Source organism: Amblyomma americanum, chromosome 1 (genome assembly GCF_052857255.1).
Source record: "Amblyomma americanum isolate KBUSLIRL-KWMA chromosome 1, ASM5285725v1, whole genome shotgun sequence".
NCBI classification, from domain to species: domain Eukaryota; kingdom Metazoa; phylum Arthropoda; class Arachnida; order Ixodida; family Ixodidae; genus Amblyomma; species Amblyomma americanum.
Window position 1 is genome coordinate 345,113,811 of NC_135497.1, and position 51,879 is coordinate 345,165,689.

Consider the following 51,879-nt stretch of genomic DNA (forward strand, 5'->3'; position numbering starts at 1 on the left):
AGCCGGGTTTAATATGCAGTGGAGGTAATATTTGGTGGCTTTTTATAGGCGCACTCAGTTAAAGTGCGTGAGAGAAAATATGCCATGGAGGGTTTCTAAGAAGACCCTACAACTTTATCATCGAATTTCTTAAGCGGTAGGTCCGCTAGTTAAGAACTGAATGGTTGAATTATAGCTAATTGTCAGAATAATGACAGAAAAAAGTAATCTTCACATAAAGTATTGGCTTAGCCGACCGCTCACGACAGTGTGTTTTGCACTCTTATGAAATGCCTCATTATTTTTTAATATATATTGGCTCAGGTTACGCACCCCACATAGTTTTGGCTACGCTGCTTGCAGTTTTACCCCCGAGGGTACGTCCTCAGTCTGTTCTGAGTTCTGAAGCGATCATACATAGCGCAGATGAAGCGTTCAGTAGATCTCTTGCCTTGACGAAGGCAAGCAGGATCGCTGTGCCGATGGAAGTCAGGCACTCGAAGAGGTCAGTGAAGGAAACGGGATGGCATGAGTGGACAGGGAAACAGGACAGAAGATAAAACAGTGTTCCAAGATTTTCACACAGAGCAGGGCGATCGGTGCAGGAGAGTCAGAACGGAGTCGGAAAAGGTACAGTGGGACGGGTGTAACGAGGGTGTTCGTTCATATTGTTCCCCCTGTAGCGCCTACTCGCATCTTTCGTTTTCACGTTTTTTAGAGATATTGTCATGCGTATTGTTATTGTCAAGATTTTGATTACATTTTTTGCAAATACCTTCATGATTGCATTATTGCAACTGGTCGCTTACCTTGTTAAGTGTATATAAAATTCTGCCGCATGCCCAGAAAGTGTATTCTATTTTATTCCTGGTAATTCAAGTTTGTTTAATTTAATGAATTTTTTCAACAAATAATATATTAATTTTTTTCTAGCTTCAGTCATTCCACTATTCTACCTCGCCGCCTCACGCCTTTTTTACCCGCGCAAATACTTCCTTGGCATTCACCAGCGTACCTCGGCCAATACCCCCTTGTCGGTATGTGCCATGTTTACTGAGGTAAAGAAGAAGAAGAAGAAGAAGAAGAAGAACGCCGGCTCCGAAAGAAGCGTCTTCAATCTGTGCCATAAATATTCATAAATATTCATTTCACAGATGTCGCCAATTGTATAACAACTCATCATCTGTCCAGATTGAATTCGATGACATTTTCCATCGAATGCAAAGCTGCAGCCCTTCCCGCTTCATCAGGGTCTGTTGCAGAACCACCTAAGGTCCTTTCCCTCTCATGTTCTTATTGCTACCGATGCCTCGCAGGATCGCGAGAAGGCAGGTGTGGGAATTTTTTCGCCTTCACTGGATTGGTCTTTTTCTTTCCGTCTTCCTGACTTCACTCCATTTTTCTGGCTGAATTATAAGCAGTAATCTTAGCCTTACGAAAATTAGAAATTACCGTTTCCCAGGTCGTGGTCTGTGACAAACTCTTTGTCCATTTGCTCTTCGTTACCCTCACCCACTGAGTCTCGGGAATTACGCCTCTTTAAGTTCCTGATCCCGCTCCATCTAAATTCGGTAAGGTTGCTTTGGGTACCAGGTCACATGGGTTTTCACTTAAATGAGGTTGCAGATTCCTTAGCAAGAGCCTCTCTCTGCGGCCCAATTGTTGCTGTCCTGCCAACGTGTGCATATACAGCTGCGGTGAGGTTTCGCAGCTACACAATATTTCAGGAATTTGCTGCCTCGGCTCTCACATCATCTCCGAATATCAGCATCTTCTGCATCCTTGGAGTAGCAAAGACTGGCGCTCATGCAGACTAGAGGTCTCTATCACGCGCTTGCGTTGCCGGGTTCCCCTTCTAAATTTCTACCTTCACAGATCTGGCCTGGCGGCTTCCCTACTGTGCCCTTTTTGTGCCGAACCTGAGACAATAGATTACTTCCTGCTGTTCTGCCGCCGCTTCTCTCATTTGAGGAAGCGTCTTTTGCAAATTCCATTTCATCAACGGGGCTTGCCTGTGTCCTCTGCGGTTGTTCTTTGCAATTGGCGCATCTTTGCTTGGACGAAGCGACAGGAAGTGTGCGCTCTGCTGTGCAAATTTTTTTTTTTTTTCAAGAAACGCAGCGCCTCGCATTCTAATTTCTTCTTCCCGCTCTCAGTCAGTACGACATTGAAACATTACAGGCATTGTATACTATTATGCACATTAAGCCATCGTCCCGTCTTCGATCTCCAAGTTAACAGGACCCCTGTCCTTCCGTCTTTCAATCTGTCAGACTACATCCTATTACCACTCCTTTTCCCTTCAAAATTCTTCCTTCCTTCCTTCCTTCCTTCCTTCCTTCCTTCCTTCCTTCCTTCCTTCCTTCCTTCCTTCCTTCCTTCCTTCTCCTTCCTTCCTCCCTTCTTCCTTCCTTCCTTCCTTCCTTCCTTCCTTCCTTCCTTCCTTCCTTCCTTCCTTCCTTCCTTCCTTCCTTCCTGTCAGCACATAATAGCCTATATACTATTACCAGTCCTTTTCCCTTCAAAAAGTTCCTTTTTCCAGCAATTAACCGCCTGTGTCTTGGCCACTGTACCATAGTGGGTATACCATAGTGGGTGGGTAACCAACAATTAGCTTGACACCTGTTTACTCTCTTCTTTTGGCTCGTCTCACTGAACCCTGGCCAATCCCCCATCGTGGGTATGTCTCATGTCAGTAAGGCAACAACAACGCGCACAACCTGACCGAGAGCGATGCAAAGATTGAGGATAGCAGTACCTGTGACCCATCCTAGAATGTGCTACACTGCTCTTGCAAATCATTTCACGCTGTCAGCTGCTTTCAGCGGCGGGGTGTACAACGATTTTGACTCATCACGTACAGGGATAAAGGAAAAAATTGCCTAGGCTGACGAGTGGCAAGCGTAGCGAAATTGCTATTAAGTCGTTTATTTCGTGTGTATGGAGTAGCCTCCTCCTGTTCTTACTCCTGCTGTTAAGAGGTGTTTCGCCGCAGCTTAAGCGCGCTTGCGACAGAGAACGCTTTACAGGAGACAAAAATCGGACTCGGGGCGGTGGCGAGCAAGGATAAAGCTAGAACCTTGAAATAATACTTTAAAGGCGCAGAATATTTTTTGAGGGCGACAAAGTGACAGGGGTAGTTGCATTGAATTCTCTCTCTCTCTACCCCCCCCCCCCCCCCGGTCCTCCATCTCACGGGAACGTCCACCTCGAGGCCCAGCCCTATTACTGAAGCGGATGTTGCATATTCTCTGGACCATCGTGTACAGCATTCTAATGAGGCACCTGGGATTTTTCCGTTACGACATGCTACGAAGATGCCGTCTGCACCCGAGAATGTCTCGTAGACAGCTATCACGGTGAGAAATAACAGTCCATTTCCATTTCGAAATCAATGTAATGCTGAAGCCGTGCACCGAATTTGGCGCATCAGAGATTGTTTCACCGTCGCATCGCACTTTGAGAAGAAGCTGCATGTCAGAATTTAAGTGAGAAAAGCCACTGTAAGATGCGAGATAGGCAACAGGGAATCCACAAGGACGTCCTTGCTGCTGGCTACCTTTCATACCAAATGATCTGTCGCTACGCGGCATCAGCTGCAATCTGCATGTTCCGACGCACTTAACACGTGAAAAGATCCTTCGCTGCCTAAACAAACGTACGGCACATCTACATTGCCCTGCCTGAGCGGTGGGCTCTCAAACAAAGACCGCGCATGCTGAAAATGTCCTGAGACCACTAAATCACCACATTCCCTCTTCCACATCTGAACTCAAACCAACTCATTGAGTAAGTCTTACAGCAGGTCACGCCACAGCCATTAAAACATGAACTGTATATGCGGTCATGAGAGAACGGCTTCGCCATGCGGTGCGCTGAAAAACTAGCCAGGCGCCCATCAAAGGCACTACGAATTCCAGCTCTAGCTGGTCGCTTAATCGGCACCTCACTGCAATGTCTTTGATGAATGAGGTGGTGAAGCCTACAACTACCACTAAAATTCGCTGCTTCTTTGAAAGTATGCCGCAGACCGAACACGCACAGCCAAGCGGGTTGCTTTTTGTATCGACGCTCAAACTGCTTCTTGCGTCTGGCGCCTGCGCGGGTGCTTACTGATACTGGCGCCGTTGTCGCCCCATCTCATCGCGAGCTTCCACGTCGGAATCCTCTCGCCATTGGCGCTCTCGCTCCACTTGACTGGCGGTTTGCTCTTGGGCTTGCCTTCTTCCAAGTGCTAGTTAGGGCGAACCCCCTTCTTGCCTCCTATGAGTCGCGGCATGCACACCGTGGCCCTATGCAAAGTGGACGTCAAACGTCGTGCAACCGGCCTGCTTTTGCAGCGAAAGCTGTAATAGCTTTGCACAAGCCATTTAGTAGAAGCAGTTTAGGGGTACAAAGGCAGCCGTGTAAAGCGTTACGCGTAATGAGTTTTGTACACCACTGCCACGTAACTCAAAGCGCGCCAGTTATGCACCTTTGCTTTCCTCAAAACCAACGGAGGGTTCAGACTGCGAATAAGACAACACTGGTAACTAGACTATTTGCTTCGTGCAAGCGAGCCCTTGAATACATGAAGTGTGCCGGAACGCTATCGAACCGAGACCGCAAGCGGAAGGAGGCGGAGTGTGGACGTGAGCCTATAGACGCCAAAAGAGGCCTGCGAGACAGTCAGCCGGGTAGACGCCTGTGAAACGCCAAAATGGGTTTGCCACTTCAGACCTCTCGGCCTCTTATGCCAATCAGCTTTTGCTGACTTGTGCGCTAAGACTGTAAGCTTGGAGCTAATAATTTTTTATTTCAAACACAGAGCTGTAAAAAAAGGAACTTGTATCAGCAAGCGCATATTCCAAAGTTCCATGAAGAGAAACGTGAAGAGAAAATGTCAGCATGCAGCGGAATACTATGATCAAGAAAGACGCAACCCCCCCCCCCCCCCTCTTGTTTTGCACAAAAAGCAGTAATTTAAGCAGAAGTTCCGCGCTTTTTCACTGCGTGTACAGGTGTTCTGTTGGACTACCGAGAAACTTGATCATTGAGTCCCCTTTGTGTTATGTACAATAGCGTTTGGAATAGTGTTTTCGACAGCGTTACATGACGTGAGCCTCGCTTCCGGTAGGTCAGATTTACAGGGCGGCAGGCTGCCACTGGCAGTTCTCATAATGGGAACAGAAACTTCGCATTAGCAGTTCGGTCATCCACAATAGCGCTACGTAGAAATTTATATCAGAACACTGGCCAAACAGTGCAAGAAAGACGCCACATATCGGCCGGCTAGGGAGTGATTTGATGCCGCATGGTCACAAGACTTTTCACTTGGGGACTGTTCCGTCACGGACGGTCATTCGTGGATTGCGGGAAGTTTGAAGAGTCTGATTACTTCATGGTGTTGCTGTTACAGTACACCGCCGCGATGTATGTAGCTGGGGCATGTTCTGGACTCAGCTTCAGCAAGCTTCTGCCAGCCAGCTGCAAGCTTTCTCTGTGCGAGTACCGCAAATTATGCCGCTCAAAGACTTTCTTTCATAAGCAACCTTTATTTTGTTTTTCTGTTTATGAGTGAAAATATATTATATTAGTTACACTTTGATGCGCCGCAATAAAAAATTCTTTATAATATTAGGTGAAAAAAAATCTTCCGCTTACTACCCTGAAATTCCTTGTTTTCCTAAGGTAAGGACAGAGTAAAATCTAGTAGTGCTTGTTGATGCTTGTTTATCTTGAGCAGAAATCACGGTCCTGTTTAACTTACTTGGCACTCTGCAGATTGCATAAGACTTCATACAGTGTAGTGCAGTGCTTCACGCAGTTTTCTAGAAGATTTGCCAATCGTTTGGCACTGAACTTTATACGATCAAGTATTTGTCTACAACTAGATGCGCTTGAAGAGCAGATGCTCTGAAAGCCGTGAGACAATCAGGCTTATGTCGTGAGAACAGCAGAGGAGATTACGCAATGCACGCACCCCCAGAAACGCTGGCGAAGGCGAGATGACTCTTGTGGCAGGTAAAAACTTCTATCCTGTAGCCTGAGAATAAATGTACATTCCCTTTGCAGATGATCCTTAGCTTAAGAAAATCTTGCAGGACCTAGAAACAAACCCCGCGACTGCTATTCAAGAGGTAAAAAATCTGCAGAAGGCCCTCAAAGACATCTGTGAGGAAGAAAATGTTTTTGCCAAGATGTTTAAAGATATTTCACGATTGTCAGGCACGTGAAATCGACATACCAGATATACGAAAGAGGAAAGTGTCTAGGCAAGCGGACGCCAGTTATGCTAACCAATGTTTTCTCGTGACAACGTACGAAGAACTTCGGGTGACTGTACTTTATTGTCCCATGACTGATTCTTTCGTTCAAGGAATTGAGAGATTCACACGAGGGGCTGTTGGCGTCACTTGTTCCATAAGTAGCCTGCTGCAGCTTTCTGCAAGCGACGAACAAGTTTGCATAGTGAGTGAATGTCTTGATGCAGATTCCGTAAGCTTGCATGCTGAGCTGTTTGTTGAAGTCAAAAACACCAGAGCAAGCATCTCATGATTGTTATGGGTGGTTGGACTGGTTACAAGCGAGCGGCATGGTAAAATTAGTGTATAAAGATCCTATTTATGATTTTTAACAGCTTTTCGTTTATAACTGCGACCAGTTGCTCATGTCAAACGGATTTTTCAAAGCTTAAAACGATTAAAGCGAAGGTAGAACCAACCACGAGGTACGAACGTCCTCGCGGATTGCTTTTGGGTTTTGTTGAGAACGAGATCGCGTTATCAATCGCATTTGGTAACTTGATTCATTAACTGAACTTTTTGTTCCCTGTAAACGCAGACTCCTCCTCTGAGCACTTTGATGAGTGTTGAGAAGATACTGGCGAGCATCTTTTCACTGCCTTATTTTATTAGGAAACCATAGACCGTGTAAACCTTGGTTGTTTGCTTGTCCTATGCCTTGCGGCTGTAAGCAAAATATGTCTGCCGAAGATTGTTTTTTGTACATGTAGGTGCATGTTAATAATGTCAGTTGTGTTAATGATACGTACATATATTTGCACATAATTTATGTTCTGAAGAGGGTTTTGTATATAAATCTGTTAATGCGGAACAAGAAGTCTTTAAAAAGAAATTGCTTAATTTCCGCATTTTTTCCTTCTTTTTTTTGGCATTGTCTGCTACGGGAGACCATAGGGCGCTGTCATGAGCTTTGACGCCTCCTGATAGAGGGGTGTGTGCGCGCCTATGCTTTTCATTCGGACGTATTCTATTGTTAACATCCGCTGCACCGACTGTCTGACATCGACGATAACGTCGACATGGCGGTGTCTCAGAAAATGGCGAAATGAATAGTTACACCATACTATGCTTTTCTTGGCTGCATTGAGCGTTGGCTTTTTTAATGTGTATTTGGTAACGAGCTCGTAATTTTTCTATTTTTGTGCGTTTAATTACTTAACGAGGGCTTCGATTCTGGCAGTCCCGACTTTTTAGTAGCATACGAGGGTCTTCGCTCAGCTGCCGCCCTCACAGTCCGATCCCTTTTCAAGCGCCACTTGCGGTATTACAGGACGTCCCACGTCGGCCGCTATGCTTGAGGGTGGCGCTGATGAGTGCTTTAAAGGTTAGGCTATACGCAAAGCAAGTACTCTCGAAAGTGGAAGGTTGGACAACCACATCCGTTGCTCAGTTGGCAGAGCCCCATAGGCGAAATTCGGAGGCTGTGGGTTCGGATTCCACGAGTGGAATGTGGCAGTCTTCTACTTTCCAATCAAATTTCAGGTAAAAAATGATTACACTACTAATTTCCCATTGATCAATTCCAGAAAGAAGGTAAACATTTCCTGATACTTTACTTGGTTTCAATGACAGTTGGCTCTTTTCATAAAAACAGCGCTTAATCTAGGTTAACCCCTTCCTATCCCAGAAACTGTTTCTGCAATGCGCTTGACCTGCCGCGGTGGTTAGGGCGCTTGACTACTTATCCGGAGTTCCCGGGTTCGAACCCGACTGCGGCGGCTGAGTTTTTGCAGATAAACGCTAAGGCGCCCGTGTTCTGTGCGATGTCAGCGCACGTTAAAGATCCCCAGGTGGTCGAAATTATTCCGGAGCCCTCCACTACGGCACCTTCTTTCACTTCCTCCTTTATCCCTTCCCGTATGGCGCGGTTCAGGTGTCGAACGATACAAGACAAATACTGCGCCATTTAGTTCTCCAAAAACCAATTATCAATGCGCTTGATGCTACTGTTAGCAAAAAAAACACCCAAAAAGAGATCTTTTGTACTCCATACATGTTTTATTTACTCCGCTATGGGAGTTATCAAGGAGTGAAAAGGGAGTAAAAGTACTCCCCATAAAATGTTTTTGGGTGTTTCGTGGTAGTTTTTTTATAACCACCTGGGTGTTTTTACGAACAGCAAATGGAGTATTTTTTGCGGATTTGGAGTTTTTATGAGTACTTAAGGGAGTATTTCTTTGCCGCTATGGAGTTCTTGCAGGCAGGCTTTGTAGCATTTTTGCGATGGTTGCCTTTTTGCAGGTATTTGTAATAGTAAATGGGTTCTGTTTTAACGCTTCATTTGAAACGAAGTGTTCATTTTGAGAGTCAGAAAAGCAGCATGTGTAACACTGTGAAAATGACTTTATTGCATCAAACAAGTGAAGACGACACGAAACTAAATGTACAGATTCAATCAATCATGTTGTCATTTATATATATATATATATATATATATATATATATATATATATATATATATATATATATATATATATATATATATATACTGTCCAACACTGAAGCCTACCTAGGTACCTTAAGGATTCTGCACGTGTCCTATATGAGGAAACGACAGAGGATGAGAAAGAGGTCAGTGACTGGGAGCACCAGCTTTAAAAAAAATTAATAAATTCAAGTGCCTTTACGCACGGCTTTGTGTATGTCAGGTTTAAGAAAGCGTGCTCAAAAAATGTAAGCATTCGATGAGCCTTTCTGGGATAGGCAATGTGGAAAACCCAGAAAGCTGCGAAAAGGCATGACATGCCAAATAATGTACTTGAGACATCGAAAAGTGGCTGTCTGTCGACGTTTAGGACCATCTTGTTCTCAGAAACCACCAGGCATGGAGTCTGGAGTCAGGCAGGGGTCCTCCTGCAAATGAAATAATACATAATAGACCCCCAAATTGAAAAGTAAAGAAATTTGGTATCATTGCAGAGAAATATTTATGCTGAGTGATATCAGTGTAAAAAAATTCATGGACACTAAATAATACAGCACCCGTGTCTTATTCTCCCTTTGCATCCTTGTACATTTTTGTGCTGATGACAGCTTGTACAAATACATCGAAATATTTTTATATGCAGGATATGCATTTTAAATGTTGCTCATGTCATTGTTTGACACTAATTATAAGCAGTCAGTGCAACTTACTTCCAGAGGAAGGCAAGCATAGCAGGAGGCAGTGCAAAGTTAGGTGGATGGGTGAGATGAAGTTAGCGGGGGTACAGTGGCCACAGCTAGCAAAGGACAGGGTTAATTGGAGACATAGGAGAGGTCGTTGCTCTTGGTGCACGTAGTCAGGCGAATGATGGTGATAGTGGTGAATTATGCATATCAGCATGGAAGCTATCCTTATGCATATCCAGTAACACCGTACATACTTGCGTAATTTGCGCACTTTTTCTTTAAATTTAGGCTTCAAAAAGAGGTGGCGCAAATTGCGCGAAAATTTTCTGAATGCATCCAAAAGTTCTAAAAAGGTCTTAATGCACAATATATACTGCATACTGCCGCCTATATGTAGACCCCCCGATCTCGCAACCCAGGCTGAACAACAAAAAATTCAGTGGGGCACTTTGTTGACCTAAAGTACGGTGAGGCAAAAGCCTTTAACATGGTGTTCCAAAAGTTCTAAAAAGGTCTTAATGCACAATATATACTGTATACTGCCGCCTATATGTAGACCCCCCGATCTCGCAACCCAGGCTGAACAACAAAAAATTCAGTGGGGCACTTTGTTGACCTAAAGTACGGTGAGGCAAAAGCCTTTAACATGGTGTTGCTGCTTGTGTCACTGATGTGTGGTTAAGATGTTAAGTACACAATTGTTTGTGAATCTTAAATGGTGGAGACACTGAAGGCCATTTTGGAGGTATCCGTCTGATTCGATGCCTTTCCGCACTCTCCAGAGTCCTGAACAAATAAGGAGTACAAATGTGTATGCAGGAAGTAGCATAATCATTAGCACGTTCGGCTGCGGAACGGAAGGATGGGAGTTCGAATCACATCGTGCACAGATTTTTTTTTATCGAGTGAAGAGTGGAACGGACGGACAGACGGACGTGATTATGAACCATTAAAGGCTTTCACCTGACAAGTTGATCCCAAAAAATAAGACTCATATCCCCTCCCATGCTATGAAGCCCCCTGTGGGATGGCATGACTTCGTGTGTGCAGCTCAAAGCAACAAACACACAAAAATACAATCACGAAGCCCGTAGTGGGAGGCGAAGGAGATCATCATCATCAGCCTCACTGCACCCACTGCAGGGCAAAGGCCTCTCCCATATCTCTCCAATTAACCCTGTCCTTTTTCAAATAACCGTCCTGCAATATGAAATCCTGTGCAATGTCCTATTATATGAACAAATCAATTAGAGGAGATAATGGGCGATAAAATGGGGCCCTTGCGTGCGGCCCGGCTTACTATCGGCATGCCGAACAGCGAACGGATCGGTAGTTTCGGATTCAGGCTCGCGCGCAACTGTTCGTCCGGGAAAGCGACTGCCAGCATGAGCGAGCCATGTAAACGGCGCACAACTTTGGTACTTGCCAGTTGCACCGCTCGCAACCGTGCACAGAGGTGCGGCCACACTGATCTTCCCAAGTCTGCCTTGTGCGCACACTATATGATGGTGGTATGGCGCACCAGTGAGCACAAAATATGCGAGTACAAGGTTTTTTTTTTTGTCACAAATTCTGCCAAAAATTTGGGACTGTGCAAATTATGCGCGGGCGAAAATTACGCTAGTAAATATAGTGGATAAATGGAGAACTCACCTTAGTGACAATGCCATGAAGTGGCTCATTACACCTTGATGCCACAACTTCCATCAGGCCAAGTACTCCATCTTCTGAAAGCCAGGAAAATTTGTCATTTTTTAATGCAACTCTTTGTGAACGAAATTTCTCTGTAAGCACTCTAATGTGGGATTTAAGCGCATAAGTGTCTGAACTAAAGAAAATGTGATTCTGCTACTGCAGGCTGTAACAAGTGTGAGGGGGCTAAGTCCTCCTTTCGCTTCTGAGCCTTTAGTCTTGCACCACCAGCAAGGATTATCTATATTGCTTCCTGCAAATAAAGTTACCTATGAAGTGACAATGCAACAAGGGGAAGTCAATTTCAGAACTATTAATATGTAACAACATGTCCAGTTTAGACAGGAAACTGGTTGCGACCATAGAAATGGCAATAATGGTGAGGCATCCTTGAAACCACATGCCACCAGAACATGGTGCACCTTTCCTCAAAGACCAAATTTTCAATTTCCTCTTCCTTCCTTGCTCATTTTCCTTCCTCCTCTATCCTTTCCTTTGCTGTGTAGTTCAGGTGTCTAGCAAGGTGTGACAATTACTGCCCTGTTTCCTTTCCTCAAAATCAAACAAACCAGTGGGTTCATTGGTGTTGAGGCCTTGACAACAGGCCATTCATGACACACAACTGGATCGGGGCAGGGGGTCAGTGGAAACCTGTCTCCCTTTCATGTAGGTGGCATTGGTGTCCAACTGCAAAAACGTGCTTTAGTTGCGTTCCCACACACTGAGTAGGCAGCGCACCTACCCTGCCACCCTGGCAGGGGGCAGTTCATGGTGCAGTGTGTCAGCCACAACCTTGTCAATACTAATGCATGCAGCCCACATCTCTCGCCGTCCCCACATACCTCAAAGGGCGAGTGATCGAGGCATCCACTGACTCAGGGAGCCAGTTATGCGCCCTTCCTTTCCTCAAAATCATTGGAGTCTAGAACATGTCAACACCAAAGCCAACGAACACAGCTTTCAGTTTGTACACCTAGGATTAGCTAAGCTAATCCACATATTTTTTTCTCCAATTGCATGCAAAAGCAGAAATTTCTAAGGCACGACAGATTTGAACATGCTTAAGGTGCACTACACAAGACTTGTTGAGAAGCCTCAGTCCTCTAGGCAACACCTAAACAAGAGGACTTGTCTTCATCTGGGCAAGTCCTCTTGTGAAACCGTTGCCTAGAGTGCTGAGGCTGTACCTCGAATCTTGATCATTTTGTTCTGTAATGGCAAGAATGTCATCTTACTACCTTCTCTCTGCAATCAAGTGCAGTAGATTACCATGCAATGCACATGACAATGTTGCCACTTCCTCATCTTCCCCAGAGTTCAAAATCATGTTGCTGAGCCTCTGGAAGCCACACTCCATACAGTCCATCAGTCATCGTTTAAATACCACGTCGAACTCCATGATCAGCTGAAAATGTAGTAAAGTTGAGTAATTGTTCGCAATGAGCGAAACAACAATAAACCTACCACTGCCGCAGTGGACAAGAATGGGAAGAGGAGGAAAGCATCTGAGAGAGACAGCATCCCCAGCTGCTGGTGCCGCTCTTGGGCTGTAGCAAGAAGCCATGACCTCAGTGCCGATTCATCAGCTGTGGCGACATTCTCTTTCAGCCATTCATTATGGCGTTTCAGTGACTCTACTGTTTCACCATACACCACGAGATGGCTGCAGTTCTGTAACACACAAGCCAAACAATGAAAATGAAAGCAATCAATAGATATGGGATATGAAAAGTTCTATCTTTATTTGGCAATAAGCTGGTGAAGGTGCAGTGAAATGGTAGTAATCTTACAAGCCACTAGCAAATAGTTTATCCGACAGTTATCATTGATATCATTTCAATATCTAGCGCAGGACAAAGGCGTGCCTCAGGTATGTCAACACCCTAGCCTGTATTAGCTGTTCCCAAGCTATATGCGATACCTTCCTAATTGCATACACCGAGCTGAGTCTAGAGTCCCTTGCTATATATTTGCCTTGTCTTGAAATTCAGTCCATTACCCAAAGGGACCCTTGGACTATCTGCCGATTCCATTATATGCACTGTAAACATACATTTCCTTTTTTCAATTTAGGCTAGGGTTTCAATATTTCACATCAGTTCCCTGAACATCTCTGTTCAACCTCATCGCTTTGTTTCCATAGTTCACTGCACTAAATTCCTGCCTTTCAATGCGCTCTTAAATAATCTGCCCAGAAGTGAGTAAGAAAAGATGCAGCTGTTACGCTGAGTGCTTAAGCGTAACTCACCACTAATTTTTAAAAATTGCCGTTTACAAGGTATGCATATGGCTTTTGTATATGTTTGTAGATATGAATGGCTTATGTATATGGCTGAGCGGCCATTGACAACAGGAAACAGCTGTAGTAGCATAAAACTTTATAACAGCCAAGTGTCACAGTGTTTGGCCTCCTGTATTACTCCAGTAGCCAATGAGAACAGCACATGAAATCAGATTTTAAATGTTTGCCTAGTTAACCAAAGAAGCAAGATGCACAAAACTGTTAAACATATTATTTCTTCTTGTGATTACAGATGCTTCTTTAGATGTCAGTGAAAAACATTACAACAAATTTTTATTGCAGTCCTGGCGAACATGAAAGTGCGAGAGGCTTCACTGCAGGCTTAAGTTGCATTTAACCGTATGTAACACTGCCACAAGTAAGGGTAGTGAACGTAACTGTAATATATTAAATGAAGTAACAAGAGTAGCCTAAGTGCCTCAAGAAAATGCAATAAACCTTATAAATCGAGCTTTTGAGGGTGAAAATACATTTTGTGGCATAATAATACCACTGTTGTCAGGAAACTGCTCAGCCATGTTAACTATCACCAGGTTAGCCAAATTGGAGTAGAAATTTTTTAAACTATTATGGAGAGCTATCTGGTTGCAATTACAGATTTCTAGGTAGCCATCAGTAGAAGCCATTACAGTTTTTATAATTTCGAGGACGCAGTTACCACTGGTGTAAAGGGTACACAATGTATAACTATTTCATTTGAAATTTAAAGATTGCGCGCTGGCGATGTGTGCAAGTCGACGCCCACCTGCATATGACACTTTGTGACGCACATTCCATGCGACCACCTTTGTTCCACCTGCGCTGCTGTGCTTGCTCCTGCAACTTAGGCAGGGCAGGGCAAGTGGCGTCCGTGTGACTTGAAGAACAAACCGCAAGTGGACGTCACCTTGAGCGTAATGTCGGTGCACTGAGCTGCGTGCGGAATAGCCTAAATTTGTGAAGCTATCGTAGCAATGGTAATCGCATCTTGCATACCATAAAAGCTGCCAATGTTATTGCTAATGGCCAGCTTAGGAAGTGTAATTGCAACCAGGTGACTGTATGTAAGTTGAGTATATTACAATTCAGATAATCAGGTTACCAGTTCACACGGCTCACATTTTTGTGACATCTGGTGATACACGTATGCTGCACTATGTGTCCCTTTATCTCAAATAGGCTATTTTTAAAATTTACTGGCAGGCCTCCCTGAAACACCTGGTACAACTAGGTGTATAACCATATAACTAGTCAAACATCTTGTTGTCAGCTGAGATGCGTACTATTACTAAAATGAGCTGTACATATGTGGTAGTCACAGCCATGTATCTGTTTGTATATTCCGAAGAATAGGATTACGCTAGGCACTTTGATACTTCTGAAATTGCTTATGGTTTATGAGGCTCAGCAGTCCAAAGTGACTAAGGCTATGAGGGGTGCAGTAGTAGAGGTCTGCATATAATTTCAACCACCTGGGGTTAGTTAACTTGCAGTGACATCGCAAAGAACACGCGCCACAATTACGGGCCCCCCAAAGTAAGTGAACCACTGTAAAAGAGTAGAGTAAGTAACAACTGTTGTGTTTATTTTCCATCTACATTTGCATGTGAAAAAGTTCGTTGGTTCCAAAATTTGAATGAAATGATTCCATTTGGAATGTAATAGACTGAACGCAACGGTAATGTTTCGAGCTTAACCAAATGGTTCCAAGTGGTGCCAGTGACTACAAGTTGGCATTCCAGTTGAATTTAATGATAATTTTGAGCCGCATCCAATTGGTTCCACTTAGTATCATAAGGAATTCTAACTGGAACGAAAGGGCGTAACGGACTGTAAGCAACTACTTTCAGTTGCATGCTTTCTGCTTTCAAAGGATGCATTATAAATTAGAACACCCCGATTACAGTGCGCTATTCGCCTGTGACTGGTTAATGACTTGTCCCTGAATTCCTTTCCTCATGCAATTTTGGTTTCAGTTGCATCTACTTAACAATGCATGTGATGTACAGTTAAAATATGTCAGATAAGGCCAGGAAATAACTGCGATATGTATGCTGATACGTAGTTTTAAATCACTGGAACACTTAAAGCAGCCTACTTAAAGAATTGAAATAAGGGCAAACAACATATCAGGAAATATACTGTTGTTTTTTCATGCCTCACATGCCCTAAAAGTCAACTACACATGACTGCCATTGGGCAGTTGATGAAACCAAAATCAAAATGGTGTGAACAAGGCAATCAATCAAAATATGTAACCGTCGTAGGCAATTATGACACGGTGAACTATGTATAATAATGTACATTGCAATGTTTGAAAGAAAAAACATGCAAGAAAAAATTGTTGGGTATAATCATTTAATATTAATGCACATAGAATGGACTCAGGCAGTGCAACCGCCTTAATGTATAATTGTAATTGTTATCACCAGCATTATTTGTGCATTTCCTTTGTGAACATTAACAGTGGCAGTGAATAGTTTTTGTGCTGGTGGAAAGGGCGGAGGTGCAACATAAAAAAATGTTGTGCACCAGCTCATATGTAGAGGAAAGCGCTGCGGTTCTTTGCCGAGGGGACAAAGATCAAGCTCTCTAAGCATGACGTTGCTTTGCAGTGATGAGGAAATGTGAACCAGTGAACATAGGGCTAGTGAAATGCAGGTAGCTGGGGGCGAACGGGTTTTCCGCAGCCCACCTATTGTCTCTGTATTGCAAAAAGATTCCCCATGCTATCACTCGTATTCGCCACCCAGTTCTGGTTCTCGAAATTATACCAGCAGTAACAGCTGCTTTTAGAATGGATTGTTACACATCATCATGACTAAGTTGTAGAAGAAAATGACTGAAATAGTTGGGCACCTGTACGCTGAATTTATACAAGTTTTCTGAAAGAACTTGAGGTGATCAAAGGTACCTGTAATACTTACAAAAAGGCGACACAACTTCTTGTTTGGTTGCTCCATGTTCTCAGACCCTCTCTGCGTCATGTGCAGGTACTTGTTTTATTTCAGCCATCAAATTGCTGCAGCTTTCGATCTTCTTTCGCATGTTTTTATACATGTTCCTCAGTGCTTGCACCCACGAGTCCTGTGAGATTGATAGAGGAAGAACGAACAAATATGTCGTTAACAAAGTCGCGACAATAATGAAACGTGTATAGAGCAAACATGGGCACATATAAAAGAGTGCATACAAAGTAGTGCCTGTGTTTTCTTGCAGTTTAAGTCAACTACAAACTGTGTACACACGCCCTGTGCAGTGACATGCGTGACGTAATGCAGAGGTAATATGGCTTTGCAAACGAAAGCAACAATTAACAAGTGATGTGCTTGGACACTACACATGCAGACAATTTGTGATTCTAAAAACTATCAGCAAGACTGAAAACTAATGTAATGTGCTTTCTTTGCCTAGTGGCCATGCTTTGTTCATGCTGCACTGCCATTATGAGCATGTACGAACAAGCTCAACTGTCAACCTTACTGCAGTAACCGAAAAATGAGCTCGCTCACATGCATGCAGTGGAAGAATGTCTGTAAACTATTACAAACACCAGATGTTTCAGGGAAGCCCGCCATTAACTTCTAAAAATATGCTTTTTCAGGTATGAGGACAGATTCTGCAGAAGAATAATAACACGATCGGCGGAAATCAGAAAACAGGTGAATAAAGTTACATAGCTGCAGAATTAATTTCTAATAATTAAGTTTTAACTACTACAGTTAGGCAACTAGATGCAAGCACATTCGGAAACCAGTAAGGGAAAAAAGTCACTTTTTCGTATCAAAGGACTCCCTTCGAAGCAATGGTGCTGGCCGGTTGTCATGAGCCTGCTAACGTGACAAGGCAAGGAGTGGCAGGTAAAAAGCTATAGTCCCCTCCCTGCATTGTTAGGGATAGTCCCTTCCATGCAATGGCCTGCCACACACTGCACTACCACGCTTGTCACGTTACCAGGGAAAAGGCGCTTTATACTTGACCTGTATCCACCTAGAGAGATATGTGACTGGCGGTTAGCAATAGCCATAGTTTTCCAAATTTCAAAAAGACGGTTACCTTTGGCACTGTGGCACAACTAATTATGGCTACGTCTTGCAAAACATATCTGCTTTTGAAGAACATGCAGGGTAAACAAAACCCACCTGTTCAGTTCACGCAACTAGTCGAAATAGCCAAATTTTGTCAAGCCACAGCATGAAGGATAATCGAGCGTTTGACATTCCAGAAAACAACTTGACATTTAATGATGACAGGCTGCATACCTCTCATTGTAACCAGGTGTCGAAGAGTGATAATCAGAGATAATTATAGAGAGATAATTATGAGATAATTATAAAGAGATAATTTTAAAAAAATCCTTGCAGGCTAACTACGGCACTTTAAATACCTGTTTCCTGATGTCCGCTAATCAGCCACCTTTATACAAAATGGCTGCTTGCAAAAATTAGTGGTGGTTTTCCTTGAAACACCTGGTATGTGGCACTTTTAAAATCCAACGTGCTAACCAATCACATCTGCACAAGTGTGCACTGTAAGGCAGAACGTTGTCTTGCAATTATTGCACTTTAATCACATGAACGACTGATAAAGAAATATGAACAGAGATGAACAACGGAATAAAAGATGGATATTAAAGTACAACTCTTTCATGGCTAGTTAGTCCATTGTGACACAAAAGAAGCAGCGCGAATGAAGGTGCCCAAAGGCGAGACGAAGGGACAGGAAAGAGCGCTAAACTGACAGCGAATTTTTATTGAGCACAATGTGCACAATAAGGAGGTTGTGGCAGGGGTAATCAGATGCAGTCAACATCACATGGCGCAAAGCACCAAAAAGCGAACAAGAAGCAAAGCAAGGTGATAAAGGTAAAATACGATGAAATCTCTAAGGGATGGTAAAAGAATGATTACATACAGTGATGACTGTAAAGCAGGTAATTTCGTAAGGTGTAAAGCGGCATAAAAATTGATAAAAGGCATCTGGTACAAGGTGACATCTTGATAAAATGAGATGAAAGGAATGGTAGCAAAATTATACACTGCGAGATTCTGACACTGCTTAATGCTCAAAAAGAAATAACGCGAACATTGCATGCAAGAAATTTTTCAACTGCAGGCCACACGGTTGCTACAGGCACATCTTCTGCAGACAGTTCAGTAAGCAGTGACTGAATCTTTGCCTCAGAAAGGTAAAGCCCCAAAAAGAAATTACACTCAGGAACGCAACAAGAGGGTGAGACCAGCAGCTTTCTCGTTCCACTGGGTTGAACACAATATGAAAAAGGTTGCAAATAAGTACAAGTTCCCTATAGTGTATTCTACCAAATGTAAGCTGGCTAAATAGTGTCCTAGGATTAATAGCAAAAAACCGAAAAATAAAACTTTTGCCGAAAGGCATGCCCATAACCTTTGTCCGGTGTAGAGAAGGGGTGGTTTACCGCTCAGAAGCGAAAAAGTTTACATCTGGCGAACAGGAAAGGACCTGAACAAATGGTTGAAGGTGCATGAGCGCTCACTTGAAAAAAGCACTGAATGTAATCTACTGCTGCATTTCAAAGATTGGAAATGCACGCCCCATTTATCCGAAAGTGTGTTTATTGACAAAAGTAGAAACAACGTAGCATAGGCATTGAAGGAAACCTTCTTTATAAAAAGAATGGGCTTAAAGTGTCAGTAGCGTGGCAAGATCATGGTACGGGACTGGATTTCAATTTTCAGAAGAACATTGTTAAATTTCACATGTTGCCTGCGTGTGCCTCATTTATTGCATATCATTGTTTTGACTTTTTTATTGTTATGGTGACTGCATTTTTTCAGCTTTACAATGTCACATTCACGTGTTGTATAATTTTTCTACCATTCTTTTCGTCTCATTTTATCGATGCTACCCATGTAATATCGTAAAAAATGCCTTTTATCGATTTTCATGCCTCTTTACACCCTGTGAAATTACGTTTCTTTTTGTATTCATCACCGTGTGTTATCATTCTTTTACCATCCCGTTGAGATTTCATCGTATTTTACCTTTATCACCTTGTTTTCACTTTTTTTTTCTTTTTTTGGCCTTTTGTGCCATGTGACATTGCCAGCATGTTATTACCTCTGCCATAGACTTCCATTAAAGTATGTGCATTTTCCTGAATAAAAATCATATATGACCTTAATGCTCTTTCTTGTCCCTTCTTTGTTGTTGCCTGTAGGCACCTTCATTTGCGCCTCTCTACTTACGCCAATAAAACAGGGTTTCTCAGTATTTTTAATACTCACAGGCCTGAAAATGCGTTAATAAAATGTTTGAAACTCCAAGTAATGATTTCCGAACCATTCTTGCCTAATCTGGTGGTGATGATGATGATGATGAAGTTATACGGCACATCTGCATCTGACGCCAAAAAGCGCCATGGCGAAAGGTTGCTTCTTCTACTCAAGGTGGGGTCTAAGACCCATTTCCCAATCATTTCATCCTGCATAAGCCCTAGATTTCACCCTCATGACCTAAAATAGGATGCAGGTTCATTGGCCCTAAACAAAAATACCCAATGGCTGGTATGTGAAGCGATACAACGTGATATGAACATGTGCATATTATGGTCAATTCCAAAATGACGTGGGTAATGTAATCGTGGGTGTTGAGGCAATCATAGCTTTAGATGAATGGGGAACCTTAATAAGTGTGAGCAGCACAACACTTTCATGGAATTAGATGTCAGAAGCAATGAAACAGGAATAGAGGACAGAACAAGTGTTGACTTTCAACTTCCATGTTTACTGAAAAGCATGTCACATGGATTCAAAACGCATTGAATAGCCCCGGTAAAGTAAGACAACAGAGCTCTTGTCGTGCCGCCGACATGTCAATTGTAGAACAGGACACACCACAAAATATTCTTAGTCAACCACTCTCAGTCATACATATGTCTTATCATGGTGGTGATAGGGTCATCAGAACATATATTTTACCTTCGTTCACCTGTGGTGTTTAATAATTTGATTTCGGGTGCATATGTGATAAGCCTTTCACCGAACAGAGTAGTTGAATGACACTGTTTGTAGTGCCTATTATTGGCTTGACTGCCATTTTTGTCTGTTCTTACCTGCTCATCTGTGCAGTAGCATTTTTGCTGAGCTAACAAGTGCAAGGCAATGAAAAGAAAGGAAGCAGGTAAAACTACTGTACTCACCAAACCACTTCCACTTCCAAGCCGATCCTTGAGGTGAGGATATTTAGAAACGAGCCACTCTGCAGCCACTCGATACAGCTGGCGTGATGGGTACCTAAAGAGGAGAAACGTATACAATGTTCCACTGTTAATGTGCATAAGTATGAACTCAGAGCACATAGTTTAATCAAAATATGCAAAAATGGATGGAATACATCATAGACATGTGTGCACTACAATGCACATTATCCACAGCTGTTACATATGTACATACATTCACCATCAGTATAAGCGTTTCAGTAGCAGCATTAGCGGAAAGCAAACGCACATTGGTGGGTATGAATGCCTCACCAAAACGAGAACAATACAAGCTGTACATAGGAAAAGAGATGCAAAGGAAACGGCACCATGCGCCTCAACACCAACAACTGAGGTGTTTTCGTGATGTCTTGAGGAGCTTTTCTGTTGGACAATAAGTACTGCACTTACGAGAAGAGCTGAATAGAATAGAAAATATTTCTAGAGAAAGCAGGAAAAATAAAAATACCATCCTTTACATAAAGTTTCCATGTGCGTGGACATTATTCATGCCAGCTGTCCTTTTTATTCGCATCAAGCGAATAGGCAGGATGTTATTTCTAAAAACAGCCTAGAGTGTATAGTGACAGCTTCCTTTATATTTGTCAGCCTTGCAGCAGCAGCTGCATGCTGCACAACAGTGGCTTTGAGGTGCACCATACGACATGGAGGCAGATGGTGTTACCTTTCCCCAGAAGGTAGTTTAAAGTGTGTTTTCCTATCAAGAACTAGATCAAATATACATGCTAACAGAAAGAAAAGTACCATGGTGCAATAATCAAAAAGAAATAGAAGCTCATGTAAGGGCATGCTGCCTTTGGCATATATCTTCATGATTCTCTCATGGTGTTTTCTCAGTGGTATGCATGATTCACTGGCACACGTCTGCACTGTACGCAACGCACATCTGTCGCACTGTCTCCCCTAAGTGACTGTGCACCCGTACGCAAAGGTAAAGGTTCCTGTGCAATGAGGTTTGAAGGTATGTACTTCTCGTGGTGTTTTCATAAGTGATTATTATTTCCACCATTACCGTTGCATTTCGATGTCAATGCCTTCTTAGTGTGTTATGCTCAGGAGTAGGTTAACAGCATACGTGAAATGGGATAAGTGAAGTGGTACACTTTTCTGCAATGTCTTCAAAGCGCTGTATTTGCAGTAGTCAAGACCAAAAAACTGGATTTATTTGAGTGACAATGAGACTGGCATGTAACGTTATGCATCAGGCAACTGATACAAAAATTCAATTGAATGAATCAGTATCATTACTGAAGTGGCAGCCATGACTGCAGCGACAGCTTATACTGGCACACTGCTATGGTGTGATTGGATTACCTGTGCATTGTTGCACCTGAGATTGAAAACAAAAAGCTGTTTTACACATTGCTAATAACATTGCCAAGTGTGACCTGTACATCATGTCAGTCCAAAGTATCTGCACGAATCAAGCTGGTGAACTTCACAGCTTGCCATGCAGACTCCTGCACTCTTTCCGGTAAAAAAATCACATGAGCACCAGAGATAAATACACACCATCACTGCATTACATACCACACAATCTTGAAAGAGTTTGTTGACGATGTAGTGCCGCAGAGGCCCACTGATCGGTTCCTTCCTCTGCAAGACGTCCTCATAAGGTTGAAATGAGGGCAGCTCAAACTGCAAATAGTCGTGCTTGTTCTCAAGACTGATTGGCTGGACTTGCTCCATAGCATTACTGTAAAAATGCAGTCAACTTTGTTTTCACACTGTCATGCACATGATTGTGGGTACTTGTGCTATTATGCAACATAAAAGCTAGTAGAGCAGTGTGTGATGTGTGAGGTGAGAGATACTCACTTAGAATTTGACACCGAGGTGGCTGCAGTTGAGTCATCGGGTGGCAGAATATCCTAGTGACCGTGGTTCCTAAGAAAGAAAAATAAAGAAATGCTATGACAGTGCCAAATTATCAATGTTTACTGAAGGGACAACTGCTGTATGAATTCCAAAGCATAGAGGTCTATGCAGGGGAGCTCTATGTATACATGTCAGTCCGGTAATAGTAAGGAGTAAAAATAAAGCTGTGCTCCTTAGCATGCTGCAAGATTGTTGACGTGTTCCTTAAGTGTTTGCAATGAAGAATGAGTATTGTAATATTTATGTGGCGACAAAGAGATATCGCCCAGAGATTTGTAGGTGTGGGGGGACATGCAAAAAAGCTGTGCCACAGTTGGGCAAAATTAAGTGTTCCAACTTTTCCTAAACTTATTTTAATGTGACGACCTACTGTATAAAGGGTGACCTGCGCATGCGGCGCTGCTCCAGCGCCGCTGATTTGCTTTTGCTTGTGTGTTTTTTGTTAGTTTTCCAAACCGCCGCCGCGAACAGTGGCGCTAGTGCTCCCCCCCACCCCGTGGCCACCCGCACGCACGTGCGCGAAACAGTCGGTTAGCTGAGCGCGTGATGATCTGTTGGTGTGGCTAAATCTTGATTGCCAGATGCTATTTCATTGACACTGTGGTTCTCAGCCCCGTGGGCGCAGGCTTTCACGTTTGCGGCTTCATGCACGGTGGTTTACTGCTGCGTGCCGTTGTGCAAGTCAAGCGGCCAAGCATCAAGAGGAATTTCATTTCATGAGTTCCCCGTGACCGATATTCGGAACCAATGGTTGAAAAACATCTCTCGGCAAGGCGAAGGTAAGTTACTATGCTGACTTAGCTTTGAAACATGCTTTTAATGTGCATTTCGAACAAGCAAGCACTCTTATTCAAAGAAATCACTAACCAGTTTACTGTTTTTTACCACACTTTATTTCCAAGTCTGCCACCACAGAGCCTGAGGTCAAGTACACTAGCTCTGATTGCTGGCTTCCTGGTAAGGGCAGCTCAAGACAACATTGACTGCTTGGGATGCATTGACAAGTTACGTGCACCGACATGCACTTCAACTACCACTGCCCTTATTGCAGGAATTGACAGAGGAGGGCTCTCCTACCCCACTTTGGCATTTGTGGGCTTCGTTTCTATCCTTGAGGGTGCTGCCTCTAAAGCAGCTGCAGTGCTATAGTTAAAGGGCCACAGCCTTTAAAAAGTTTGGAGAGGTTGCAGTCCCTTCAATTGTTAAAAATCCATTGTTTATGTGCGATAGAAATCCCTCGCAGGCCCACAGAATGGAACTTGCGAAACTGGTAGTAAAAAAGTTCATGAGGCCCTTTTTGACATATTTCGCTGGGCTGCTCACTGAGGGCAACGCAAAAAAAAAAAACTGAATAAGAAGCCAGACTCCAGAAAAGTGCTTAAAGTGTAGTGACTATCTCTCTGATGGCACAATAAAGCGCTCTTGGCATTTTTCAGGCTCAGACTTTCGTTATCACTTGTTAAAGTGGCGTAAATAAATACGTCAATAACAGCACATTTTTACGATTGTGGCATGCACTGCAATTAGAACTACTCACGTTCTACCGCACTCTCAACGACATGTCACTTCAGTGAACGTGCCGAATGCAGCAAAGAAACGCGTGGGCCCTGCAAAGCGGTGCGTAGTGCGTTCATTGCGTCCGGCTCGGGACTAGTGAAACCAACGGGAAAGTGAAATGCGGGCACGCTCAGGCCTCGGCTAGCACGGGAAGTGCGCACTAGACCATAATGGCAGCACAGCACTAAACCAACTTTTCAGCAGACAATGAGGAAAAAAAAAGCTCTAAGGGATTACACCATTTCAATCCTAGCAGCCGTGCGGCCGCGCATTCAAAGTAGTTTCAAATTTCATTGCACTACACAGCGAAGATAGCAAATATCTGGGGTTTAGTGCCTCTCGCTTGTATCGCCGCGCATTTTTATAGCCGCACCCTTTCTATAATGTGAAATGACGACTTTACTGCAGCTCCTGCGCGAATTTTTACCGTCATCGCCGCACTCCTGAAGGCAGGCCGGCGCGTTTCGGGCGTTGCTGTGAGGGTGAGCACTGGCGGCCTCTACCGGCGCGCTTGGTCCCTACTCGATGATCACGTGGTATTTCTTCGGCCGCGCGCTGCCATAGGCGACCACGGGATGCGCAGGTCGCCCTTTATACAGTAGGTCATGATACCGACGTTGCTTTTCCAATTTCACATCATTACCGAAAGAAATCACATTTAACAGTCTATATCCTTACAGCTTCATTATTTAACACTAGGCCTGAATGTGCGAAAAAATACTCACATCTGTTGGAGGAACTTTTTGGTCAGCCTCACTTTTCCCTTGTTCTGTATCATAGCTCCTGGTTCGAGATCAATGAAGTCATCCAACTCGGGATCATGCAACTGAATCTGGAAGAGATTGCCAAGTTTTTGCTTAGGTGCAATTGCTGTCTGCATTCGACAACATGGCTGTGAAAAGCTTAATACATATCCGTTCGCCTCCCCAATTGCAGGATAGACTTCTGCACACCTTCGAAAAACTTGAGTCAGCCCAGAAACTTATAGCCATATGCCACGGCCCACATATTCTATATGGCAGATTAGAGTTGCACCTTTAGACTGCGACATCGAATTGTACCGTAGGCACGCCTGCCGAAAGGAAGGTTGGGAGTGCCAGTTGTCGCAACTGCAACGTGTGCCGTGTATATGTACGTGAAGGGATTCCTTCGCCTACACATTCACGCCATATTGTGGCCACACATCCACAACAGCTGCATCGAATTTCTCTACCGCTACTGCAACACAGCTGAAACAAGTAGAACGCGTGGCATTCTTAAATCTGCAGCGCCGAACCTGATTTCTGCCTGAGGAAGAGGCTGCACCGCCATGGAGAAGCGCTAAGCTGGCTCAAAGGGTATAATTCAGTGCGATGGAAAGAGGCGCAATGGACGGTACGCTCCGCATATCGCCGGAAAACATGTAACAATACAGAGTTAGCGACACTGCTTTTAGGCAACAAGGGGCCGCACACCACAGTACATTTTTTCTTAGTGTCAAATTCGTTGTCGGTTGCTCAGATTTTTAAGGGATTTGACCGGTGTATGTTTGAGTGCTAACATTGAGATATTTCCGAAACATGCTGCAGGCCGTATTTGCCACTTGTCTTTCACGCACTACTGCCCATGGCTCATTTGTTTTCCTTCGCACCTGCTGCATGTCGGAAGAAATACATGAGGCAGCATATATGTGTACGTGCCAATGCACTGACGCACATATTTCACACGTGCACCAAGAGGAAAAAAACACTTATCAAAGTGTTGTCACCGATCTTAGTGACTGCAGACAAAGCTGACAGCAGCTCGCGGTACGTCCCTGTAGACAGCGACAGGTTCTTTCGCTCTCCAGTCGCAAGAATGGCGAGGCACACTACAGTCACAGACATTGTGCACTAAAATCAAGAGACTTAAGCACTAAATGATGGAAGCTCCACCCTGACGACGCGATTTTCGTAACAAAATGTGCAGTGTGAAGTCAAAACAACAAACAACGCTGCGGATGATACACACTAATGCCCCTACCGATGAGCTATATGTACTGCCGCCGCTGCTTTCTGTGGCTGGGGGTGTTTGCAGAAGCTCATTTTTGCACTGAGGAGACGTGCAGTTGTTTTTACATAAACACAAAACAATTACATCACCGTAACGAAACTTGCAAGTTTCAAAAATACAAACATAAATACCAAGAGAGCAATTAACTTAAATTAGAATTAATCATGGCTATGTACGGCTGCGTTATTTCTACAGATCGGCACGACGCAAACAGAAGCAGACGACCGCGAATAATTAAATCACCTGGTACTCCTTCCGGCGCGTTTCTTTAATGTGTTTCGCGGATGAGATGCTTAATTCTATTGATAATAATAATTATGAAGAAGACTACACCTAATACTGTAATAAAAACTTCTTAACTCAATGTGCCCGTTTGAGGCACGGCTCAGCCGCCTCTCTGCGCGATCTGTTATACAGCGTGCTGACAATTAGTCGACTAATTTTTTGTTTACTGCGAAATGCCATACTCAAATGCCGCTTAAGGAAGTTGCTACTGCAGTCAGGCTGACACAAATTGGGGTAATAGTTGTCCCGGTAAATTCCATAATTGCCTAAAATTCATTATTTCACTGTAATTGGCTGAAGTTAGCGCGCCTGTTTATACTCAGAACTTGGAAGCAGTTGTTTCCAGGGCTATTCCATTTTGTACAATTTCAGTTACATGCCTGTGGCATGAGATTTGCATGTATAAAATTTCGTCTCAATTCGTCTAATTACGCATGCGAGACAGCGGCTCTCGGCGTGAAGCACCTCCCTCATGTGACGCAGCTGTTGCTTACGGTACTCCGCGATGCAAGAGTGTGCAGTGAGCGGCAACGCGTCTCTCTACCGGCTGTAGAAGCAATCGATTAAAGAAATAGTCTCCTTTCTCGGCCATCGAACAGTGATTCATCAGCTTCGATTCATCAGCTGGCAACGTCATCCGCGTCACCGCTCGCTGCACACTTCCGCGGCCGAGTGCTATATACGAGACAGCTGCGTCACACGAGGGAGGTGTCTCACGCCGAGCATCGCTGTCTCACATGTGTAATTAAAGGAACAGGGCCGAAAATTTAGTCGTGCGCATCTCAGAACACAAGCGCGTCACTAAAATTGTACAAAATGGAATAGCTTTCTAAAGGAACTGCCTCCAATATATGTTCTCAATATAAATATACACGCTAACTTCAGGCAACAAAAGTGAATTAATGAATTTTAGGTAATTACCGAGTTTACGGAGACAACTATTACCACATTTTTTGTGTCTGCCTGACTGCAGTACCACCTTCCGAAAGCGGCATTAGCGTACGGCACTGCACATTATAAAAATGAATCAGTACGTTTAATTTGAACAAGCTCTATAAACAGCCTTAGCTTGGCACAAGCCGCTGCGAGCGTGGAAACAGGTGCATACGTGAAGCAATTTTGTGATGACACGCCTGCACAGCAAGCAGCGAAACACTTTGAATCGTAAACGCCCGTGATCAACTTTTGATCATTGCATGCGGTTCTGGTGTTTGTGCCCTCTCTAAAACTTGCATGACAATGCAGACATTCCGCGAACCGTATGTGCATGCTCGCCACTAGCTCCGCATAAAACTTTTTTCGAAACTAAACGTACACGGCAGCAGTTAGTAAGGACAGTTTTTCAATGTAGCAGTTGAGGATCGCTTCGCGTTCGAAACCATGATCGCGCAACCTTGATCGCATCGCGGTGTTGTATTACTAGCGCGCAGAAGGACGTGACCAAACATATGTACGGGCCATGGTCCGGGGTCGTGCTTGCTAGCAGATTTCTCAGGTGTTTGATCGGGGCGAGCCTGAGCCCAAACCTGTCCGGGCCCCAAGCAAGCAAGCAAACAAATATTTTCCTAGCGCTTTAGTATGCACGCTTGAAAGTGGTAGGTAGTGAATGCTCCCAGGGTCTGAAAAGCTGTGACTGCCAACTGGCTGAAGAAACGGTGAACATCTCATAATTATTATTTGCATAATGTCTTCTTCTGTCTGTTTACTAAGTTTTGAATCAATAACCTTTCTTTTTTGTTAGTTAATTCTCAGGAAACTTATAGTTTTGAATGGAATGTATACAATTTCTCTAATCAATAACTTTAGAATGATGCCAAATTCCTCAACTGCATTGACTGGGTTAATCGGTTAGAATGATGTTACGTAGGGCCAGCTAAGGGTCATTACGAGGCTAAAAGTCAGCTGCCTACCACAGGCGGGACCCCAAACAGTACATGTACAGTGATCTATTACAAGGCTCACATTAAATTTTGAAATCATCACACAATTTGGGTTATCAGAACTCAAGGCGCCTGTTTTGGATTAGCAGAAAGGGGTACTGTTGTGTACAACTAACCGTGCCTGTGGCAACCCAATGGTGTGCATACCAGTTGCATACAGGTGTGCGTGTCATGTAAGTCTGTTTTTTTATCGTACTACGTTAATCCTCACGCGTATGTGGCTGCTCCAGTCGTCTGCGGCCTTGAGAATGCTCTGAATGACTGAGCAGTGTTTTGATACCATCTGCAGTAAGTCAGACTACCACAGTGAGCAGAGTAAGGCACTTCATCATGAAGTGCAAATTACCTTTTATGTTGTCTATATGGACTGGTGCAAAAACAAATGAGTGACTTAATGCTGTGAACCAAGTACTATGTAAAGCAAATAACTCTGACTGCCTTAACAAGGGATCGAAGCGCTGGAAAAGCAAATTGAAGAAATTTATTCCCACAAGGTGAACCCTGAACGAAGTATGACATAATGGATATTTAAAAAACAGATAATAATAACAAAACTTAGAAACACCGTAATTTAAGGTATGACCTGCAGCATCAGTATGCTGCGCTCCGAGGATAACAAGGCTACTTCAACTGAAGACGGAGCTTTTATAAGCTAGACAATGCCAATGAAACAGACACTAGAGTCATCATCACTAGCCATCTACGCAAGAAGACTGGTAAAGTGGTGCCTTACAGCTACCAATGATGTCACCTGGAGGGCAAGCAGCTGCGTCGGACTCAAACTTCAAGAATTTACAAGTGACTGTTGTCAAAGGAAAGGAAGCTATCAAAGTTCACCATGCAGTGTGCAGCACACAATGAATGTATGCATAAATGTTGACTAATTGTTAACACAGTTCTCAGAGAACGAGACACCTTGATGCACCATGAGAACCACGGGCTAAAAGGTACCAGGAGCTACTTCAGTCCAGCAATGGAAGAACAGCTATGAAACTGAATCACTGGCAGCGTGAAGAACGACTACAGCAAACAGAAACCCCTTGCAAACCTGAATAAGCAAGTAGTGCAAGAAATCCAGGACGTATCGCACATTACAATGCCCACTAATACTGAGCAGTGCAGCATACACTGGCAAAAAGTCCAAAGCAATGAAAAACATATAGGGACATCTACCAGAAACATAAGCTCACACCTGCAATCACCAATACAGCAAGCACAAGATTGGAAAATGGCACATATACAGGGATAAGTATCCCAGCAACGTCAGGGATAATACTTTGCTGCAGTTGACAATACAGGTGAACTTTAAAAACCTAGTGTTCACCGTTACGCACTCAGACACTGATACAAGAAATGTTTAAACTGGATGTACGAAAGGATGCAAACGGTGTGCGTGGACATTTTGCTGAGTAAGAAGGATGTCATAATGAAGCGTGACAATGGAGTGCATTGCAATGTGGTCCACTAAATGCTACCAGCAGTGGTAGTGCTGCACCTGGATTGCAATGAAGGGAATGAGAAAACAGATCGAACAATATGTTTCGCATTATCACCCGTGGGGTGCTTTCCTTAGTTTCATGATAAAAGGAAAAGTGCTTGAATAAAAAAATTAGCTGTGGTTTAAACTTTGGTTAACCCTGATGAGAGGCGAAAGCTTCCTTTGCATGGCTACGTTCACAAACGCCACACACACACTGCCAAACGAACTGTCTGTGCAGCGTCGATGAAATGCCCGATGCCCAATGGGGCAGTTGCCACCTGCCACGGTGGGCAGATTGTGATGATGTCAGTAGGTCACATGACCTGCCACGTGACACCACGTGACACCTGTCGCGTGACTGCACTGACGCTGCCCTCTTGAAAACCTAGCGTAGTGAAGCTTTCGCTTCAAAAGTAATCTACAATGATTGCATGCATTCTACTGATGAGTGTCAGAATGGGCCTTGTTTGACGAGTGTGCTGCACAGTGCTCGTGAGCTTGACACACACAAATCCAGCGTGTTTTTTTCTGCAAGCAGAAAACTGTCCATGCCATGTCCTGCATTGAAGTCAAGGTGCAGGCAGGAATATTTTCCCAAGATTTTGAAAAACACAAATGTATACTGCAAGCATGCAGTCAGGCACAAGACATCACTCATTACATTCACACATTCCAGGTGGGCTTGAGTGCCTAACACATGCCTTGTGTGGCTGTCATCCTTCATAAGTTTACTTTTAAGATAAAGACACTAGCATAAAACTATTACGATACAGGATGATACGTGGAAGCGGGTGTTCTTAGCTGTGGTACACACTTGCTTCTGCTGCCGTAACTCAATCCTACGCCGGTGAGAAATACAGGGAGCTGTACATCTGCATAAATCACATACAGATGGTGAGAACAGTAACAACGTAAAACCACACAGGCAAAAAATTTGCAGTAAGCAAACACTCATATGCATGCAAGCCCGCACAAATTCATACACACAAAACTGCTCATGGATATGGCCAATCTAGGCTACCTCTTTGTGCTCCAAGTAATGCAGAAATGCTTCAAAAATAAACTAGACGCATTGCTTCGGTGCACTGTTATTGTTTTAGCCTTAGCTTCTTGGCTGGTACGTCATACGCGCAGTGCCTGATATCCACCTGCACACATTACTCTTTTTCTCACCAAGAAGCTGTCCTTACTGGAGTGCAGCATGGAGGGTTTAATGACACTTGTCCTTTTAAATCATATGTCGCCCACCCTGACTGAGGCTCTGCACCCTTGTCCAACTTTCAAGGAATGCCATGATGTAGTTGTAACTTAAGTTGGGATTTTGCATTGTTCACTTTCCCCCCTATATTACCACACAAGTCCTGCAAATAGAGTTTGAAACCCTTCCGTGAAGTATGTATAAGCGCAAGTCACAGTCACCTGTGCACACTTATGCTCTGTACTCAGGAACACATGCAGACAGGTTTCTTTAGGCATTACAACATACATCCAGTTATTTAAAACAGTTCACTAAACAAAGCAGTGTGTGTATGTAAACAATAATAGCACACATCTCATACTCCCCACAAACACAAACAACCGCCAAACAAAACATACCTCCTTGAAGAATGATATTGGTCGACAGTTATGGTCATCTTTGACATAATTGCTTGAAGTTGTCAGCCAGTGCAGTGCTGTCCGAGCATTGTGTAGCCAGAGAGACTGGCCAGGTGCAGGCTACATCTTTCATATTTTGCCCTTCTCTGCACTGTGTCACTCATGAATGTTTGCAAGGACAATGATAAACATTTGTGGATGGCAACCTCTGATGAAAAACAGTACCTTAGAGGTGAGACATTGTACCTCCTAACAGTCAATGAAACAGATTCGAGCAGACTGCTCGAGACAGGAACGTTCATTAAAGACATCATTCTGACATATGCTGTCAATTCATTACGGCATCAAGTCATTTCATCCTTATGCATACATTATTTGGCACATGTTGGGACTCCAGCTGCCATCTTTTCCCAAATGAAAGCGCTGTTTCTGGCTACAGCAGCTCGAAAGTATTGCACCTGGATCGAGATTCACTGTTATGTGAATGTTTCACTTTTATGTAAATCTCAATCACAACGGCACGCGATATGATGCATACAGCAGAACACAAGGTCAGACGGCATGAAAACCTAACCTCTTATTACCTCTGCTTTCGAATGACTGCAGTACACAAGAGACAACACTAGAGGTTTTAAAGCACCCATCAATGGCAATGACACAAGCAAAAACTTAACTTCGAGACTACACATCAATCTACGTTCCCGTATGTATACCCAAAAACTTTTACAAATGCTTACTACAAGATTACAATGCACGATCAAGACGTACATTCCACCTACCAACTCGCAAAAAACTACTGCTAAGGAGAAGCCACCGTAGACGGCGTTGCAACAAGGTGACGCGTACTACGTAATGAGCAACCCTTATTCAATCAGCAAGACGCTTCTTTGGCTACAAAGCGCGCGCATGCCCGGCTGGTCTTTCAAACTAACAGATACATGTATGTAGCTACAGCAAACAATCGAGTTAGACAATAAGCATATTGTGACATTTATACATAAAGCAATACAAGCGCAACATCGCATATCACTTGCTGTACGTACTTGGACGCTTCAGAAGATCGGAAGTGTTGGTCTCTACAGGAGAATTCCGCCGGTTGCTAAGCTGCCTCATCCAACAGGATCATGCGCGCAATACACGGGTTCGTGCTCTGTTCACGAGAGGTCGTGTTATGCCCTTGAAATTGTGCTCGGTCATTTTACGCGACAGCGTATACAGCTTGTGCGGTGGAAAAGCCGTCGGCGACGTAGTAGCAGTATTAGTTGTCGGCACCGCGCGTCGGACCCCTTAATCGGCAACGCTGCAAAGCAATGCCACGTCCCACTCTTTAAGACGATGCTTAAGCGTCCTTCAATTTTTTTATCTCACTGGTCCCCATTCAAGAGCGTACAGAAATCACAAGTCCACGCGCAGGTCCGCATTGCATGAGGTCGCGGCGATTTCGTTAAGAAACGTTTTCAGTACACGCGCTGAACGCAGTTTACGCAGTGCAAAATGCGTGTCGGCGATTCCGAAACCACACCATACGAAATTGAAGCCTTTCCGGTGCCACCACGCTACAACACGCACACACACACATAGCTGGCAGTCGATAACCCCCACTAACGGCACCAGGGTGACCAGGGCACGAAAGCGACGAAAGCACACATGCAGTTTGGTGAACGCAATGCGAAGAAGTGGCGGCGATTGTGGAACCGCACGCTGAAATCGAAACTTCTGAAAAGTGTAAACAACGCAACCACTCGTAGTCACAGTCTGTCGCAGCACGCACAAGCCGTCACGCTAAGGGGCACAGGCACCGCTTACCGATTCCGACGCCAGTCGGCGGTAGTGTCGTCATTGCACGTGACCTCTAAAAACCAATAGAAACGTACTTCTGACTCGTCTGCTTAAGCGCGCGCGGCCCGATCGGAGGGACCGATAAATGCGTTGAAACAGAGCACTCCGTGAGCAGTGAAAACCATATAGCAGCAAGAATTTCAAGATTTGATTCGTCGCAGGGCTGTGCAAAGCGCTGCAGCAACCACTGCGAGGCCTGTCTCCCTCCTCAAATGCCAACGCCGAAGGCGAGCGACAGCTAGCACACCTCGACGTGCTGTGAAAAAGGTCTGAGACGGTGAGTTGCATCCTTTGTTTATTGCATGCAGACGCAACCTGCCGCTTTGCTTTGGTTTCAATTCCTGAACAGCCTCTGCTCTGTGTGTGTGTTACTATAAGGTCCTCTGAACTTATCAAGTTCATGTAAGACATCAATTTTTTTGCGCTGCGGCGCGCAGGAAAAAAATCTCGCGCCAAGCTACGCTCGCCAATCGCCCCCTTCTGCATCAGTGAGGTCGGAATGTGAGCGCGCAAAAACGAACGCTCAGCACTTTACGCCAGTAATTATAATTAGCAGTAGTGGCAGTAGTAGTAGCAGTAGTAGTAGCACCGGTTTATGACTGAAATAAATATACAAAAACCATCGAAATAAATACATTGTGCCGGCCCCGGATTCATTTATGCTACCTCCTATATTTTAAAACCGGCCCTGCTACCGGCACGCCTGCAGCTACTTCTTTAGTTCCCACAGAAGTTCATCCTGGGGCAATCGCACACGTATGTGCACACAGCGTTTATACGGTTTTCGGTCGTCTCGTGCTTACTTTTTAAAACTTATTAAGACCAATAGCCCTCGACAACTTGCTTCGCTTTCGGAACCGTCCCTTTCGGCAACGCATGGTTGGCCGAAAGGGATGTTCCCGAAAGGAACGAAATGGCTACATGGCCATTCGGGCGTCTGAAATGAATGAATAAATCAATAAATACTGTCCAGGAAACGGCAACAGGAATCTCAACAGATATTTCGTGAAAACCCTCGTCTTCCAACTAGCAGCGGTTGGCGACAGGATAGCTCTTTGTTACCTCGGGACACTTCAGCTCAAAATGCGTGTTTAGGGCTTTGGCAGTGGTGTACGTCAGCGTATTTCGCTACTTTGGCGCAATCGCTCCTAAAAGCACTAGCACTATGCGTGTGCTTAACGCAGCATCCAGCATTCGTGGAATTTCGGATTGGGTTTGTTTTAAGTTAGGCTAAGTTTGTTTTAAGGTTTGGGTTTGTTTGGATTGGGTTTGTTTTAAGTTAGGCTAAGTTAAGTTTGTTTTAACTTAAGTTGTTTTAAGACAGAGCGAAAAACGGAATGGATCTTTGATGAAGTTTGCTTCGTCAAAGATCCATTCCGTTTTTCGCTCTGTTGGTCGTAACCTGCAAGCCGGTGATGAGCCGCGACTAAGACGTGTTTCTTGTCACCGTCCTTGGTCCATTTACGACGTACATTCTCTCTGAATTCGTCACCGTTGTTGCATGACCGGCGTATGTGCTGCGCTTGTCACGCTCTTCGCGCAACAGAGACTGGCGTTCATCCTTTCATTCTGTTGTTAATATGACGCTATGAATAAGTCAGAGAGAGTCTTAATTTTTTACCTCAAAATTAATTGCCTTTAGGAAGTATTTTTCCAGGCGGGCGACCATCAAGTCTAGAAGTTCAACTGCGTGGTGAACAGGTGAACATGGTGAACATCACCTCATCTTCTTGGCAAACCGAAAAACAAAATTAAAGTCTCCGCTATCGGCAATAAAGGATACCGCAAACTCTGCTAAGAAGCTTTGTCATGAATTTAATATTGCCAAATTTGACGAATTCTAATCAGATATGGGTAAATTCTTGGCGCGGTCTCATCCAACAGACATGCGATTACAAACATGTGCATGATGAGGGAACTGTTTTTCAGTAGTGTTCCAGGCATGCTAGGGCGTTTTACCTGTGTTTTACCCCTGTCGGACAGGCAGTTTCAATGCCCATTGAGTACATTGAGTAAATGGGCATCGAACTCAATGCGGATCGGGCAGTGCCACACGGGGGTTTTGAAATCGATGGGCATCGACTCAACGGGGGTTCGAGAATGGCCTTTGGAATCTCAAGGGTCATTGAGAACTGCCTTGCACTCACCATGCGTTGAAAAAACGAAGCACAAAAACTAAAAAAAATCAAAAATATCTTTTTAATTTAATGACAAAATTTCGAACTACATTCGCCAGTTCACAAACAAATTTTTATTCGCCAGTACAAAAAAAAAAAAAGCTCCGCAGAATGACCGGTGGGCAGTTCTTGGGTCAGATGCAAACAAGCTGCCGCCGTTTTAGATCAAAAGCTCTGCTACTCGATGCACAACTCAGTTTCGGCTGGCTTTGCGCGTTTGACCCTGAAGTCCGACCAAGGTCAAACCAAGCACACACCCCCAAGACTACCTATGTATGACTATGTCTCTAGATTGTGCCGAACTGTGAAGTATTTGAATAGCTGTTCCGAACAAAATTTTAAGCAAAAATAAGACCAACATTCTGCTCATTTTGCTCTGCTTCGCTTCGTGTTTTGACTCAGTATTGCTACCCCTGGCGCCATCTGTCGGATCGCATGTTTACTAATCACTCATAGAAGCGGTACAACTGGATGGCTGAAGAAAATTTCGATGGCCATGGACTCAGTAGTCATTGAGATTGCCAGTGTGACAGGGGTGTAATACAACTGTTTCAGCAACATTGCAGGAACATCGCAGCGAAAACTTCACGCTGATGAGGTGGCGGCATGTATATATCTGCGCTTGTCTATACCTCATCCTCCACGTTAAAAATAAGCGAAACTAGCGGCTACTTTTCGCATGCGAACACTTCAACACTCACCGGAGGTAAACGGTTGAAATCGGCGACGACCCATTCCGCGCCGAGTAGGTCCAGCAAGTGCGCAGGGTTCGTGTGTGCAATTTCGGCGATTGTGGAGAGCGAATGCACAAGTTTTAGCGAATGCAAATGGTCAAAGAGCGCAGTTCTGAGAACAATGACTTGAAATCGACAGTTGCTTACACCGGAGGACGCGCATACAACGAACGGGACGCGTCGATGAGAACCAGACTGCCGAGCAATGATTTGGACGGCAAGCAGCAGTAGTCGCCGTCGCTAGCGTGTAGATAAAAAATGAGGCCGTTTCAAATAAAGCGAACGCACTTCTGGATAAGGTTATTTAAGATCAAGTGCTTCGGAGAAAGCATGCACAAATAGAGAGAAGCGCCGGCTCCAGGCGATGTCAGCAAACCGACTATCAAGTGCTTACAAGGCGGGTGATCGCGTCGGCTTTTCCTGCGTAGTTGTCGCAGTGCGTAAACAAGCACGGGTACAATCGACACAAAAGGTAAGGTATTATTCAATGTTAGAAAAGCGCAGATCGAGTTTTGTTTTATGCAAACGAGCACTATGTAAGCGAGACTACTAGAAAGCGGATATCGGATTCAAGAGCCACAGAGTCGAAGCAGACACTCGGTATGGTTGCGGGCGGGGCGAAGCGATGGCGACGGCTATCGGTCGGTGCGGGCTGTGTTCGCGTTCGAAAAGCCCATTTTTAAACATTGCAGAACATCTTAGCTGGAACACCATGGTACACTCTGCGCAGCCAAGTTAGGTGCATTTCGCCGTTAACTTGGGTGCACCATTCTTCAAAGGGGCCGGTAGGCGGAACAAGTGTGCGAGTGTTCCGGCCGCCGGTGAGCGCGCTCCATCTGGGGTGCCAGCGAAAACGAAGCCACCGCGCGCCTGCTGCCAGCGCCAGGCCCAGCCGCCTCAGATCTCACGGCGACACCATCGCTCCGAAACATTGTAGGATATAGCCGCGGAAAAACGACGAAGGCAAGGCGCAAGCGTTCGGGGCATGAGAATTGAGGCCCACGCATGCTCGCAGCCAGGGGGCCCTGCAGCGTGTGCAGCTTGCATGCGCGGAGAGCGCGCGACAAGGACGACGCCGCATCTTGACGTAGGCGCAGCATCCCGGGTAGAATGGCAAATCGTAGGGGTGTCCCTTGTGAAGGCCCTGACCTCGAGGCTTCCATCTGGATTGGCGAGGCGGCGGAGGAAGAGCGGGTAAGCGGCTGGCCTGCGGCCCGTACTTAGCCATGCGAGGGCAGTTGAGGTTTCAAAGTTCGGATCAGAATTTCCATTGGGGCTTGGAGGGCAGGGTAACGGCGGGTGTTTTGAAATGTCGAGAGCGGGTACGCGTCAGTGTTGCCTTTGTTGGATTAGTATAACGCTAGTTAGCGCTCCCTAAGAGATCTTTTTTATGGGCATCTGTGCGTGTTTTTTTTTTGCTTTCAGTGCAGTCGGCGACCGTTAGGTTTTCGTTTCCTTTTCCTTGCTGTACCTCCCCAAGCAGAAGAGCGGCTTGCCTTTCCGTGCCTATCACGTTTGACAGTTATGTGCTTAGCTCGCAAGGCGCACGCACGAATTGAAAAAAAAAACCCCAAATATGAAAACCGAGCCCGACGCCTTTTAAGGCGAACAGTCAAGCGCAAGCGGGCTCATGCTCTTCGCCAGTCCCATTTTTTTAAAACGAACTTTCATCTTCGAGACATCTCCGTTTTCTTGGTCCCTCTTACTGCTGAATCATTTGCTTTCTCATTTGCGGGTTTCGTACCCGAAATAGTCTGTCCTAGCCCGCTGCAGCAGCATGGAATGTGAGAGTTGTGCAAGTTAAATTTAGCTCTCAGTTTGTATTTTGAGGAGTTTTGCGTTGAGTTCAGCTTTAGTTTGTTCACTATCGCTTACCTTTGTGAATGAGTCCTTTGTTGGGCGGATTATTTTTTGTTTCGTCTCGAGCGTATCTTCACAATTTATTTCGCGCATTTTTAAAAATTTTTCTCGGGTTTCGGAACTGCTAGTCTGAGGTTTCCGCAACGTAGTAGAGAAGATGAAGCAGAAGCTATGGTCACACTGAAACTGGTCGAACACTTGACACAAGATGGGGCTGAGGTGGAAGCGCTTCAGGCACGGGACAGCGTGGAGTTGAAGCGGTGTATTTTTTTCAGGCTTGCCGAACCAGTGGCAGTGTTGTGTAGAGGGTGAACTGTGCTGTCGGATTTTCTCGTTGACTTGTGTTACTGCTCTGTGATCGCGTCCTGTTGTTTTTTGTTCTGCTTACCTGTGGGACCTGCTGTTTGGTTAACCCCCTCCCATTCCACTGTTTGTTCCGCAGGCTCGGCGCACAGCTCAAGAGGAGCAGATGCGCGAAATATGTGAGCCGACGAGGGGTCATGGCGAAGCGAATGACCAGGAAGCCTTTAACACGGCCCGGCAAGTCGTTGCTGAACATGGTAAGCCTGGCCCCGTGGGCTGTTTTGTGGTCGCAACGCCAATGAGACCATTTGCGCAAGGACCATCTCTTCGCTCTTAGCTTGATGGGTGGTGCGCTTTGTGACCTCCAACGTCGAACATTTGGTCTGCGCTTCGCCCTTGACGTCTTGGGCTCACAAGGAGAGCTGGACCAGTTCAGCGCCCGCGGTGTGGGCCGGTCTAGAGGTGCCAAACGAACATGAAAGAGATAGTGACACGGTGGCACTGGGCTGTATATCTTGCTTGACAATTCGCGCATTTGCGAATAAAATTTTGGTGGGCTGAGTTATGGCTGGTATTATAGCATAAGCTGCTACGGTTTATTTTCTGTGCAACGTGAGCGCCTTGCGGATTTTGAATAGGAACAAGCAGGCACCCGTCAGATTACATGGATGCAGCTCAGCTTCAAATTTTTGTGAGGACGCTGGCACTTTCGAGGTCGCCGTAATTATTACTCGGATAGTTGTATCTCTCAGGTTTGTTAAGCTGATTTTCTGCAGTTTTGAACCAATGCTGCTTCTATGTAGTACTGCTACAGCAATTTGCTAACTCCTTACTTCCGCGTACTGAAGTCTTCTGAACCTCAGATTGTTTCTATATTTTTAGCTATTTTTTGCGGTTGGAAGTTTAGCACTACATGGGCTACTATGTCCTCGTCTGGCATGAAATATCTGCAAGTATCTACGTTGTAACATATATGATGGTAGGATTTCGTCCTGGTACATCGATATTTGCATTAAATGTATAGTACTGCATAGTACTGGTTTTTGAGTGATGAAAAAATAAAAGGGAGTGTTTTGTTTCAGCGTCATAAAAACAGCGTGTCGAGCAGGCGAGAAAACACTATATATTTGGGCAGAAAGCCTAAGCTACCGTTGGCCATCACTTAACCTGTTAGGATTAGGCGCTCGCGCCAGCGGATGGCCGACCGCAGGCTGCCGATACACCGTGCTTGCGACAAACGGGCGCCTATAAGACCTGCTGCCGTTATGTCTTGAAGCATTCGGGGTGGAAAAATTTTTAGTCACATGTTTAGACTACAAACTAGGCGAGTCACAAATGCAATGGAAGGCTGAACGACGAAAAAAGTCAAATACTGAACAATTAACAAGTTCTGACAATTCTCGCTTTTTGTTCTCTTTTCAGCAGAGAACGGTAAGCAAAATATACCCTCTAATTTTTGGCCTCATCCACTGCGTAATAATAATAATAATAATAATAATAATAATAATAATAATAATAATAATAATAATAATAATAATAATAATAATAATAATAATAATAATAATAATAATTGGTTTTTTGGGGAAAGGAAATGGCGCAATATCTGTCTCATATATCTTTGGACACCTGAACCGCGCCGTAAGGGAAGGGATAAAGGAGGGAGTGAGAGAAGAAAGGAAGAAGAGGTGCCGTAGTGGAGGGCTCCGGAATAATTTCGACCACCTGGGGATCTTTAACGTGCACTGACATCGCACAGCACACGGGCGCCTTGGCGTTTTTCCTCCATAAAAACGCAGCCGCCGCGGTCGGGTTCGAACCCTGGAACTCCTCCACTGCGTGCCTATAACAATTTCCATACACGAGTTTAAACAGACTTGAAAAGGTGCGTTTTTGCTGCGCGTGTAAAACTGAACGTAACCAAAAAGTTTGCGCCTAAACACGAGTTAATCTGAGTATCCGCTTGGCGTTCTACATCCTAGCTTGAAGTTTTTTTTTTCCAACCCAGTGGGGGGCAGTACTTCCCAGACCTGTCTAGAGCGCTCAAAACACTCATTGCGGAGTTTGTTGTGACCACTTTCTCAGTGGCTTAGAGCTCGAAACAAGATTCCGCAGGGCTCTCAGTTTCCTAAGTATCACAGTTTACTACGCCTGAAAAAACCTATAGCTTGGACCATGGAGGCGGTGGAAAACGTTTCCTCCGGAGAACGCCATTCGAGTGCCTGGACAAGTATGAGGAGCACTGTGCAGTTTGATGCGAGGTGGACTGTTGGCGATGCATGAAGAGCAATGTACTGAATTTTCATAATTGCACTACATTTATTTCCTATTCTGTATTTGTACATAGTGTACATGACCCCCTACCCCTATCCTTTCTTACTATCGCTCCCCCCTTTCTTTCCCTTTCCCTGTCCTTTTAATCCCGCTTGTCGAAGCTCAGGTGCTTCACGTTCCGATGGCAGATGCCACGGATGGCAACATCTTTTCCTTCCATTGTTATTTTATTAATATATAGCCACTAACAACAACAACAACAACTACCATGGCGACAATACCATTTGTTGGGCGAGTTGGTGCTCACGATAATCCATAACAGCGCTACAGACAGCGAGCGCTCTGTGTTGTGTTCTCTCTTCTCTGTCCCGTCTGTCGCGGTGTTATGGAAAGCGCTCTGTGTTGTGTCCTCTCTTCTCCGTCCCGTCTGTCGCGCTGTTATGGATTACCATGACGAGAAACACAGATACAAGAGGAATAATTGGGTGCGCCTTCTATTTGTTCGTCTTGTCTCTGTGTCTTTCGTCACTGCACCACAATTATTTAGACAAATATCTTAAACCTATCCCTCGTGGAAGACTTCTCGACATGACGATGGGTCATTTTCAATGAACGAAACGAAGGCGCAGTGCATTCGAGAACAAATAACCGGCGTCATGATGCCTACCAGAAAGCGTGGTGGCGTACTCCGTCCACTGCAGACAGGAGAGGCGATTTCTTGAAGACCCCCTGAAGGCACCGACTGTATCAGTGGCTTCAAGAAGGCCCCTCTGACGTGGTGCTTTGCCTTGCTAGTTGCTCCACGCGGTATCTCCAGCACATAATGAGCCCATCGCTACAGAGGTATGGAGAAGCAATTGACTACTCCTTCCACGGCTTGTAGCTCCGGATCTGAAGCACTGTTTTGCATTCTCAACAGGGTGGTTAACGTGTGGAATTTGCCAAACCTAAATAAGCGTGCAGCGTATCGGCATTCTCCTTTCCATCGAGGCGAGGAGGAATGTCACTCCCGAGCGCGTAAGAGCCGTACTTGGCCGTTGTTGTATAAATGCACTGGGCGGTAAATTTTTGCGAATATCGTAGCATGCACATGAAATGCTGCCGCCCTGCCGTAAAACAACGGTCCACACTGTGCTGTATTTCTGACTCATGATTGAACAAGCCAAGTGTTTTGCGCAATAATGAGTTTGCCGCTGCAGATCTAAGCGACAAAATAGAGAAACTAACGCATTTTTTGCCTTGTGTGTACCATTATGGCTTTTGGCGAGTAATTAACGAAGCTTCCCTTTTGATTAGCCGCCGATTTTCTCTGCGATCATCGGGATGCGGGTATTGTATAGGTGTTTATCACTTGAGAAAATTACGCAAGATGGCTGCCTGACAGGGTGGTGCTCTAAGTTGAAATTAATTTTGTGAATACTGCCCGTGGATTTTAATTGACGAGACTTGCATTGCGTGGGATTCTTCCGTGACTGGTTAGTGCCGGAGTTGTGTCACCCTAATGAAAGCGCCTAAAACGATAGGGCGACATCATAGGATCCGAAGAGAGGGGTCATACAACCCGGGAACGCTTTACTAAGGGAATTTTTTGAAATTTCCTGCACTTACTCATGCTAGCCGAAGCTTCAAGGAATTCTCGAGTTTAGCCTACAACTGAATTGGAAAGAAATGTAATTGAACCAAGTTGTAAGATCTGTGCAGAGAAGGTTTTGCAGCAAAGGATGGCTGGCAGCAAAAATAGAATCGAAGCATGTCGTCCAATACCGAAACACGCTGAAGTAAGAGAAGCTTATAAGTGCCAGCCACACTCCTTTGCGAACCATTTTCTGACGTAAGGGTGTAGCATGATTGTGCGGCGAGAAGGGCCCCGCCAGACCTGCGGCACAATGGGACAATTGTCTATGCGTCGCAAGGCGGGCATTTTTAAGTTGAGTTTGGAGAGCACGGACATGCGACAGCGTACCCCTCTACTTCGGTGAAAAGCCCGTATTCGTAAAGCCTCGCGTGGCCAAGTTCAACTGCTGGTTGGGAGGCGCCTTCCCGATTGGCTACTCTGGTAGGGTTGTCACATTTCTTTAAAATTCTTAAGACCGGAAGTGGCGTCACCATACCGGAAGTGACAATTATACGTTTAGATGTATCTTCATTACGCCCGTGTTGCCGCCCCTAGGCTGCTCTAGATACCTCCGAGGAGACATCTAACCACCAGCAAGATGACCCGAAGAGACGTCTGGTTGTGGGCAGACATACGTGTAGTGGCCCGCATATGCAACCATGATAGAATGCCATAAAACTCGACGGAAAGGTATCAACAGCTTCTGATGCTATTGCATGGTCAACATATGTAGTTAGGTGTCCCTGTGACTTTATCTCTCATGACTGGGATGCGCTAGCACACCGGCCAATCACGCTGTGGTCTTTGCTCTCAGCTTTGTCACAATATACGAGAAAAGTTATGTTTTGTTAGCCGCACTGCTGTGAACTCATACGTGCGTGCTGTCCCCATGACCGCGCCATCGCTGCGGTTGTTTCGTGCATGCAGCCGGATTGACCGACGAGCAGCGGCTCGTCATGGCCATGGACGTTTACCGGGACGCCGCTGCTCACCAGAACCTGCCCCGGATGCATGCTTCGGATAATGAGCGAGATCTGTGCGAGGCCGGGGACCCGCGTCCACTGGCCGGTGAGTGGCGCTTACGCTTCTCGGTATTTATTTCTCGCGCATTCTGGCAAGGCGCAGAGTTGTGGCAGTTTGTCAGAATCGATGCTTTCCTTCATCTCCTCCCCGAGCAATGCATATTTTGCAGTTGAAAAGGGCCGTTATTGCGCACTCTTGAGTTTCGTGTTGGGGAAGCAAAGCACCCAGAAACGAACGGCGTCAAAAGTAGAACACAAACGACAGGACTAGCACCTACATCGTTTGCGTTATACTTTTGTCCTCGTTCGTCGAGCCGTTTTCATTACATCTTCAAGCATGAGCCAACTAGCCCGAGCAAGCGTCTTGCCCAGAAACGGAACGCGATGCTATCGCTGGTTCGAGTTTAAGGTAAAGCCCCCACTTTTGGGAGACCTTCAAATAAGACTAATACATTAGAGACAGCCGGCACTAGAGACCCGTGTACTGTGCTATGTCAGCGCATGTAAAAAAACCCCAGGTGGTCGGAATTATCCGGAGCCCTCCACTATGGTTGATGCTGAGGTTTATTTTACTTCAAAGATAAAAGAGGGAACTGCGACAAAAGGCGGTAAAGCCTGATGAGGTCACAGTTCCCCAAACAGTCGATACAGCAGTGAGCAACACAGAAATAACAAATATTAACATAGTATGATAGTGAGCAAAATACATTGCACCAAACGACAGTATTAATGTAAAAAATATTACTTATGATAAAAGACAGTGCACGATAAATCAAAGGCAGTGTATAAACATGGCAAGAGGTACCTAAAGAAAACACACACAAACAACTTGACACGAAAAATAGAGATGCTTCGCTAAGTAAAAACTGAGATCATATTGAGTCAGTGCTGATTAGTAGCCTTTTGATGTCTTTTTTAAAATTGTTCTTAGGGAGATCCAACACGACACTTAAAGATCGGTTATTGAGAACGACTAGAATCTGGTAATCGAGCTTTTGTTTGCCGTAATTTGCCCTCGTTTTAGGGGCCAAGTTTCTGTGTTGCCGAAGAGGGTATTTAGTAGGAGGGCGGTTTGGAGCAATGGAATACAAACGATTACGAGGGATATACCTTGACAGGCGAAATATGTATACATGGTTTGCTTTAAGTAAATTAGGCTTATGATAGAGTGGTGATGTTGGTAGGTTTTCCGGCCTACCTTAGTAACCCTCAATAGCCCGCAATGCCTTCTTTTGCAAAAGCAATAACTTCTGAAAATTACTTATTGTTGTAGTGCCCCAGACCAGTGCGCAATAGGACAATTTGGAAAGAAATAGTGCGTAGTATATGGACACTTTTAGGGAAACGGGCAAGAAATAGCTGATTCGGTAAAGACAACCAACTGTTTTATTAAGGTCAGTGAGAAGTTTTGAAATATGTGCGTTCCATGATAAATGTTCATTAAACCCGGCACCAAGAAACTCCTGAGTTGTTATCTGTTGCAGTTTTGTGTTGGCGTATATTAGGTTAAGTGTGGAATGAACAGAGGCATTAATAGGTCTGAAAATTATGTACCTTGTTTTTGACAAGTTTAAACTTAACTTATTCGCCTGCATCCAAGCATATAATTTTACCAAATAAGTGTTCACGATAGTTTCTAATTCCGGCAGAGTACATGATGTGAAAAAATATTTGTATCGTCAGCGTACGTAACCAAATCTGGAGAATCAGGTATGTTACAGATGCCGCTTACATACAATAAAAACAAAAGTGGTCCTAATATGGACCCCTGCGGAGCCCATTGGGTAATGTACAAACGGTTCGAAACAAAATTATTCCATTTAACGTACTGTATTCTGTTATTTAAGTAACTTTTCAGAAGGTTTAGAGCTAGTCAGCGTATCCCGTAACTTTTCAGTTTACTCAAAAGAATTTCATGCTGTACGCAGTCAAAATCTTTCCGGAGGTCTAAGAACAGACCAAGAGTACATGCTCTGGATTCAGTGTTGTCAATGGTATTTTCTTTAACGGCGAGTAAAGCTTGCTCAGACGATTTATTTTTCAAAAAGCCATACTGAGAGGGGTTAATAATGCTATAAACGTTAAAGACCTTATCTAATCTACTATTAATGGCCCCTTCAAAAACCTTCGATAACACTGATAACACGGAGATGGGACGATAGTTCGTGATTTCATTTCTATTTCCTCTTTTATATATAGGACAAACACGAGCAATCTTCAGTTCATCTGGGAACACACCATTTGTGAACATCAGATTTATAATATACGCTAGAACCTCGCGTATTAATGCAGACACATACTTCAACGGTATCGCTTTGAAGTCGTCGTGGCCTGCTGAGACATTATTTTTTATTTTCCCAATGTAGGTAGCTACTTCTTGTGGGATCACAGGCAGCAACGAAATAGAGTTAGGTAAAGTGATAATGAGGTTGCATACGGGAGCATTAGAGAGAGAGCTTGATCTAATGTAAGCTTGCCAGCTTCAATGAAGAAGTGGTTTATGGTGTTAGCTAATTGAGTTCCGCTAGCTTGGGAATTAGATGCAGCGATTTCTGAGTTGTCCCTGTACTTGTGAACAGCTCGTTTATCTCACTCCAAACTTTCTTGCAGGTATTATAAATTCTGGAGAACCGTTTTTTATAGTAAGCTGTTATTGCAGACTTGAGGTTTTTATTTAGTCTATTCCTAAATTTTTTGAACTCTCTAAAAAATACTGCATCGCGAGTACGTACAAAGTCATGATAGTTCCTCAAATCCTGAGTTGTTTCAGAATGTTAAACTCTATAAAACCGAATCAAAACCAAACTCTAATTCGTCAAAATGCCATTTTTTTGTTCACTCATTGCGACGATTTTCTGGAAAAAAGTGGACAAGCGATAAAACGGCGAAGTACCTTGGGACCTCGGGAAGGAACGAAAGTTTTGATTTTTTGCCTTGCTACTCGGATATGCCTCAAATTCATTACATTTCTTGACAAAATGAAACACACGCTTTATAAGACCAGTTTATGGTTAATAGTTTCTCAGACGACAAATGAGAAGGCCATCAGGCCCATAAAACTTGACTCACGAAAGTGTCATGACTGGTAAGCGCTCCTGCAAACTGATATGAAAGGAATCGGGTGAACACATCTGCACTCTTGCATTTGCTGGCAAGAAGCAGTAAAAGTTTGCGACTATTGTAGGAAATCGAACTTTCGCGTTCAAGAAATAGACAAAGAATCATGTCCCGAGCAGCTTGTCTCTAGCTTTATTGAAAGACGTGAAATGTATAACAGAAATTCTCAACAAGCATGCAACAACGCTGATAGCTTTGAAGGAACTCGCGAAATCAGTGGTTCAGCGGTGACTCTTGCTTAATGTGTACGACATGGGAAGGGTTGAAAGGAAACGCAGCAAATTTGGCGTCCACACACACACACACACACACACACACACACACACACACACACACACACACACACACACACACACACACACACACACACACACACACACACACACACACACACACACACACACACACACACACACACACACACACACACACACACACACACACACACACACACACACACACACACACACACACACACACACACACACACACACACGCACGCACGCACGCACGCACGCGCACGCACACGCACACGCACACGCACGCACGCACGCACGCACACACACACACACGCACACACGCACACACACACACACACACACACACACACACACACACACACACACACACACACACACACACGCACGCACGCACGCACGCACGCACGCACGCACGCGCACGCGCACGCACGCGCACACACACACACACACACACACACACACACACACACACACACACACACACACACACACACACACGCACGCATGCACGCGCACACGCACGCGCACGCACGCGCACACGCACACGCACGCACGCACGCACGCACACGCACACGCACACGCACACGCACGCACACGCACGCACGCACACACACACACACGCACGCACGCACGCACGCGCACGCGCACGCGCACGCGCACGCACGCACACACACACACACACACACACACACACACACACACACACACACACACACACGCACGCACGCACGCACGCACGCACGCACGCGCACGCACGCGCACGCACACGCACACGCGCACGCGCACGCGCACGCGCGCACGCACACACACACACACACACACACACACACACACACACACACACACACACACACACACACACACACACACACACACACACACACACACACACACACACACACACACACACACACACACACACACACACACACACACACACAGCGCTTAGAACAATTGTACTCTCCTTACTTTGCGATTACAGTGGCAAAATGCACTCGGTTTCGCATCACGGACAGCTGCGCAATACCGGGCGCAGCAGCGCTGCTCATTCTGGATTAGACAGTTTGCAACAACAACCTCAGTGAAAACGTTGACGTGGTGGCTAAAGCGACCGACGTGGAGGAGGGTTATCGCAATCGCCGCTGGCTTGAATGCGTGTCGTTTCTTCGCAGGGTGCGACGACGATGGCTGGTTGAAAGTGACTCCAGAAATGGTGGTGGTTGTGGAGTTCTCGGTGGATTATGAATCAGAGGTGTCCTCGGAGGAGCTGGAAAGCTTTGAAGCTGGGGAATGGATTGGCTTAGATAGCCAGATAGAGATGGAGGACAACGTAGACACCTTATCCGACACGGAGACTATCTACACTGAATGGGACAACCACTCTGACCTCTACACGGACGAGGACGAGTCCGATGCAGGGTCATTGTTCCAGGAGATATTCAGCGGAGGCTCCGACGGGGAGGCTTGAGTAGCCCCCGGAAGGAGAAGAGGGCGTCCAGCTCAAAAGATCGGCGCCTCCCCTGGTTCCGTACCTGTCCAGCGGCGTCGAGTGGGCTAACCCGCGACTGCGCGCTGCGTTCTTTGGTCAGAGTTCGCCCATTTCTTGTGTTGTGTCTCTCAGCCTGGCCGTGGTTGAATAAACGCGTGGCTAAAAGAAGGAGAAACATAAGCCGTTTGCATTTTTATTTGTTTTGCTAGCTCTAGGATGTAATTAGCTGTGCCATTATTTTGACAGCGCAGAGGCACTTTATGGTCTTGGGGTTCTTCAGAATATTGCACTGTTCTCACTGCCTAGCACTGTCAGTGGCTGCAGATGGGGAAGCACTGGGGTACGATCCCTGCCAAAACTTTTTCTTTGCGACGCAGCAGTTTGTACCAGAACTCTGGCAGTTACTGGAACGGTGGACGTGAAAGTTGCAGTATCCGAACGGTGAATATTGCTGAAATTAGAACTCAAGCATGCCATTTTATCACTTGACTAGAAAGCAGACGAAGACAAGAAAGACACAGACAAGGGCTCGAATTCGTCTTCGTCGTCTTCTGCGCGGTTGTCAATAATGGATTACCAAGTAGCCCAAACCCACACCTTATTAAGAAGCTCCATTTCGTCACAACAGGGCTGTACGCATCTTCCTTTTCAAACAGCGCTGAAATCTCACTCGCGCACGTAGAGCTGTAGAAGATGCCTTAAGCCCTTAACACATTTAAGCCACTACCTCTCTGCTATGACATACTAAACTTTGACAGCGTCGTTGAAGCTAGCGCCGGCGTGCACAAGTCGGGCGCTGAATCCTCAAAACTGTCTTTTTGTTTAACGGTCTCTTATCTGCCGCCGTGTCGGATACCGCACGCTGAACCATCGTGACTGCCGCGAACCACGGGCGCGAGCCGGTAAAAATTGTCCTTTACGACCAACGCAGTCCCGGGATTTGGGGACTTTTTTGGCGACCGACGCTGGAGTGCATAGCCTTGGTACCACTCGGCGTTTTCTCAACATTGGCAGTTGCTGAGTGCCCACTCGGGTGTCTCACTCGTGATCCGAGAGACATCACTATCAACATAATAATACTAATCATCATCGCCACTACCACCCCGAATATCATCAGCCGAGTGGTTTCGACTGCACAAAAATCTCTCATTTTCCCCTTCGCCCGTTTTTCGCCGATTATGGTCAAGTTATTCCCGCGAATTGCCCCTGTAATTTCTTCAAATTTGATTTGGAATTTATTCATTCTGAATTCATTTGTAGTGTCTAAAGAAGTGGGTTTTCTGCCGTCCCCTATCTGCGACATTATTCATGCCATCCGTAGCCTGATTTGTGACATTGATGTGATTCTTTAAGTTTTAGCTATGAAGGCGAGTACTGATGATGTACATAGGTTATTTGCATTTCTCTCCAACGATATCGTCAAGCCACTGTTTATAATTTGGGAGTGGCAACCAGTTACACTCCAGGCCAGCTTATTAAGGTGCTAATTTCTCTCATTCCCTGAATCTTCCATGTTCACTTGACAAAGGTAAGTCCTTAACTCACAGTACCTTATTACCTGTTTCAGAGTGTTGTTCCTTTGACAGACTTGAGAACTACTTTGTGTTGATTGATAAGAATATTGAGGTGTGGCATTGTGCTTTGCATGTTTAACCCCTAGATCCGCATCATTCGCTGCAATTATTCCCATGGGTTGCTTACCAGGATTACATAATGGAAATATAAGAGGTTGCTGAGGTGTTGACTGTTGATTGTCACACTTTACTGTTTCCACTTTAGCGGTCTGAATATTTCTTAGGAATATGGATTGAACAACAACGGAGAGCTTTGTCTCTTCACTGACTTCACTAACTGTGCGCCTGCGCCTCTAGGTATCATGGGCCTCTGGCTATGATTATGGCAACAGAAAGAAGCACTGTTACAAGGCTACATTCAGACTCCTTAACCGTCCAGACGACGTCGAACACATTCAACAGGAATCAAGGTGCACTTCATCATATCTATGGAAAAAGATCACGAGGAATAGTGAAGGCTATATAAGCCACCCCTTTTTCCGAGACAGTCTTCGTGCAAACAAGGGTCCCGTTTGAGTCCCGAAACGTCATTTTCGTTTGTTTTTGACAAGGTAAGCGACAAAATCTTCGCCCTGTTTTAGCTATAATGCTGTAGTTATCATACGTGCCCTTGAAAATAACAGTAGTCTCGTGGAAAAATGCTGGCGGAAATTGCAAGGTGAAATTCAGTACTATTCTCTCCGAAGGATGCTGCAAAGTAACCCCAAAATTTCAACTTTTAAAAGTGTATAGCCGGTGGGATGTATACCGGAAGGCACGGTACGTTGGCTCAATAGCGGAATAAACGTCAGCTGCTGCTGTCGTCCTCCATTTGCTTTAATTTTCTCCTATCCAGAGAACTTAGAGGATCTCCGAGAACAGTGACGGAGGATCGCGTTCAGAGTGCAAGTACACCCCTACCGCAGGGCGCGGAACAGACTTCTTCAGAACCGGCGCCGACGTTAAAGATGGCGGCACCTATCTTTCACTCGGAAGACGCCATTTTCGGTGACAAAGGCTGCGTAGACCTCTCCTATAGTCATGAAGCTTCTAAATTTTTCTCTGAAATTAGAATTCCATGCCTGCCAGCTGCATTCGACGATTTCCTGTCTCAAAGGGTCGAGTGCGCAGCAAACCTTCAGGAATGATTCTGAGGCAGCGTAACATTCAGTCCCTCTCTCAAAAAATTGGAGCGGACACTTAAGCTTCGCCTTAAGGCTAGGACGCGATAGCTTAATGGGTTAATTCCCATATATGCAGAATGTCATTCTATACTTTACATTGATAAATACAAGGGATCTATGAATACCGCCTGCCATCGTCACTGCCGTGCGATGGGAAGTGCTTCCAGTGGTGGGCCTTGCGTAGCCCAGGTTGCTCTTCCCGAGCTACCAATCATTAACTTAACTTCCACCAGCCATGGTGGGCAGTTTGCTCACAATCCGGTGGGCAGGTTGTGATGACGCCGCAAGGTCACGTGACCCTATAGGTGGCCCACCTGCCTCCTATGTTGCAATGCGGGGACTCCCTGCCAGAGCCATGCCCGTGATTTTTCGCTGACAACGCCGACATCGTATTTCCTGGTGGACGGTACCTTTAATGCTACCGGTTTAAAGTGGCGTAAAGTCTCCACCCTAGAGCACCGAAGCGAGAGAGAGTGAGCGTGAGTTTGTGTTCTGTATGCGCGCCCGCTCCGGATGGCTAGCGCCAGCTGGGGATAGACGGACGGACCTTGGAGATCACGTGCTCCATCTGGCATCGGCGCCCGGGTTTCAAACCGGAAGCGTCTGCGACACCATCGAGGCAAGGTAACGAATGCGAACGCAGACGCGCGCTTGAAAACAGAACAAAAGGAGGATGTAAACGTATAGAATTGAGCATAAAACTAGTTCTAATCTCAACCAAGTCTTCGCCGAGTTTTTCCAACGTCTAGTCAGACATCTTCTAACAAGAGGGACGTTAGCGCCGTCGTACCTGTGGACACCGCTTACCAAACCACGAGAGACGTGAAACCGCTCTAGAGGGGATTTTGAAACAGCATTTAAAGGGGCTTTTAACGTCAAGCCACGGTGTCGTGTCTGAGGTGATTTCGTCGCCTCAGTTCATTTGCGGTTTGGGCCCCGGACGAGGCGGCCGCATATTAATGGAGAAGGAAGGAAAAAAAAGACACCCACGTACTGGGGAGATTCCGGCGCAGGCTAAGGCACTTGAGGCGGCAGAAATTGAATCCGCGCTCTCCATCATGCGTGCATTGCTGTGGCGCGAAT

At 45.1% G+C, this 51,879-nt stretch overlaps 1 protein-coding gene and 2 long non-coding RNA genes across 3 annotated transcripts; 1 reads left to right on the forward strand and 2 right to left on the reverse strand.

Moving 5' to 3' along the window:
* Nucleotides 1-8,762: 8,762 nt before the first annotated feature.
* LOC144115545 (uncharacterized) lies at nt 8,763-16,429 on the reverse strand. Its single transcript, XR_013311449.1, has 4 exons — nt 16,275-16,429; nt 12,531-12,737; nt 11,028-11,101; nt 8,763-9,116 (listed from the first exon to the last, which is right to left on the reverse strand). It is a non-coding gene; the product is annotated as an uncharacterized LOC144115545 (long non-coding RNA).
* Nucleotides 16,430-22,462: 6,033 nt separating this feature from the next.
* LOC144115546 (uncharacterized) lies at nt 22,463-33,140 on the reverse strand. Its single transcript, XR_013311450.1, has 3 exons — nt 32,416-33,140; nt 24,766-24,872; nt 22,463-22,492 (listed from the first exon to the last, which is right to left on the reverse strand). It is a non-coding gene; the product is annotated as an uncharacterized LOC144115546 (long non-coding RNA).
* A 9,963-nt stretch (nt 33,141-43,103) lies between these two features.
* On the forward strand, nt 43,104-48,225 carry LOC144100017 (uncharacterized). The gene is made up of 2 exons (XM_077633070.1): nt 43,104-43,239; nt 47,743-48,225. The coding sequence occupies exons 1-2, from the start codon at nt 43,128-43,130 to the stop codon at nt 48,036-48,038; spliced, it is 408 nt and encodes a 135-aa protein (XP_077489196.1). The 5' UTR covers nt 43,104-43,127; the 3' UTR covers nt 48,039-48,225.
* The last annotated feature ends 3,654 nt before the right edge of the window (nt 48,226-51,879 follow it).

Excerpts from the sequence above, each read along its gene's own strand:
- LOC144100017 (XM_077633070.1), top strand. The coding sequence starts at position 43,128 with ATGGCCATGGACGTTTACCGGGACGCCGCTGCTCACCAGAACCTGCCC. Across the intron at positions 43,240-47,742 it reads GGACCCGCGTCCACTGGCCG|GGTGCGACGACGATGGCTGG; the intron begins GTGAGTGGCGCT and ends GTTTCTTCGCAG.